The sequence below is a fragment of the Alligator mississippiensis genome, chromosome 10 (assembly GCF_030867095.1).
Source record: "Alligator mississippiensis isolate rAllMis1 chromosome 10, rAllMis1, whole genome shotgun sequence".
NCBI lineage: Eukaryota > Metazoa > Chordata > Crocodylia > Alligatoridae > Alligator > Alligator mississippiensis.
In genome coordinates this window covers 39,230,784-39,282,780 of record NC_081833.1, presented here as the reverse complement: position 1 = coordinate 39,282,780, position 51,997 = coordinate 39,230,784, and the positions used below count along the sequence as shown (strand labels likewise).

Here is a 51,997-nt window from a genome sequence, read left to right as displayed (position 1 = left end):
CTGCAAGAGGCTCCTGCTCTATGTCAGTACAGGGTGGGAGAGGTTCTTCAAGTGAGGTTGCCAGCCCCACCCAGACCAGTACTGATTTCCTCAATGGTCTACCAAGGACCTTGGCTTTCTCCTCAAAATTCATGTATTTGCACAAAACCCAGATGCACTGGATTTCACCAGACACCTGACTTGCCGGGCAAACCATGGTTGTGTTGCTGTCACTTGCACAGCGATACAGGGGAGCTCCCAACCTCTCTGTGTCATATAGGTGTGACTTGTCTTCTGTCTTCATAGAGCCCTCAGAGTGTGTTGCCCCATGTCCTGCTAGTGCTGCTCTTTGTGCATGTCCTCTGGGCACTAAGTCCTGTTAAGGCATGGTGGGATAGTCAAACAGATTTTCTCGGAACACACAAATAAACACAAGTAAGACAATGGTGAAGCTGCACAGTCATGGGTGAGGCACAGTTGGGAGGTAGAACTGCTGCTGAGTACCTCATGGACTGTGGTAACTGTCTCGGACGGCCGGAGCCGACCCAAGGTGATTTAGAAATTGCTCGTTCGTCAGGGCGGGCTGGTGAATGGAGAAGCAGACGAGGTTTAATGGTGGTAAAAACTTTACTTACGTTGCGGGTGGTTGCGACGGAAACGGTCCGGTTGTTTGAACAACAATGTAAGTTGTTCCAGCTGGCGAGGCCAAAGCCAGCAAATCCGTCCGTAATTTAAGCCGGCGGGAAAAGGGTACGTCTGGGATTGTGCTCGGCGACGGGAAGAAGGATCGATAGGTGATCAGTCTATCGACCAGCTAGCCGCAAGTCAGATCTCTTTAGAGGCACTCTGCAGCATGCTCAAAGTTCTTCGACTTGGGCGGAAGTCGCGCGAATTTTTAAACGGCCAGCAAACCAATTACCAGCCGCCACGTGTGAATAATTTAGCACTAGCCAATAGCGGGACACAAATTTGCATTCGAATAGCGGGAACTCTTTGCACCATGCACTTCTGTGCTGCAAAGGGAAAATGCACCCTGCAAAGACAGCTGCAAATTGGCGGGAACTCTCTCCTGCACGCGGGTTCTTTATGCAGCAAAAACCCTCGCTGTGCAAGAGGCTCTCATGTGACAAGAAAATTCCATAGTGCCGAGGCACCAAAATCACTGGGTTGTGACAGTAACCAGGCCCAATAGCATGTCACAAACTTGTGGGCAGAGACTAGAAGTGAGTAAAAGCCTCTCTTGCTGATACACCAACCTAGCCTCCTGTAAGCCTCACTACTCGCTACTTCAAGGTTACAACTGCCACAGGACAGCTCCCTGACATGATGAAATCACAGCTGCATCCTCTAGAGCAATGATGCTCAACCTTTTGGATCTATAGACCAAAGGAATTGCTCAGGGCTGGTCTGTGGACTGGATGGGCCCTACACAGCCTTGGTTGGCCCTTGTATGCCTGAATCAGGCCTCACACTGGCCCTGTTCGCTGAGATTGTTGTCTCCAAAGGACAGTGTGAGTTCGTGCCTGGTGCGCTTTTGCCAATAAACACACAGGGGTGGAGGATCCAACTTAATCTTTATTGTTTCAAGTCTGCGCAGAGAGGGGTGCTTGGCAATCGTTTGCAAAGCAAGAACCACCGGTTTCTACCTTTGGGTACCTTTTATACATACGTTTGCAAGTGTATCGCTCAGTGATTGGTTACAAGCCACTGACATAAGACATTCTCTACTGAGCATGTCTCTATACCTATGTTTTAGCCATGTAATTCATTTGCATACATATATGTTTCATTAACATACTTTTGCTCTGCCCAGGGGTGTGATTTTTAACATTATAATGAGACCTTTTTCTGAACTTCTTGCTATCTTTTGGTGTCAGGGAGACATTATCCTGCTGGTGTTAGGGAAGCATTCCAGGAATCCTCCGCATCCCACACGCTGTGCTCTGCAAGCATCTCTTAACACGCACATACCACACCCCTCCCAGCATCAGTAAGTTGCCTTAAGTATTCAGTTAGATATAGTTTGCAAAAGCTAGATATACCATAAAAAAGATTACATAAAAAGATTACATCAAGATCAGGCCCTGTGCCTTTAGTGCACCCAATCTAGCATGCAGGGCCATGCTATCCAGCCTACCAGGCCCTTAATGGGCTGAAAAATTTGGTAGCAGGGGAACAGTAGCTACTCCCCCACTGCCAAATTTGCAAACCCATGAGGAGCTCTATGGGCCAGATAGCACTGTTCTGGGGGATGGATCTGTTTTGCAAGCTGGGAGTTGAGCACCCCTGCTCTCAGGTAGCCAGGACACACTCCTACCCCCAAACTAAGCTACAGCTAAGGAGGGGAAAGTGTCCTGAGGTCTGGTTAAAACACACAAACACACACATTTCTGTTACAAAATAGTGCGCATGGTGTAACCAGATCCCTCATAGGGCTGTATTGTAGGACAGCTAAGTTCTAGGTGCCCATTTTCCATGTGGCATTATGGGTGTGGGGTATCTCACAAACGGGAGTGGTGTGAATCTTCCAGAATGCACTTTTGTCTGGTCATGTCTCACTCGATATCCCAGCTAAGTGAGGCAGGATCAAAGTGGCTGTCTCTCACCATCTCATAGTTGCTTCCTTTATGACCTGCTGAGAATTTGGGTAGAGAATTACAAAGTAGAGGGGATGGATGTATTTTCATACTTACACTTACAGAGGTAGGCTTGCTGATTTCAAAACAAGTTTGGGGTGTTTGTGAATGGACTGTTTCTACAGAATGTGTGGTTTTGATCCCCTCTCCCATGCATTCTGGTTGCTGTGGCAGAAACAAAGGTAGAACTGCAGCACCATCTCATGGCTCAATAGAATAAAACATGAGAACCTAGCAAGACTGCAGTGTCCTTGCCCCTAAACTTCTGGGCTGGCTCAGCTATCATCATAATAGTTAACATGAAGTATTTTCACTTGTGCTGCGTCTTGGATGTGAAGGCCTCAGAGTGCTGTACAAAAGTGGGTAAGATCATCCTTATTCTACAAATGGGGAGTGTCTACACATGACACTATGGCCTCAGAGTAATGCGCTACAGCAATGTAGCATCTGTGGGCAAAACCTGTGCCACCAAAGCTACATCCCTGTACTAATGTGCTATCTCCCATTATAGCGCATCGCTGTGGTGATGTAATTCCTAAAAATAACCGTGCGTGGCATGCACGGCACAGTACAGGTTGTTACTGCACCATCTTTTAGCAGTTCCAAAAAGAAGTAGTACGTAACAGCGCAGTAACAACGGCGCCATAGCGACACATATAGATGCGCCCATGGGGAAGTGCAATGAGATAACCAGCAATTTGTTCCATGTCACCCAATGCAGGTGTGTCTACACTGCAATCACTACAGCGACTTGAGTGCAGCTCATGTAGACATACCCAATTTATCTCTCTTGGGTACTACTAGTGTGACCCTTCTTATATTATCTAGTCATGCATCCAGACAGCATGGGGCTCAGTGCAAGATGCAAAACCTGCATGAGAAGCTCAGTGAATGCTAGGCTAGTTAGCCCATGATGAGCTCCTGGCTACTGATTACACTGTTCCTAATCCCCAAGCCAGCTGGTTTAGATAGAGCTCAGATGTGTTGAGGTGTGCAGAGATTGTAGAGCAAACACACTTGCAGTTGATTGTAGAACCTAGGAACTCTGACACTGTTACTGGCTAATGAAACTCACTCTGTCTGGAGGGGTAGAGAGAAGGCAGAGCTGTCATAACAGATCTTTGTGCCAAAAAAAAATTTGCCCGTTGTCCCCACCAAAAGCCAGATTGTGCTAGTAAGATGCAGACATGCTTTAGGGGTGTTGGGAGATGCCCTGCCTCACAGGACCTATGAGTGCATTATACATGTCTCCAGCATGTTTTTGGCACATACTGTAAACTTCCAATGCCACCACCCTTTTAACCACCCTTTAACAGGATGTAGTCCAGGGGATGGGAAGTGTAAAACCCCTCTCCCACCATATCCTGTACAGAGTGGCTTGTGGGCTTTGGAGTGCTAGCAGTGAGTATTCCCTATAAATAGGAGAAACCAAGGTCTGCAGCAGGGAAAGGTGTAGGAAAGCTTCCTCTTATGAAGAGATGTGAATGATCAGAAGGATCCATAGATAAGTCAAGGCTTGAGAAAACTCTCCCTGAAGAAGGGGCTGTGAGAAGCAGAGGCTGAGGACCGATGAACCACAACTGAGCAGAGTGGGGGCTAAAAGGGACAAGGGACATGCTCACATAACAGGAGTGGGGGACAGAGTTTCACAATGTACTGAAGTAAACAAACATTGCCTAGACAGCTCCTCAAAGAGCCCCAAAATAGGCCAGGGTGGGCAATGAGTAGCTCCTGGGATGCTTTGCAAAGCTTGCTGGTGTTATAAGAAGCTCTTTCCTCGTGGGCTACTCAATCCTGACCTTTGCTTTTCAGTCCATGGAGAGCTCTGAAACTGGAAAGAAGTAAACTATCTTGCCACAGAGATCAGTGTTGGGACCAGTGCTGTTTAATATATTCATAAATAATCTAGAATATATTCATAAATAATCTAGAGTGAGTAATGGGGTGGCCAAATTCACCGATGACACAAAATTATTCAAAGTGGTACAGACCAAGGCAGACTGTGAGAAACTACAGAAGGATCTGGCATAACTGAGCAAATGGGCAACTAAATATCAGGTGCAATTCAATGCAGGTAAATGTAAAGTGATTTACCTGGGCAGAAATAAACCAAATTATACCTACACTATGATGGGCTCTACATTAGCTATTATGACACAGGAAAGAGATCTGAGAGTCATTGTGGACAGTTAATTAAAACATTAGCTCAGTGCTCAGCAGCCACCAAAAGGTGAACAAAATTTTAGGGACTACTAAGAAGGGAATTGTAAGCAAAATGTATCATTATACCCATTTATAAATCCATGGTGCATCCACACCTTGAATATTGTGCCCACTTCTGGTCCCCACACCTCAAAAAGGATAGAGAAGATCTAGAGAAAGACAACAAGGATGATTAGTGGTATGGAGGGGCTTCCATATAAGGAGAGACTAGAGGCTAGGCCAGGAGTGGGCAAAATATGGCCACGGACTTGGATCCGGTGCACCAACTAATTGGATCTAGCCTGCGAGGCAGCATCCACCAATTGTATCTGGCCCACGGCTGTTCCTGCACCACTCTGCATGAGGTCAACCCTACCCAATTCCGCCTGGGGCAGCCTGTGCCACATTCCTACCTGCGCCTATTGATGACCCTGATCCTGGCCAGTGCGCACAGCTTCCCAGAGGCTGCTCCTGGTGCGGCTATACCTGTCTGGGTGCTGTTTGGCTCCCCCTGACTCCAGCAGCTCCTCCTCCTCCTGCCTCTGCTGCACCACTCTGGGTAGCAGGTAGTGCAGGGAAGTGCCAGGCACCACATGCCCAGCCAGGCAGGGGGGGAACCTGCAGCAGGGCAACTCCTGCCCTAGCACACGGAGCTTTAGCTCCAGTTCCTGGCCACCTTGCACCTACTCTGCCCACCCAATGTCTGACCCAATAGATGGTAATTCTTATGTTCTTAAGATGACCAGGCAATGCCAATTCTGAGGTGGTTTCTGAATTTGGCTGAGAAACTACAGCTCTCTGTTCTGTGATAGGATCAACAGGTCCCAAACACACTACTTGCATTAAGTTCCCAGCTGAGCTCAGTGAGAGATCAGCTCAAGAAAGCTTACAAGCTCTTACTATTCTGGCCTGTATGCTGGCTGCTGACAGAGGTGTAGGGTTCTATTTCCCATTACCAACCCTCTAAGTCTGCCAGACCCACACATCTTGAGTCTTTTTAAATTAGCAACCACTTTGCCACCAAACTGGACTGCAGTGACAGCACCGGCCCTCTGTGTGTCTCTGGGTATACATACACCACTTCCCCATGTCCCCAGGAGTACTTTCTATTGGACACATCCTACCCACCTGATTCTGCTCTGCACACATCAGACATGGAAAGGAACTGGTGAGGCCTACCTGGGGGCATCTCCTGCCGTTGATGTTAAGTGCACCAGAAGTAGAGATCACAAGAAGGCTGGCAGAACCATCTCTGAAATGGCTTTACCACCTCCCTTCTGTACTTGGCATGTGCAAAAAGGATGGGCAGAGTATGATGAAGGACAGCACTCCCTGGGAGTACCAGGGAAGCAGTATAGGCACACCCTCAGCCACAGAGCATCAATAGAGTAGACTTAGCTCCAAGGGCAAAGAAAAGATCCTGTGGAGGAGCTGAGTGTGAAGGGAATATAAATATTAGTCCATCCACAAACTGATCTTCAGTCCTGACCAAGGTCCCCACCTTGTGGAGGGTCCCCAAGCTGCTGTGTAGATCTCATGCACTGGCAAGCCAACTGGGTCCAACCAGTGTCCAGGCACTCAGGCACACTCACAAGCTGTGGATGCTTTGTCTGGTGCTCCTCCTAGGGTGTGTAGTGCTGGGGTTGTCACAGGCTAGCTGGGGTCCATCTGTCCTTGGCTCCTAAACCAGAGTTGGGCCTCCAAAGCCACCCTTATGGTTCCAGCACAGCATCCCCAGAGCTCCACTCTGCTGTGCAGTCTGTTTTTTTGCTCAGCAATTTGGCAGCCCTGTGATAGTTACTATAAGTGAAGTGATCTGTCAAGGTCACTCAACAAATCTGTTGCAAAGCCAGGAATAGAACCCAGGTCTCTCCTTGGACCTGGTCCAGTCCTCTGCCTTAAGAACACCAGCTTCACAGAGGAACATCTCATTTTAATACACAGCAAAACACATTAGTGGAAGAGATTACATGACACAGTTGCCTGAGAGCAGAGGACTGAACTCAGTGACCTGGAGGCCTCTTTCAGCCCGGAGTTCATAGACTAATAGGCAGCACAAGAGAAAGACAGGGTTTGGCAAACCCACAAATTCTTGAACACAAATCTCTTCTCCCCATCCTCACCACCCCTGGGGGCCCCTTGTGTTGTTGGTCAGTGTCCATGGAGGAAGGTAGTCTCTCTCTTACTCCTACCTGCTCTTCTCCAGTAGTGCCTGGTGGGCAGGGAGGGGAGGGAAGGAAATGACTCCCCACCTGTAGTCAGGTATCCAGGTTGTAGCCATATTGGTCTAGAGGCAAAAGGAATCAGAACTCATGGTAGAGGTGATATCTTTTATCAGACCAACTAGATTTTTGCAAAAAAAAGTCTTTAATTGCAAGCTTTTGGGCACAAGATCTTTTCTCCTATGCTTGAAGAAGGGTGCTTGTGCCCAAAAGCTTGCAATTAAGGACATTTTTTTGCAAAAATCTAGTTGATCTAATAAAAGATATCACCTTTCCGATGAGTTCTGATTCCTCTTCTCCAGTGTAGAGCACTCATCTCTTTTAAAAGCACTCGGTGGCACCTTACTTTGCTTCTCATGCCCTGGTCATCACATGCAAACCCCACCCCCATCTTATTCCAGAGCAGGTGGTAAAGCAGATAAGAGTCATTAGTAAGTCAATAGTTCTTGGCAGCAGCCTGGATGACTTTTCCTTTGTGTAAGGCAAGAATTCTTGTGGGCAGTATCTTTTATTGGACCAATTGTATGGCTGGTCTAGATGAAGGCAAGTTTTCGGTCATCACAGACCCCTTCCTAAGACAGAAGCAGACACCATGAGCTAAACTGCTCTGTGTGTTCTCCAGAAGGGGAGAACACCCTCACCTCCCCACACACACACCTTCTTGGGGCTTGCTGTTTGTTGCAGCTCAGATACATGTCTCCCAGATGAAACTGGCTTTCAGCAAAGGATCCAAAGGCTTTCTTAATCTTCCCATCATGGTGAACTACAAAAAACCAGTCCCATCAGCTTGTGGTTATGTAAGTGGCTCTTACACTTGCAAGAGCCAAAGTTGCTCAGATCCAAAGCTACATCATATGTGCTTAAAAGCCTGGAGAACCAAGACCAGTGCACTCTGTGGGCCGTGGGTTGCTGCTTGCCCAGGAGGCTGCAGTGAGTGGTCTGCAGCTCATACCAGACTTTTATTTTCAACTAAGTGTGACGATAAGGAAGCAGGGAGGTCTCTGAGACATGTTCTGGGTTCACTGTCATCCCCCAAACTGTCTGGGGACCAGCAGACAGGAGGAGTGCCAGGGGGAGGGCGTGGAGCACAGCCTTGGCACATTGTGCCTGGCTGATGTCCCACCCGAGGCCCAATGGCACAGGTGCCGGAGGAAGGGCAACTGCTCCTGGGGCGCCGTCCCGCAGGTGACAAGCACCTGGCACACCCGCAGGGCTGAAGGAGCAGGGGCAGTTCTGGGAGCCGCTCGCTCTGACAAAACTGGCCTGGATCTAGCCAGCGCTTGTTTGTGGCTGCAGGCAAATGAAAGGCAAAGACTGAGCAGGACACAGGAGTGGGCCGGAGGGAACATCCAGGCAGGCCTGAGTGAAGGCAGGGGAGGAAGCCAGGTGGTGTCAGGGGGCAGCGCCCGGCTAAGGCGCTTTGTGCCCGGCCTTGATGTGATTGCGCTGCCGTGACACTCATCCGCTTAGTGGCCTCGTGCGGGAGGATTCATTAGCTAATGGCTGTCCCTGCTGCGCGTTTACGGAGAATTACGGTAGGATCCCTCCTGTCCGTCGGGATCCGCGGGCGCCGGCTGTAGCTGCAACGCGGCCTCCCGCCGCCGGGGGCGTTGGGGCAGGCGCGGCGGCGCGGGCCCGCTGGGCGCTCGTCTTACGGCTCCGCCCGAGGTCTTGCTCGTCAGCGCAGACGGTAGCCAGGGCAGTGTGCGCTGCAGCCTCGTGTGCGCCTGCGTGTCCCAGATCCGCGCGCCATGGCCCTGCTGCAACCTTCCCGGCTCCTGGGCACCGCGACCTCGCGCCGCGCCTGCCTCGGCCCTGCCGTCGCCAGAGCCAGGTGGGTCCCGCGGCCGGGGGAGCGGGGGGCGCGGGCCCGACCTGGGGCTGCCTTGTGCTGGGGGTACTTGGCAGGGTAGCGGCAGTCCCGCTGAGGAAGCTTGTCTCTCCGCGGCGCCCGTACATGGCGCGGGTGCTGGGGTCGGGTCGCGGGAGAGCCCCGGATTGGTTGGGCAGGGAGCGCGTCCGATCGGTCCGATTGGCTCCTGGGGCTGAGGGGCCATGCGTGCCCTTGACCGCCCGGCCTAGAGGGCGGCGGAGGCGCCCACGTGCACCTAAAGCACAGCCCTTCCCGGGCCGGGGCTGCCCAGGGTCGGATCCTGCGCAGGGAGCAGCGGCCCCTGCGTGGCCCTTGCCCTCCCCTGGGCCACTGCCGGCACATGGGGTCAGGGCTGCACCCCCCCCCACCATGTCCGGGCAGGCAGGTGGAGTTAGGCCTGGGCAGTGGCCAGGGGTGCTAGGGTCCGGCACCACTCATCTGGGGATTTCCTGTAGCCAAAAAAAGTAGGAGCTCAGAGCTGGCCTTGCCCAGGGGCAGGCAGTTATTTCAGGTGGAGGGCCGCTTACTGAGTTTTGGCAAGCTATACAGGGCTGCATGACAGGCAGCCAGGGGCAGATAAATATTAATTTTCTACATTTGTAGGGGTCCTGTGGGTTGGATAGAATGGCCTGGCAAGCTGCATCCGGCCTGCGGGCTTCATTTTGCCCACCCCTACCCAAGGGGCATCTGGAGCCTGAATGTTAAAAGCGTGAGGGCCTCTGAGATGGGAGGGGAGTTTATATTGAGCTCTGCTCCTGAACCCTGGGTTAGGTGCTGCTGCTGGCCCCGGGAGCAGTGTTTCTCTCCCAACTGTCTGCGTGAGCCAGGTGGCGTACCAGAGGTAGTTCTGGCCTGGAAAATTCACATGAAAGAAACTAGTGTTTGAAGAGAGTGTCAGCTTTGACTTCTGGTGATTGCTAGTTAGCTTTCATCTTAGTGAAGGGGTGTCCAACCTTTTTGAATATGGGGCTGGATCATGAACTTTTTATCACCCAATGGGCTGGTGAGCCATATTCGTATTTTAGTACCCCCCGGGCCATATGTTGGACAAGCCTGAAATAAAGCAAGGCTGGCATAAACCCCCACCTGTGCTCAGCTAGTGACAAACTACAACAAATGATGTCCTGGACCAGCCATTCCAACAGCTGGGGCCCCCCTTCTGTCTACTATAACCACCATTTGAAGGCAGCCCCAGAAGATATTTGACAGCCGTGTTAAAATATGTGACCAAACCAATGTAGCCGGTGCTCTCACGCAGGCCAAGGGGCCGCCTATGGCACTGCTTCCCCAGACCTTGCCCACACTAGCAACACCGCTGCCCGAAGTCTTGGCAGTGCTTGGGCAGGCACAGCTGGGGCCCAGCCAATGCGTGGGACGGCAGAACTGCAGGAGCGAAGCCAGTTCCCAGCCTGGCAGGATCTCAGGCCTGGTCTGCCCAGAGCGGCTCCTGGCGGGGGAAGGCCTCGGGGGAACACGGGCCACTCCACTCCTCCGCACTTCCCCGCGGTGAAGGCAAATGGCCCCTGGGAGGACACAGGCAGCCACCGCAGTAGGAGAGCGGCGCCCAGCTCAGCCTCAGGGAGCGACAATTCCCCTCCCCCCCCCCCCCCCCCCCCCGGCCACCCCTTAGCAGCACAACCCCATGAGTCGGCGCTGCCTGAGGGGGGCTGGAGCAAGGTGGCTGCTGCACCACAGCCCCTCACTCGCCAACCCACGTGGCCCTGCTCACCATGGTGCCCGGCCGCCTGTGCACGCAGCCCCGGTGGCCTCAGCGCTGCGAGCCCAGAGCGTGGGGCCCAGCGGACACCAGCTTCTACCGCCTCACCCCGCAGAGGTCACACCAGGACCTCGCCTGCCAAGGCGCCCCCCCGCCGCCCGGGCTGCCCTGCCGACTGCCTGTCCCAGGTGCTGTGCCCCGTCCCTGCCTGGCGGGTCCTGGGGGGCGAGCAGGATGCTGGGAGCAAGGGTCCAAGCTGGAGACAACTAAAAGCGGGTGCTGTCCTCAGCTTGTCCCGTCAGGCGCAGCCCTTGGGGCAGCGGCAGGACCTGGCTCACGTGACATGGGAGGTCACGTGAGCCCGACCCAGTGGGGGTGAGCAGCTCCCTTCCCTTCCTCCACCTGCCTGTCCCTAGCGAGGGACCTCGGGCCACAGAAAATGGCTTGGGGGGCTGTATGTTGGACAAGCCTGTCTTAGTGGATCCCAAAGCACTACTGTAACCACAAGCATACACTACTACTGATGTGCAGCCAGAGCTCAGAGGATGCTGGGGTGATGTTTGGTTCAAAACATTTAATTTGAGACAGATGTCATCTTAATTTTAATTGGGTGGGATAGGGTGCCTAGGTCACATGTTAAGAGGTGAAGCAAGTGCACACCCAGGCAGGAACATGCTTGTGTCTCAGGCCTTGACTTCCATTTTGGGTCATCTGTTCAAATAGTCTCTGTATGTGGGATTTGTACATGTGTGGCTGTTCATATTTGTGTAGGCAAGTGCTCATGCGGTGCACTGAAACCAGTAGTGAAAGTTACACCCTTCACTCTTACTTTCAGCCTTCCCCTAGGAAACAAAGCATGTGTTCTTTCTGAGACAGGCAAAGTTTAAACTCCTGCAAGCAGGGTGGGAAGAACCCCCCTTTTTTTTTTCTCTGGCTGAATCCTCTCCCTCCCCTGCCAAATGCAATGCACCAGGAACAAGAGAAAAGAGTTTCTTCAGACTTCACCCCAAGCCATTTGGCTGCGAACATGAAACTCATCAGCCCTAAATCTAACCTTCAGGTGGCTGTGTTAAGCCAATGTAAGCAGGAGCTTGGAACAAAAGTACTTAATGCTGAGGTGTGCTAAGGCTTAACTTTATGTTGATTCCCCCAGATGCTTAACTGCTTGAGGAGCACCCTTCAGCTTGTCAGCCTGCTTAAGTATTTGTAGGATTGGGACTTTTAAGCAGCTTATAGTGCTTAGTTTTAAGTGAAAAGCATTGTAGAAAGAATCTCAAAAGTAATTGCAAACATCTGGAGCTCTATCTAGGTAACAAAAAAGAAAGCTTGTGGGTGAGCTTGTGCATCATCCATGTGCATATAGGGTACACCATCCTGTATAGCTCAATCTTTGACTTCTGGTTATAGTTAAAGGGGAAAATGGAAATGTACCTCAATGTGCAGGTACGTGGACTCCTTCTTGCCTTGTACCAGTTATTTGCCTCTGAAGGTATCCAAGGTAGTGTTCTCTTTTTGTTTAAATTGTCTGTTGCAGATTCTGGCTTCTGGTTAAACACCCTTCCAGGCGATGCTCAAGAAGGCTGAATATTCATATTGCATGATTAACTCTGTCTCTTCCTGAGGCTGATCCTGTACTTTAAAATATTCATTGCCTCCCCAGTCCTCAAATCCAGAGCAGACTTTTTCAGTTTGTCAAGCCTTGCATCCTCAATGACCTCCTTTCATGATGCTCTTGCCAGTAGTAGGTAAAGATGCTCTTTATTTGGGGGTCACTTTTGACACTACTGTAATTCAAATAATGGCCTGGACTAGTTTAAGAGGGCCCAACTACAGTTGGGGCCCCACTTTGATGGTCTCATTGTCCAGCCATACTGGAGAACACAGTAAGTCACCTCTTGGACACATGGGTGACAAGGCCGATAACACGGTGGTTCTCAACCAAAGTTACATGAACCCTTTCCAAGGGTACTGTGACATGAGTGCCTCCATTGTTGGCTACAAATGTCCAACTCGGGATCCTTAAAATTCTGGTTTATTAGGCGGATTGAAGCACTGTAATGAAGTTAAATCATAAACCTTGGGGCTGGTCCCCTCACACACATGCACAGACACAGTAGCAAGCTACAAGAGTCAGGTATACCTATCCTACAAGAGCTGGAGTCTGCCGTCAAGGCTTCTTTCAGCATGGTGTTATCTTCCAGAAGGGGGTCACGGGCTGGTCCTTCTGGCTGGACAGGTCGGGTGCTGGTCAAGTTGGAGATCAAGAGGGTGCCCCTAAGGGTCACTTTTCACTGCTTTTTATCTGTCCTTGGCAGACTTTGGTGACTCCCCAGTTTTCAGGTTTGCCCAATCCAGGGGTCGTTGACCCTCGTAGGACTTCCCCCCTCGGTGGCTACTGGATGGCATCTGTCAGCCCCGTCGTCCACATGTATGTGCAGGTTTGGGAGTCCATTGATGAATTTTGAATAGGGCTCTGGGAGCGATCTATCTGGAGATATTCAGCCCAAAAGTTGGTCCCCGGCATTGATTAACTCAGGCCAGGGCTTCTAGCCCTTGATCAGTGAGGTTTAGAGATTTCATAGATTTCATAGACATTAGGGCCGGAAGGGACCTCGGAAGATCATCGAGTCCAGCCCCCTGCCCAAAGGGCAGGAAGTCAGCTGGGGTCATAGGATCCCAGCAAGATAAGCATCCAGTTGATGCTTATCCAGATGTCCCAGTTGCTACATTGTCTTCTATTGATTTCTTCCCTTGGTTGATCTGCAGTTTCCTTAGGTGTTAATTGCTGCCTGCTGCTACTGTGTTACACATTCAATCGCTGATTCACTCTCTCTTTCAGGGGCCAGCCTGACACAGGGAAGGGGCAGTTTGACTCCTGCCCTTGTTAACATTGTTACTAAACACATTTATAGTTGAAAGGTGAGGAGTATAAAATATAAGCTACAAATGCCATGGCACACAAATAGATAAAAATACCAAAATACACAGGGAGATACAAAATGCACACATACAAATTTTAAAACACAATTCCTTATCTTAAAGTGAAAGAAAGAGGAAGGAAGAAAAGGTAGAAGAAGAAAAACTTATTTAAAGAGGGGAGAGCAAATGCAGGCAAGAGGAAAAGGGGGCTTTCTGCTATACCATGGTCAAGCTGAACTGCCCCATGGACAGCATCTGTGGCTGGGCCATATTCTTTGCTGGTCTGACTCCACATGCTTCTCCTGAAAACCTGTGCCGGACAGGGGGGATTGTCTTGCAGCCCTCTGTTTCTGCAAGGACTGTGGCAAGAACATACACTCCAGACATACCCCTTTGCACTGCCAATTATTAACCAGTCATATCGGCAGCATGGAGAGCAGCGTCCGGCAGGTAAGCTTGTGGGAGGTGCAGATCAAGGACCCCCGTAGTGAGGGAGGGAGGGAGGGGGCAGGGTGGGGCAGAGCCACGGGTGGCTTGTGAGGGAATTTTGGGGTGGTTAAAGCCCATCCCATAGTCCCCCTCTCCCAGCATTGATGCTGCCCGCCACAAGCACAACCCTGGCCCAGCCCTCACCGGAAAGAGGCTAGCGCATCCTCTGGCCCCGAGCCCACAGTGGGCAGCTCTAATTCGGGGCAAATGCCCCCCATGCCTCCACCAGCAGGGTACCAAGTGGTGGGAAGCCACCCCTTCCCCACCCACCCTGCCCCAGCCCCACTCCCTACCTCACTGTGGGTGCCTCGATGTGCCCCCACCAATGCCTCTCCCCCCCAGACTTCCCAGCCAGATGCTGCTCTCCAAGCTGCTTGGCTGCATTCCTGGCCATGTGCATGGCTACACTGACCAAAAAAAGCCAATTGCCAATAACGTCAATTTTGCCTTTATCGGTGCTGATCTAATATGGACTGATATAGTGGTGGACCTCTACAGAGAAAACTAGTATGGGCAAGAGCATGGGGTAGGACCCTGGTTGAGAAGCACTGAAGTAAGCAGAGGCATCACAACAGTGGTTCTCAACCAGGAGTCCTGCCAAATTCAGAGAGGTTGTGGAGGGTGCTCTGCCTCTTCTTTCCCCCTCTTCCTCCCTTCCCCTCCTTTTCTACCCTTTGTCTTACTAATGTCCAGCTATTTACTTTTTTATAGGCAGCCTCTTCTACCTTGGAAAACTACTACAGTAGTTTCCCTTACTTACCTTTGGCTTTTTCCCCCCTCCCTTCCCTTCTCTACCTTTTTGTTTTCCTAATTTCCACCTATTTATGTTCTCACTGACATCCTGTCACACTCCTAACTTCTTTCAATCACTGAAGTCTCAGAACAGCAGACTCCCTATGCCTGAGGAAGGATGATTGCGCCCAAAAGCTTGCAAAGAACTTTTTCCAAACTACTCAGTTGGTCTAATAAGAGAGATCACATCTACCCAAAGAACCTTGAGAACCACTGCACTAATAGATCTCAGTGCTGCCCTTTACACCTGGCTGCCCGTACTGTCACTTGTCTGTCACAGCATTATAAAAGTCAAATGCTTAACTGCAAAGCACTGATTAGTCATTGTATGTGCTTTATAGGGCACTTGCCCCCCGCCTCCTTTTTTTGAAGAGTCCAGTCCAGGCCCCTTTCTCAGGATATCAGTTTATGTATGGCCAAGAAAGCTGTCTTATCTAGGTGAGGTGGCTTTCCTGGCCCAAAGAACTTATCTCCTTCGGTAAAGCTCTGTATAAACTGACTTAGGCATAAGCTTTGCTGAAACTTCTCTTAATTAGTCTACAAGGTGCCTTTGTGTCCTGCCTTCTGCCTGACTTATCAGCGTTTGACAACCCTTTGTTCTATTACTTTAACAAGGAGAACAGTATAGATCTGCTTTTCTCTTTTCAGCTCAAAGGTGCACAGGAGATGAGCATTGCATGGCAGAAAATTTTCTTAGCCCTCACCTTCAAAATCCTGCTACTCCCCAGATCCCACATGGGGGTAAATATACACATTCATGTTAAGGCACAATCATGTGTACTGTCAGCATATCCATATGCTATGTAGGACTGCTGTCCTTTGTCTTGGAGCTATATTTAGTACTCCCATTGTTCATGATGAGGACTCTCATTAAAGATCTAGCTGCTTATCAAAGCAAGGGGACTATCTGATGTCCTCAGTTGCGCGGATTACCTCCAGAGTCTTAGGGCCGCCACTGGGTGGGCAGCTGTCATGTCACAATGTCCTGTGGTCAGGTCCAGATGAGTTCTTCCGTAGTTGTCTTAAAATGTTTCGGGGCCGCCACTGGGTTTTGGCGGCCAGCGCCATAAAAACATCAACAGATTCCTGGGGACAACAAAAGAGAAAACAGGGCATGCACGTGCAAGGTCTCATCAAATCAAGGGGACATGTTAAAAGCTCCAGGTCTTCTCTTATGCCACCTACTGTAGAAACTGAGTCCTGCTTGGGTGTAAGATAGGGTCAAACAGAAATAACAAGGCTTCTTTTTATGTCTGACTTGTTGCATCCTTGACATTAATTAGGAGGACCTCTCACTCCTTGGAGTGACAGTGCTGCAGATGGGACAAGAGCAGGTGGCTAGAAAGGATGGCCCTGGAGCTGCTTCTGCCTCTTGACTTCCCCTTGAAACACACCTGACCTCCTTACTGGAGTGGAGAGAGCAGGATCAGACCACCCACCTCAAATCCTAACTCCCTGGTAGACGGGGATTGTGTCAGCAAGCTGACTTGCTTTCCATGGCCGCATGCAGATTGGTCAAGTATCTACCAGTGATGCATCAACGAAGACTGTGAAGGCCAGTGTAACACACCTGGAAGCAAGTGCTATAGAAAACTGTTCCCTGCAGTGAAACACAGACCTCAAAGTGACTCTGTGCTGTGAAATACAGATCTTTCACAGCACACTGACCTGAAAGTGACTTTGGGCTTTGATTACCCTGAGCTGAAGACTTTTCATACTTCCGTGGTCTCTGCTTATGAAGAGGGTTTGTATTCTAGCTTCAAAAGCTTGTGTTAGAGCAGCAGATTTTAAACAAACAAAACTCCAAGAGAAATTATAGCATTTGGGGTTGCAAACCCTCTGGTATGTTGGGAGGTGGGGAGGGGAGGCTTGTCTGGTCGGGGGGAGCCTGAGAGCTGCCAGGGTACAGTTATTGTCAGAATTTGGGACCTTGTGTACTAGGTATCCTGTGCAGCGAAATAGGAATGGTCCTTGTGCTAAGGAGCTTGCAGCCTAAGACTAGTATGATTAAAGATGAATTTAGCACAACATAAAGCTGTGGCTTCTCTCTCAGGGTCTCGCTGCTGCATAGCAGCCAGAGTTCCCACTGACTCCAGCGAGTTTTTAGTGTTTGTTAATTGATGGAGTCTAAATGTGGATCCAGGAGACTGGTGATCTGAGCATCTAATGGAGCATAAATTGTTTAAGATGGTTCTTCCCATTAACAGTGCTCTTACCTGTTTTAGTCCCTATAAACCGCTTTGTGAGGGAGGAAGGATATGTACCTTGGTGGACAGAAATACAGCTACTTGGCTTTTAATGTCAGACTGAAGTTGTCAAACTTTGAGATGCCTAGCTTATGCGACAATCCTGCACTTGTTTATTAGTTTGTAATGATAAATCGATATGGGGTAGGTCCATGTTCATACCAACTCTTTTTCAGGTATGGTTGAGAGCCTGGCTCTGTCCCAAACAAGGCTTGGAGCTGCTATATTGGAATTTATGCTGGTTTTGGATCAATACACTGCCTTGAGATACTGGATCAGTTTGCATTCAAAACTAACATCATCAACACCAGCAGTCTAGGCTGGGATGTTCAGTGACTCAAGTCACTGAATTTCAGACTCCCTTAGAAAATTCCATCCAGCTTATACCGTGTCTGGTGGTTGGACAGAGTTGGCACTGTACTTTCACTATAGTACCTTTCTCCAATCCTCTACAACAGAGCTGGGAGACAGATTGTGTGAGCAGTGGGAGACATCCCAATTATTTGAAACTGGCAAAACTGAGAAACAAGCACTGTTCCTGAACTATACCTTCCTGGGAGGGAAATTATGGATTTTGTTTACAGAAAAAAAAGTTTTGGCCTGGGATCTTGTGGCTCCAAAGTGATCCTGTTTTAGGTGAGCCAGTAACCCAGGCTGTAACAAACAGCCTTTTAATAGATGTGAATACAGAGCTCTGTTCATAACTAGGCTTCCTTTTGGTCTTCATTGCAGCTCCTGGTGGTCTCATGTGGAGATGGGACCCCCTGATCCTATTTTGGGAGTGACAGAAGCTTTCAAGCGTGACACCAATGCTAAGAAGATGAACCTGGGTGTTGGGGCCTACCGGGATGATAATGGGAAGCCCTACGTCTTGAACTGCGTCCGCAAGGTAAGCCTGCTGCAGAGCAAGGATATCTTTTGGGTGCAGAGACTGAAATACACGCATATGTGGTAGCTGGGGGCTAGTCTGGGAAATTCTGCTGAGTCTCCCTTACTGGATTCTTTCTAATCCAGTGTGAAGTGCAGAGGTGCTGTCCTTGAGGGATTATGGTGAAGGTGGGATTATTTACCTGGAGGCTTACAGCTCTGTACTTCTGTTACTTGCTGAAATCAGTCTCTGGCCAGCTGCCTGTGTCAGGTCACTCTGCCTGTTTTTCCAGCTCTACAATGATTCTTCTTTATACTCAAGTCTTTCATGGCAATTTTGGTTTTCAGGGCACATTCAACAAAACAGTTCTTTTGTCTGTCCTGGGCTTCAGCTCCAGAGGTTCCTTTTTAACCCCTTGCTTCTAGGTCCTGCAGCAGGGTCCTGGCGCTCTCTAGCTGTGTGGTCAGCTTTTTCTTGGAGAGTCACTTCCCAGCTAGGTCTGGATCAGCTAGGCCCTAGCTCTTAACTGTGGCCTGTCCTTTTATGTGACCTTTTTAAGAGAGGACAGTTTTCTCTAGGCATTTAGGCCATGGCAAGATCTATTCCCATGTTTTGGGACTAAGGATATATTTCTCCTCCCAAATACTCTGATAACTATTAATAGGCTCTGGACATGTTGCTGGTATTTCTTGGCTGGCTGAAGTAGGCAGGGTAAATGTATAGAGAGGAATGTGTGGCCAGCAGCCACTGGTCCTGCTACCACAATCTGAGCTGAGTTGCGTGAGTAGTTTGGATTTTCTCACCTACAGCCTTGTCTCCTAAGGAATCCTTCTCTGGTCTGCACCAGTTTTCATGGCAGTTGGCAGCTCAGTGTAGACAAGGCCATGGCAGTTTAAACCAATTTTATCACTAGTTAACTTGGTTAAGATTTTGGAGATCTAAATTACAACTTACGAGATCCTCTTTTGTACTATAGCTCCAGCCATTTTCTAGAATGATGCAACTACTCTTGTAATTTTTCCAGCGTAGTAGAGGCTTACATCTGAGCTGGCATGATAGGCTTATTACTACAGCACTGAGGGGCTTGGGCCATATTTGCACATACAGAAACTTTGCTCTTTTGTAAATGAGAAGTCCTCCCTTTCTGCAGAATGGTTTGGTTGCAGCCAACAGAAGGAACAGGTAGCTACTTGTGGGCACTTGCAGCTAGTAGGCATTGAGCATGTTGCTTCTGGTATCTGGCTCATAGCATTTGCTAGGTCACTAGTTGCTCCACTAAAGCAATGCTAGAGTTAAAGTCTCAATGCTGTGTATCAGGCTAGTTGTAAACCTTGCCCTTCCTCCAGGAGAAAGCTGTCAGCAGAAACATTTATTGGTGTTTTTGACTTTGGTTGGAGCCCTGACCTCTGGGGGGGTACTTCCTGTTTAACTGAGTTATCATACCATCTCAAAGAGCAGAAAGCAAAGGAAACTTTCTTTTCTTTCGCCTGACCCCAGGTTTTGGAAGTGCCTTAGGGCCCTGTACAATAGTGATATTGAAGATGTGTTCCTCTCCGTAGGCAGAGGCCCAGATCGCTGCTAAGAAGATGGACAAAGAATACTTGCCGATTGCAGGGTTGGCAGAGTTCAATAAAGCATCAGCAGAGCTGGCACTGGGTGAAACCAGTGAGGTTATCAAGAATGGCCGGGTAAGGAGCTACATGGAAAATGTTAGAGCAGCCCGCATTGTACAATTGTTCATTCTAACATGCTGTCCCTGTCATTGTGGTGCTTGTTGGTAAACAATTCAATATTCACGTGACATGTATTTCTCAGAATTTTTAAACAGCAAAGGGAATTACATCTGTGGCATCTCATCAGTAGGTCTCAAAGGAGTTTAATGTAGTCCTTCCCCATCTTCAGAGCAAGGAACAGAGGCATAGCGAGATGAAAGTGACTCATGCACAAGCCAGTGGCAAAGTGGGGAGGAGCTGCCTGGCTTATCAAGTCCCGCTCTAGGTTAGCAGTGGCTGAGTTCTGGTCCCTGTGATGGCAGCGGTTGAGCTCCCCTGCAGTATCCAGAATCACAAAAAGCTAGCGTTCCATTGTCCAGGCTGGATTTTGAAGTCAGCAGTTCTGGTTTCCCAGGCCGTTAGATATAGTATTTGGTCAAACGTAGTCATATGTTCTTGTACAGCTAATTCTCTTTATCCTAAAGCTGTATTGGAAGTGAGAATTTAAAATGGACAAAAACAGGAGTTAGCAGTCTATAGTCTTCAGGCCAGCCTCTGGATCCAGCCTACAGCAGCTAAGGTGATTGGTCTGTGGTGTGGGGCTGCTGAGGGGGCACGGACAAGTTCCTTCTGTCTGTTCTGTGCTGTTTGCCCTGGTATATTCCTGTGCTGTGCTCCACCCCTCATGCAGAGCCTCTACTGACAACCCAGCCCTGGGCACCCGACCCTCACTGCTGGTTTTGCCCCTTGGCATGACTGTTGGCCATGGGAATCTAAGTGGAAACTGGTGAGGGGCACAGGAGTGGTGGGGCAACAGCAGGCCATTAGTCTACAGCAGCAGTCACTTCATGGGCTCTGGCCCATCATTCGTAAAGATTGCCAACCACTGACTACACGATCTATGGTCTCAACTACATGTGCTTTGTGCACTAGCATTTTGTCTTGCATGGGTAGTGATGAGCAGGTTTTCTCGGATTTAAAAAAAAACGACAACACAAAACAAAAACAATTCCTAAATTCTTTGATTTTAAAAAAACCCCAAATTGCATTTTTCCACAATTAAAAAGAAACGCGTCTATATATTAGTATCAGTTGAACACAGCGTTTTATTGATATATTTACAATGTTAAAGCAATTTGGAAGCCTACCAGTGCCTCAATCATTCTACTAAAATAAATTCTAAGTACCTATATATTTTGGCGTTTGATTTTCTGATTTTTATAAGGGAGCATCAGAGTTCCCCCTGCCCACTTCAGTCTCCAGGACATGGGTCCAGCTGTGGCTGTCTCCTGAACTGCTTTGTGCCACTGAGCAGCCCTGATATGCCAGTGCTCTGCCCCTGCCATTGCCCCTCACTCCCCATCCACAGTTCTCCCTCCTACCCCACTTCCCCCAGCCATGCTGGTACCCCTCTCTCCTGACCTACAGCCCCCTATCCCTACCAGTACCCCTCACTCTTGACCTGCAGCCCTTACCCCCGCCAGTGCCTCTCATTCCTGACCCACACTGTCTTCCCCCGCAGTCCCCCAACCTTGCCAGTGCCCCTCACTCCCAACCTATAACCCCCACACCTTCCAGCACTGCTGGTGCCCCTCACTACTAACTCGGAGCCTCCTGCTGGGGGGGGCCCCCAGCTGCCCCCGCATGGTCTCACAGGATGGTGATATGCAGGGACCTTCAGCATGAGGGGTATGCAGTGCACCTCATGCTGCCGTGTGCCACAGGCAGCAGGAGAACGGTGAGGGGGGCTCCAGATGGTCTCCATCCCACCCGGACCACAGCGTGGTGGCTGCAGTGGTTCTGGTGCATGCAGGCAGCAGTGGAGCAAGTCTGGCCCTGGTGTGGGCTGGAGGAAGAAGGGGATGCCTGTGGCACCCCCTGCTCCAGGCTGGGGCCCCTGTGTTGCTCCAAGCTGGGGCTCGTGTGCTGCACTAGGAGGCCTGACCATGGCCCCCTGGGCAGGGTCTCCCCACCACCCTGCCTCTGCCGCTGAGAGCACAGGTAACAGCCCTGGGTACTGCTGGCCCAGCCACACAGCGCCCTGCTAACCAAGGGTACTGAAGGCACTGGCTGACGTCATTGCACAGCCACTGGTGGTAATATTTGAACACTCGTGGTGCACGGGCCAGGTCCCAGAGGACTGGAAAAGGGCCAGTGTGGTCCCCATTTTCAAGAAGGGGAGGAAGGAGGACCCAGGCAACTATAGGCCAGTCAGTCTCACCTCCATCCTAGGCAAAGTCTTCAAAAAAATTATCAAGGCTCACGTTCGCGAGAGCCCGGCAGGACAAAATATGCTGAGGGGAAACCAGCACGGGTTCGTAGCAGGTAGATCATGCCTGACTAATCTAGTCTCTTTTTATGACCAGGTGACAAAACGCCTGGACGCAGGAGTAGGGGTGGATGTCGTATACTTTGACCTCATGAAGGCCTTCGATATTGGTATCCCACACCATACTGGTGAACAAGTTAAGAGGCTGTGACTTGGATGACTACACAGAGGCAAAGCGCTGCTCGACCTGGTACTGGCTACTGGGGATGACCTAGTCGGTGACCTAGTGATCGATGGGAAGCTGGGTGACAGTGACCACGAGCTGATCGCCTTCACCATCCGCTGAAAAGCTGTCAAGTCAGTTAGCAACACGGAAGTCCTTGACTTCAGGAAAGCCGACTTTGACAAGCTCAAGAGGCTTGTCAGTGAGGCCCTAAGGGACCATGACCCCAGGGAGAGGGGAGTTCAAGAAGAGTGGTTGCTCCTCAAGGGAGCAATCCTCAATGCACAAACTAAGTCTATTCCATCTCGGAGGAAAGGCAGCAAGAGGGCACAGCAGCCCCCCTGGCTCTCCAGGGACCTAGCAGACCTCCTGAGGCTAAAAATAAAGGCCTACAAAGGATGGAGGATGGGAGTCACCTCCAAGGAGGATTATTCTGCACTGGTCCAGTCCTGTAGGGAGCATACCAGGAAAGCCAAAGCTGCAACTGAACTCCAACTAGCTTTGAGCATCAAGGACAATAAAAAGTCCTTTTTCAGATATGTGGGGAGCCGGAGGAAAAACAGGGGCAACATTGGACCCCTGCTGAACAAGATGGGGCAACTGACAACTGACGCCCAGGAAAAAGCCAACCTATTAAATGGGTACTTTGCGTCGGTCTTTCATCAGTCCCATGAGACGCCCATGCCCGCTACAGGACAGGGAAGTCCAGGTGAGGGTGATCCCCTGCCCTCCATTAATGTTGACTTCGTGAAGGAACATCTTGAGAAGCTGGATACCTTCAAGTCAGCCAGCCCTGACAATCTTCACCCCAGGGTACTCAAGGAGCTGGCGAGCGTCATAGCCCAGCCTCTAGCGCGGATCTTTGAAAACTCTTGGCGCTCTGGTGTAGTGCCTGAAGACTGGAAGAAGGCCAATGTGGTGCCTATCTTCAAGAAAGGGAGGAAAGTGGATCCGGCTAACTATAGATCCATTAGCCTGACTTCTATCCCGGGGAAGATCTTAAAAAAGTTTATTAAAGAGGCCATCCTTAATGGACTGGCTGACGCCAACATCTTAAGGGATAGCCAGCACGGGTTTGTTGCAGGTAGGTCTTGCTTGACCAATCTCATTTCGTTCTACGACCAGGTGACCTATCACCTGGACAAGGGAGAAGAGTTTGATGTCATATATCTTGACTTCAAAAAAGCCTTCTATCTGGTATCCCATGATCACCTCTTGGAGAAACTGGCCAATCGTTGCCTTGGGTCCTCCACGATCGACTGGCTGGAAAATTGGCTCCATGGTCAGACCCAGAGGGTAGTAATTGATGGAAGTCACTCATCATGGTGTCCTGTGACCAGTGGGGTCCCCCAAGGCTCTGACCTTGGACCCATACTGTTCAACATCTTCATTAATGATGTGGACACTGGAGTCAGAAGCGGACTGGCCAAGTTCACTGATGACACCAAACTTTGGGGAAAAGCATCCACACTTGAAGACAGGCAGGTGATCCAGGCTGACCTGGACAGGCTCAGCAAGTGGGCAGATGAGAATCTGATGGTGTTCAACGCTGATAAATGCAAGGTTCTCCACCTTGGGAAGAAAAACCCTCAGCATCCTTATAGGCTCGGCAGTGCTATGTTGTCTAGCACTATGGAAGAAAGAGACTTGGGGGTCACCATTGACCACAAGATGAACATGAGCCTGCAGTGCGATGCTGCGGCTAGTAAAGCGACCAAAACGCTGGCTTGCATCCATAGATGCTTCTCAAGCAAATCCCGGGATGTCATTCTCCCCTTGTACTCGGCCTTAGTGAGGCCGCAGCTGGAGTACTGCGTCCAGTTTTGGGCTCCACAATTCAAAAAGGATGTGGAGAAGCTTGAGAGAGTCCAGAGAAGAGCCATGCGCATGATCAAAGGTCAGGGAAGCAGACCCTACGATGACGGGCTGAGAGCCCTGGGGCTCTTTAGCCTGGAAAAGCGCAGGCTCAGGGGTGATCTGATGGCCACCTATAAGTTTATCAGGGGTGACCACCAGTATCTGGGGGAACATTTGTTCACCAGAGCACCCCTAGGGATGACGACTAGGTCGAATGGTCATAAACTACTAGAAGACCGTTTCAGGTTGGACGTAAGGAAGAATTTCTTTACTGTCCGAGCCCCCAAGGTCTGGAACAGCCTGCCACCGGAGGTGGTTCAAGCGCCTGCATTGAACACCTTCAAGAGCAAACTGGATGCTTATCTTGCTGGGATCCTATGACCCCAGCTGACTTCCTGCCCTTAGGGCAGGGGGCTGGACTCGATGATCTTCCGAGGTCCCTTCCAGCCTAAATATCTATGAAATCTATGACAGTCCGGTGGGTGGTGAATTGGCTAGAGGGTCGCACCCAGAGAGTCGTAGTGGATGGGTCGGTATTGACCTGGAAGGGTATGGGCAGTGGGGTCCCGCAGGGCTCGGTCCTTGGACCGATACTCTTCAATATCTTCATCAGCGACTTGGACGAGGGAGTGAAGTGTACTCTGTCCAAGTTTGTGGATAACACAAAACTGTGGGGAGAAGTGGACACGCCGGAGGGCAGGGAACAGCTACAAGCAGACCTGGACAGGTTGGACATATGGGCAGAAAACAACTGAATGCAATTCAACAAGGAGAAATGCAAAGTGCTGCACCTAGGGAGGAAAAATGTCTAGCATACCTACTGCCTAGAGAATGACCTGCTTGGTGGAACGGAAGCGGAAAGGGATCTTGGAGTCCTAGTGGACTCCAAGATGAACATGAGTCGGCAGTATGACGAAGCCATCAGAAAAGCTAATGGCACTTTATCGTGCATCAGCAGATGCATGACAAACAGATCCAAGGAGGTGATACTTCCCCTCTATCGGGTGCTGATCAGACCACAGTTGGAGTACTGCGTGCAGTTTTGGGCGCCACACTTCGAGAGGGATGTGGATAACCTGGAGAGGGTCCAAAGAAGGGCCACTCGTATGGTTAAGGGCTTGCAAGCCAAGCCCTATGAGGAGAGACTGGGACACCTGGACCTCTTCAGCCTCCGCAAGAGAAGGTTGAGAGGCGACCTTGTGGCTGCCTATAAGTTCATCATGGGGGCACAGAAGGGAATTGGTGAGGCTTTACTCACCAAGGCGCCCCCGGGGGTTACAAGAAATAATGGCCACAAGCTAGCAGAGAGCAGATTTAGACGACATTAGGAGGAACTTCTTCACAGTTCGAGTGGCCAAGGTCTGGAATGGGCTCCCAAGGGAGGTGGTGCTCTCCCCTACCCTGGGGGTCTTCAAGAGGAGGTTAGATAGGCATCTAGCTGGGGTCATCTGAACCCAGCACTCTTTCCTGCCTATGCAGGGGGTCGGACTTGATGATCTTTTGAGGTCCCTTCTGACCCTAGCATCTATGAACCCTGAAGGATCCTACACCCCCTTCCCCTGCTGGAGGGGCAGGCACCTCTAGGAGGGCCCTGCTGCCAACAGCACAGTGCTGGGCTTGCCAGCAGCACCAAGTGCTGCCTTGGAACCCCCTGACTTGCCACAGCCCTGGTGCCTGGACACCTTCCCCCAGCACCAGCAGGCACTAGCCTTTCCTCAGGCCCCCTACCGAGGTGCCCCCCTCCTCAGGCCCCTGGACAGTCCCTAAGCCCTGACCTTCCTGCCCTCCTCCCCTGCCCCAGACTTTCTGTATCCAGCTCCCAGGGCTGCTCCAACCACACTGCTTGGCTGTATGCCAGCCACATGTGTGCATGCACCTTCTGCTTCCAGTTGCTCTCCCCCAACCCCAAACAACTCCTTGCAGGTTGGAAGGCTGCCAGCCTGCAAGGGAAACCTGCAGCTTCCCATGCTGTTGTCCTTTAAAGGAGAAAATCTATGTTTTTCCATTGGAATCAGAACACCTGGATTCCTAGTGATGGGTTAAAACACATGAACTAGATACTTCTCTGCTCTTTGCCCACGAAGCACTTAAGATGTCAGTATCTGTTCAACCTGGTTGATGCCATGTGTGGCAGGTCAGTGTCTTACATGTTTGTACCTTTCTTTCTTTGCAGTATGTCACTGTGCAGAGTATTTCTGGGACTGGGTCTCTGAGAATTGGAGCCAATTTCCTGGTGAGTTCCTAGGAGGTGATGAGAGGGGACATATCTGGTTGCAGCACATTCAGGGCCCTGGGACCCTGAATCTCCCACTTCAACACATTTTCTTTCTCTGCCATAGCAACGATTCTTCAAGTCTAGCCGTGACATGTACCTGCCTAAACCATCCTGGGGCAACCACACCCCCATTTTCAGAGATGCAGGCTTGCAGCTGCAGGCCTATCGCTACTATGATCCCAAGACCTGCGGCTTTGACTTCTCTGGAGCCTTGGATGATATTTCTGTGAGTTGGATTTGGAATCAGGGTGGTGAACAAAGGTAGCATCTAGGGGTACACCAATAGAGGTTTTGGGGGCCAATACTGATCCGATATCCAATACAGCTGCCATCAGCTGGTAAGTGTGTTGTGGTGGAAGGGGAGGGGAGAGGGAAGGGTCATGGGGGCAGATCAATGCCCCCCCCCCCCCCCCCCCCCCCCCCGGCGCGCGCGGGGGGTGAGGGAAGGGGCAAGTGCTGCCCAGCTGGGGTGGGGGGAGGAAGGGCATGGGATGGAGGCTTGGCTTGTGGTGGGGGGGAGGCTCCTGCCGCTGCTTGCATCCTGGGAGGGTGGGGGGAACCTGCGTGGTGCAGGGCGGGCTGCAGCTGCACGGTGGAGCCAGCACTGTGCGGGGCTCTTCACTGGAGGCTAGGCTCAGAGTAGGCTCCAGCAGCACTAGGAGGAGGCTGCAACCACCCCAAGTTTCACCACAGCCCCATGCTGCTACCCGGCACAGCCAGGGCTTTTCCTGGTGGTTGCGTGGAAGCGGGGTGTTGAGCAGCGGCTGTGCCGGGCAGCAGCAAGGGGCTGGGAGCAGAGCTGCTGCAAAATTTTGGGTGACTGCAGCCTCCTCCCAGCGCCTCTGGAGCCCAGTCCAAGCCCAGCCTCCAGCGAAAAGAGCTGCACGGGCCAGTTCCATCCTGCAGCTGCAGCCTGCCCCGCACTGCTTAGATCCGGGGTTACACTCCCCCTGACACCCCCACTGCCCTCCCGTGGTGCAAGCAGCAGTGAGAGCTGCCCCCTTCCCCCCATGAGCCACACCTCTGTTCCACGTGTGCTTCCCCACCCCCAACCCTGCCTGGGCAGTGCCTGCCCTTGCCCCACCCTGCTCGCCACAGTGGGCATTGATCTGCGCCCCCATGCCCCATCCTTCCCCCTTCGGACTTAGCAGCTGGAGGCAGCTCTCCATACCGTGTGCTCTGCTGCACTGCGGCTGCATGCAGCATGGGCTCTTGTCGGCCAAATTATTGGCCCCATCGAGCCGATTATCTGATATATAGATATAGATGCACCTCTAGTAGCATCTGTGGGTTCTTGAGCATCCTTGTATAACCTTTAGGCTGAGCCTGACTCAGACCTCTTTCCCCCTATAACTGGAGTGTGAGAGTTCTCAGAACTTTGGTTTGAGACTTGCAAGACTCTTCACACTCCTGAGGGCAAATTTCCTTGCTGCTGCCTTGGTCAGCTCCTTCTTTTTGGCATTACTTTGTCTTCTAAATCACTGCTTGCCCCAGGGCCTCTCACTTGTGTCTTGTACAGCAGCCTGCATCTACTACTGAAGAAGGAAAAGGTAGCTTTTACAGCTCTCTCACATTACTCTCTAACATCTTCCTTAGAAAATTCCTGAGAAGAGCATCATCCTCTTTCATGCCTGTGCTCACAACCCCACGGGTGTGGACCCAAGACCAGAGCAATGGAAAGAGCTGGCCTCTGTGGTAAAGGTGAGCTGAGTTAGAGTTGATTCATGTGTCAATGTCTGACTTCTGTGTTGGTGTTACTCTTCATAGAATCATAAAAAATTAGGGTTGGAAGGGACCTCAGGAGGTCATCTAGTCCAAACCCTTGCTCAAAGCAGGACCATCCCCAGCAAGATCATTCCAGCCAGGGCTTTGTTGCGCAAGGCCTTGAAATCTCCCAAGGATGGAGATTCTACCACCTCTCTAGGTAACCCATTCCAGTGCTTCACCACCCTCCTGAGTGAGAGAGTTCTTCCTAATATCTGCCCTAAACCTCCCTTGCTGCAACCTGAGACTGTTGCTCCTTGTTCTGTCATCTCTCATCACTGGTGAAATGGGGGTTCAGTTGTGAGAAGGAACCTGGGTGAATTGCTAAACCTTTGCTTTCACTTGCAGAAAAGGAATCTCTTTGTGTTCTTCGACATGGCATACCAGGGCTTCGCCAGTGGGGACATCAACAGGGACGCCTGGGCTGTGCGTCACTTCATTGAGCAAGGCATTAACATTGTGCTGTCCCAGTCCTATGCCAAGAACATGGGCCTATATGGTAAGCAAGGAGAGTTGGCTTGTAGGATCCATGACGCTCTCTGAGAACTTTAATTTCCAGGCTGCTGATGGGGAAAGCCATTCATGCTGTAGTGATCAAAAGTCATTGCTTTTTCAAGACCACCCTAGAGGCATCCCTCATCCCATCTGGTCTTTGTCCTCACTCAGCCTCTAGGAGGAGACATGAAAGTGCATGCTGCTGTAGCTGTGAACAAATGGATGGTCTGTATCCCTGAGCATGTTTTGCTCCATGAATGAGGTCTATGCTGTCATGGGGCAGGTCTAATCAAAACACAGCAGTCCTGTAACATGCAGCAGCTGTTGTGGTAGAACAGGGGTGGGCAAAATACGGCCCACAGGCCCCCTAAATAATTTAGAAAAGATGTATCTGTCTTTGGTTCATGTAAAAAATGACGAACCAGGGGCAGTAGGACCCAGGGGAAGCCCAGTGGGCTCCCACAACAGGCCCCAGCCCCACCCCCCAGCCAGAAGCCCCAGCAGGGACCTTGTGCCTGTACCAAGCTGGAAACTCAGGTAAGGCAGGGAGAGCAGGGGAGGACCCCAGGCAGGGAAGGAGCCTGGGGAAAAGTAGCCTTTCCCTCGCCCCGTGGTCAGTGCTCCCTGCTGCAGCTGCTCACAGCCCACGCGGGGCTGTCCTGAGCAGAGACAGGCAGCCCCATTTGAGCGGCTGCAGCATGGGGCGCCAGCCATGGGGCGGGGGAGGGGCCGCTCCTCCAGTGCTCAGCACCAGTTTGTAACTCACCCCCACAGCCAGCCTGGGCACCTTGCCGGCTCTAGGCTCGTCCATTGGGGCTGTGCATGGCAGCAGCAGCTGTGGCCCCTGCACTTGTCGCGCCGGGCATTGTTTACTGCTGCCCGCCCAGAGCTTGTGCACTGGGCAGCACAGAGGTGGCGATGGCAAACACTGCCTGGTGTGGCAAGCAGTGGGGGGGGGGCTGCAGCTGCTCCTGCCACAGAGCAGCTCCAGCAGGCGAGCCCGGAGCCAGCACAGGGCCCAGGCTGGCTGCGGGGCTGGGTTACAAGCTGGAGCTGAGCATGGGAAAAGTGGCCTCCACCCCACCCCCCCAGCCAGCGCCCTGTGCTGCAGCTGCTCGCAGCCCACGTGGGGCTGCCTGTACCTGCTCAGGACAGTCCTATGTGGGCTGTGAGCAGTTGCAGCAGGGAGCTCCAGACAGGGGAGGGGCCACTTTTCCCTGTGCTCAGCACCAGCTCTGTCCCTGCTGGGGAGCAGGGGGTTGGGACTGCACACTGGTCCCAGCCTGGGCTGGGGGGGCCACTGGGAGTAAGCAGGTGCACGGGGCACACTGGTGTCCCAGGGCCCAGAGCAGAGCAGCAGCAGTACAGGGTCCTGGCTGGCAGGGGCTCTATGGAGCCAGGCCAGCTCCCTCCTCTCCCTGCTAGTGCAGCCCAGCCCAGCTCCACAGACCCCTGCCAGCCTGCGCCCTGGTCTGAGCCCCACTGGTGCTGGCCCTGAGACATTGGGACATTGGTCCCAAGATGGTGACCAGGGGGTGGGGCACCTGTCAAGGGGTGGGGCTACCCATGTGGCCCTCAACAGCTTGCTGAAACTGGGTAAGCGGCCCTCCACCTGAAATAATTGCCCACCCCTATAGTAGAAGGATATGATCTGACCTCGCCTGGCCTGGCCTGACCTGTGTTCTAGGGGAACGTGTGGGTGCTTTCACCGTCATCTGCAGTGATGCAGAGGAAGCCAAGAGGGTGGAGTCCCAGCTGAAGATCCTGATCCGTCCCATGTACTCGAACCCACCCATCAATGGAGCCCGGATTGCCTCCACCATCCTGAACAGCCCTGACCTGCGGCAAGAATGGTAAAACAAGTCTCCTCCACCAGACACCAGCTTCTTCCTTATCTGCTCATGGTGGGGAAGAGGCTGAGTAGAAACAATGCAGACCAAAGTATTAAATAAATCGACATGGGAATGTCTTTATCGCAGGGAGGGAACACAGCAGAATAAAACTGCACTGGAGGGTCCTCTGGCCCATGGCCTATCCTTCAACTGCCTCCCTCAAGAAAGGAGATGCTTCAAGAGGCTTCCTCTTGGGAGAGGAGCTCCTAAGCAGGGCCCATTTGTCCCACTGAGCCAGCTTGGTGACTTGGCTCCAGGAGAGATGCTTCTCTGTTTCCCTTGGGGCTGACTGCCACTCTTGGGAGCCCCAGCTCAAATGCACCGCTGAAAAGGTTTCCGTGCTTGGATTTTCTGTCTTATGGGGCTGTGGAGCCCTGGCAAGAAGCTGCAAAGTGAATGAATGAAGAGCAGAGCCACTTCACATCTATTTACCTGCAAGCCTCTTGGCTGCTGTGGGTGTGTAATGTGCACTTCTAGAGCTTCCCTATTTAAATGTAGTTTATCTTGCACCTTCCTTTGGCTAATGTGTTTTATTGCTTGTCTCTCAAGGGAACTGTATCAAATAGTAGCTTATTCAGAATTTCATGGTAATTACACACCTGCACCTGTGGCATCATCCCTGTAGAAATGCAGGCTGGCATGTGCTGTTCCCTTCCATTTTTAAGAAACCACGAAACAGCTGTGATGGTGACTTAGCTTTCACTTTTCAAGAGATCTGTTTTCTGTCCCTACAGCTTTGGGCACCCAAGGGTCTGGCTGGTGTCATGGCCTTCCCTTCTCCCCACCCAAGTACATCTCGGCTGGGGAAGTGGGAGCATGCATCTGAACTTTCAACTGCCCCAAGAAAGACCAAGGGTGATAGCCCTCCCACCCTCACTCCTGTTTTCTGATATAACTCCATCCCCCTTTCCCAGCCCTTGTGATAGCTTGGTAGAATTCAGTGTCCCTGTAGGCAGTCAATTTTGCAGAACAAAGGGAAAGTTTTGTTCTGCTGGTTGATGCTGTGCTACCCTCTCTCCTTCTGGCAGGCACATATCTAGCCTGATGTTTGTGTGCCTGAAATACATGTATATAGACCTAAGCCCCAGCAGATGAGGCTTGGATAGATTGCTTCTGTGTATTGTGTCAGCTAGTTATTTTGCCAGGTTTTTTTTATTTCCGTCCCTCATTCCTAGTTACATCTATTGAACCAAACTTTATCATGGACTGTGTCAGAAACTTAGGCTCCTTTGCGATAACTCTGTTTTTTTGTGTGATATGTTGTCCCAACCCTCTGCCTTGAGAGATCTTGGGTCTCAGCTTGGTCCCCACTGAGCAGGAGTCTGTCACAGAACTTTTTAGGGCGGTGGTTCTCAACCTTAGGCTGGAAAAATAATAGAACAGTGTGCCTGTAGCAAAGATCTTGGGAAGACTGCAGCAGGTCAGAATGTTTTTCCATTTGAATGGATTCCTACATGAAATCTCTGGGTTTATCTTGTGAATCGTGTACATGTTTGCATACCTAACAGTGCTGCTATGGAGCAGAATGCTGGCTGAGAGTTGCTGTTCTCTGGGCTAGTAAAAAGCAGTTGTCTTCCATTACCAAGGAAGAAGAGCAGATTGTAGCCAGCACTGACTCAACTAAGACCTTCAGTTTTGTTCTGCCTCTTTCACTTTAGTGATCTCTTGCCCATTGCACAGTGAAAGAGTATATGGCCAGGTTAAAGCAGCAGTGCACTCCAGGCAGACAAGCTGCCTCTTGACTGGATGTGCAGTGAGGAGAGGGAAGCCTTGGAGTCATTAGGATGCTGCTTTTACCCTGTCCTAGTCTGCATCCTGTGTTCATACATGTGCTGTCCCTGCAGGCTGGGAGAGGTGAAGGGGATGGCTGACCGGATCATTGGCATGCGCACCCAGCTGGTGTCCAACCTCAAGAAAGAGGGCTCCTCCTACAACTGGCAGCACATCACTGACCAGATTGGCATGTTCTGCTTCACAGGGCTGAAACCCGAGCAGGTGAGTGCAGTTCCTGTCTGATCAGGATGAATTTACTTTTAACTGGGGGGTGGGGGGGTGGATAAGGGAAACAGCTGGAAGGAGGCTAATGTCTGTTGTAGGTGACATCAGGCTGGGCTTATGGCCCACATGCTAGTGGAGGAGGGGATGACAAGTGCTTGTGTTGTTAGGGAAGCTGAGGAAATGGTGGTGACAGAGAATTGAAGAAAATGTTTTTGCCCTGGTTGTGGATGGTGAGGAAACAGCCTACTTTTCTAACCTACTTGGCAGCTTAGTTAATGCTTGAGCAATTTAACATCTCTAAAATTCTGTGCAGTCACTTCATCTTCAGTGATTTGCTTTTTAGCAAGTTTGGTCCTTCCAGGTTTGAACAACAAAAATTTTATATTGAGCCTGCTCCTCTTAACAAGGAAGTTGCTAGTTACTCTCATGTCTGTTTCCCCTTTTTTTTCCTCTCCACCCACCCAATCAGTATTCTTAACCTTTTGGTTTTTGTTTGTCTCCTGTGACACGAGCATTCCTGCTCCCTTTCCCTCTCCCCACATTGCTTGAACAAAGAATCCAAAGGAATATAACCATAAGGTGCAATGATCAGTAATACTCTTAACGTATGGTATTAAAGTTCAGCTAGAGCAGGAGTGGGCAATTATTTCTCTGGAGGGCCTCTCTCAACAAGTTTTGGTGAGCTGTCAAGAGCCACATAAGCAGGCTGTGCTCTGGTCTGAGTCTCTAGGGTTTACACTTGCATTTTAGGCAAACTAGATGGGACTGGAGCGCCCCATGCTGCCAGGTTGGCCCTGGATGTAAACTTGTATGTATTGCTTGTGTTTCAGGTAGAGCGACTGACTAAGGAGTTCTCCATCTACATGACTAAAGACGGCCGCATCTCCGTGGCAGGGGTCACATCGGGCAATGTGGGTTACTTGGCTCATGCTATCTACCAAGTCACCAAGTAAATGCAGCAGAGCAGCTGGCCTGCCCCTCAGCAGTCCCTGGCCTCTGATTCCAGAGGATGGAGAAAGTGAAGGGCGTTTAGGGGGGGCAAGCAGATGGCTTTCAACCACAGCACTTAACTCAGTCATTGAATGTATCTTGTAGACAAGGCAGTGGCTAGAGGCTTTGCCACGGGTAACCAAAGCCACTTGCACTCCTCAGGCTGGCTTCCTCTCTTCCCTTCAAAAGCATCCTATTGTGAATTGCCTCCTGACCCTACGTGGAAGTTTTTCAGACTTGAAGTCAGCATCCTGGCAGGATTTCTTCAAACATTTACATCATTAGTGTTTGAGTAGCACAAGCACTGAGTGCTCACTCCCTCACCTGAGAGTGTTTTTTAAAACAGTTACTCGCTTAAAACGAGCTAGAGCAGGAGTCAGGCCCCTTCCTCCCCAACTCTGCTCTTTGTGCTGACACAAGTCTATACAGTTGTAGTTTTGTGGGGGTTTTTCTGATCAGCTCCTCAGGACATTCTGGTGTCTAAATCTGATGGTACCGCTTCTCCATTCTTGTTTGCTTCATTGCTGCCCTTCCTACCACTTTCCGCAAATGTCCCTGAAATTGAGGTTCTGCTCTGAAAAGGGCTGGTCACTAGAGAAATCTTTGATCAATGAATGTAGAACCCTCGTGATCTCTCTCTCTCGCTCAAATTTGAAGCCAGACTTGCTTGTTTAATCCTGAGACATGACAACTAATACTGTTGAACTCTGTCTTCCTAGTGTTTATCTGAAGCTGAGTGTTAATGGTTGAGCCCCTCTCCTTTCTCTGTCAAGATACTGTAACTTGAAGATCCCTTTTCAGTGAAACATTACAGTATGTGCAATTTTTTATAATTGAGTTCTGGTTCTATCGTCCCTCATTACACAGGTAAAGACAGCAGTGTCAGCTGTGTGTCCAGACATCCCAGAAACTGTTTTGATCTTGTGACTGCCTGTGCCTGTGGATTTGAGCCACAGCTGCCTGTCTAAAATTCTCACCCACTAAACAAGTAACTGGACCTGTTTGAAAGGAGAGAGCTTTAAGGCCCAGCAGTTCCTTATGACTGGGAACTGTTTCCATTGAGGGGGAGCAGGGGCAGGATGGAGATCTTCACTGCAGAAGGCAAAGTGATAAGCATGTGCCTGATGCTGCTGCCTCTTCATAAGTATTCTCTTCTCCTTCCCTCAAGTCAAAGGGACTTTTGCTGCCACCTTTTCCTTTTTTTGCCTCTTACACAGCATTTTAATCGCAGGCAGTTTTGGATTCTGAAATTCCTGTTGCTAGCAAACTTCCCTGAAGATCTACTAGCCTGTCTGCCCTCAACTGCCACCATGATCTGGAGAAAAGCAGTAACAGCTCATGAGGTAAAGACTGATTTCCTGTTTCTCAGGTTAGGAGAAATTGATTGCACTTTAATTGCAGACTTCATGCATATGGCATGGCCTTTTCCTTCTGCCCTGGAACTCCTGAAGCTGCCCACCCAAAGCCCCTGATTGTGCAATAATAGCTGTTGGTGCTAGTCTGTCATGTGGTTGGGGATTGCTGTTTTTTGTGCTGTGGTTTGAAGCTTCTGTCTCCAGACTCTGACCTTCACCCGTTATGGAGAGCCCTCTGCTGTTGTGTAATTGTTTAGGCCTTTATGCAGCCTGTCCTCTGTTACAATAAATCTAGAAATGGAGCGCATCTGTGTGTTTTCAGTGTCTGTTGCCTTTGCTGAACCCACCTTAATTCTCAAAAAGCCACAAACAACTTGTGCTGTTCTTGGGGGAGGGATTAGCTAAAATCAAACACTGAATGCTACTACTTCCTTTAGGACTCTAGCTTTTCTAAGAGATGGAGGAGGGAAAGCTGGAATATTTGGGGCAAAAATACCTGCCTGCTCTTAGCATTAGAGGTACTGGTTTCTCTTTGACTAGTGCCTACTAGGATCTGACTCTTCCAAGGTGCTAAATATCTACATCTCCTGTTGACTTCAGCTAGAATTGGGAATGCTTACTACTCCAGAAAAACTCAGCCTGAGGTCACTTGAGGGACAAAAGAGTATTCAAAATATGCAGCTGGTTTTGAAAAAGTTGACCCTCTAATTTCAGCATCTAGCGGGCAGGAGGACTACTTTTGGAGTTGAGGTGGGGGAGTTGCCTAGTAGGCACTTATATGGTGGAATGTTGCTACAGCAGAAACATTTGCCAGACAGCAACTTGGGTAGATGACAAGGGAGAAGGAGTCAGGATTGGGGGCCTATGCCCTTTTATTTTGTATAGGAAATATTCCTGTTCAGCACAAGGGCAAACAATGCTGCCATGACACTATCGTGGAGTTATGCTGAAGTGATCAAGCATGCCACATCTGTGGAAGGGAAAGCCTTGCCTTCCTGTCCTACCTGTGCATCTATACTGTGCATCTCTGCACTCAAATGCTAACTGGGTTTGATGACCATTCAGTTTGTATTAGGATGCACCACCCTTCAAACCCATTAAGGTACAGGAATAATATACTGGAGACTTTTTAAGTGCCTGCAAGTGTACCCTGTCTGCAGAGGTCACAGTGCTTCAAGCTGCACTGAGCTGCTTTTGAGGACAGCAGACTGAAAATCTAACAAATAAAGGGGAGGTATTAGCATTACCATCTGTAGTTGATAGTAGTAAGCAGGGGGGTGCCCTTCTTTATCCAAATTGCTGTTGCACCAAACCTTAAACAATCCCTTGTCCTGGTTGTCTCTGTGAGCAATGAGTTGCCCCCACCCCTTTCTGGAGCAGGGGTGATGTGTAGGGGGGTGCACATGCACCCCCTGAGCATGGCGGTGCACCCCCTACAAAAAGGCACCGCCGACAGTATTGGCGACGCTTGCAGGTGGTTACTGCTCGCCACCCCCCCCAGCTGTCAACAGCACTGGCGGATCCCTGCTGGCCACTGCTGACACAGCCAGCAGCATCTGTGGGTGGTTGCTGACTCCTGGCTGGCGTTTGTCCCCTGGTTGGCACTTGCATCTGGCCCCCTACCCCTGCCACCGACAGCTCTGGTGGCATCTGCGGGAGCACCTGCTGTCCACTGATGCGCTCCTGCCACTGCCATGCCCTTGCCTGCTGCCAGGGGCACAATCGTTCATGTTCTGGAGCCTGGTCAGAAGGTCACAACAGGGTCCTATTTTTAGTGAAAATAGCTGCATCTAACCCAAAGACATAAGTGACGGCTGCAGTCATGGATCCTCCTGTAGCCAAAATTTTTCATTCTCTAGAATTCAGCCTTGTTGCCTGCTGAGAGAACTTCCTAGTGGCCCACTCTGCACTGCTCCCATGGAGTTGCACAGTAGGGCTGTGTGAAGCTTTGGTCCCTGATTCAATTTGGTGGCCAAATTTCCAAATCCGAATAGAATCAAATCAGAACCCTCTGAACTGATTCGGAGATTTGGACATAGGCACAACTTGAAATGTTTTTTCTACATGCCTCTAGGTAGCAGGCAGCTCGTCAACGCTGTGATGGTGGGACACGTGTCCCACAAGCACGAGGGGGACACCCCCAGTGCGCTCGGCAGCAGACCCGGAAATGCTTCTGGTCCCACTCCCAGGTCAGCTGGAGAGTGCACTGCCCCCTCTTCCCACCCCACCCCTCCTCCCCCAGCTTGGCAACTGGGGCCTCCTGGGGCAGGGGGGGCACCCGGGGTCCCCCCTGTGGCCGATTGCCAAGCCAGAAGGGAGTGGAGGGGGGTCCAGCACACTCCCTGGCTGACCAAGAGGTGGACTGGAAAGAAGTACTGGTCCATTTCTGGGTTTGCCACCGAGCATGTGGAGGGCGCCCCTGCGCCGGCCCCCCCCCTCCTCCCCCCCGCACTCCTGTGGGATGCTCCATCCGTCCCAGCATCACAGCATTCACGAGCCATGCCTGGTACCTCGACGTATGTAGAGAAAACATCTAAAGCTGTGTCTATGGCTGAATCGTCGATTGTCCAAATTGGCATTAAATCTTCAGATTCGGCCGAATCGAACTGGTGACAGTGATCCAAAACAACAAATTGAATCATTGTCCCTGATTCGGGCTGAATCTGCATTGAATAGGGCCTGCTTGGCACATCCCTATTGCACAGCCCTGCTTCAGCCAAGTCCTGGAAGTGGTAAGTCAGACAAAAAATGCCATTGAAGTAGCCTAGGTAAAGCTGGCTGTCTTTTTTGGCAAGCTGTCAAAAAAAAAAAAAATCTATGAAAATACTGAAACTTGTAACTAGTGGAAGGAGTGTTGTAGCTGTGATGGTCCAGGAAATATACAAGAGGCAAGGATATCTTTTAATTCTATTAACTGCATGGTAGGGGTAGGCTTAGACAAGCTTTAGAACACAGTGCACTTTTTCTGCTTCCTGTGAAATCTGGCAGCGTGGCATTTTTTTAAAAAGAACATCTATACCAGGGTGAGAAGGGGCCCCATTAGACCACCACTGCACCTGCACAGTGCTCCAGCTGCAATAACAGCCAAGGTCTTGGGGCTCCCCCTCCATTCCCTGGCTTCTGCTGCCAAATCCAGGGGTTGGGACAGCATAACAACCTGGTATGGGCTGGGCTGTAGTACATAGTGAGCTAGTAGCCTAGAGGGGCCATGGTACTTCAGGGGAGCGGCAGGTGAGGCAAGGTGTTGCACCCTATGGGGACAGTGGGTGGAGTGCCTGTTCCCACATGGGGTGCAATGAGGGAGGAGGAGAGCATCGACCTGCATGTGTATGCTGCACAGCTTGGGGGCCTGTGGTTCATGGGGCATGCAGTCCCTGGCCACTTGTATAGAACAGGGCTGATCCACTTCCAAGTACAGAAACTTTAGGCCAGTGTGATATAGAAACTGTTCCACATCTTTTCAGACCAGCTGTGACAAACTCAGTGGAGGGTGTCGCATATTTCTACCTGCCCGCCATAGACCAGAGCATAGCCAGTTAGGGGCAAGTATGGACTTTCTAATGTATCTGCAGCACTAGACACTGCTCTAGACCACAAAGCCACAGTAGTGCTGATAACAAACCCCAGAACAGGTCCTGGGCTAGATGTGTTGAGGGCAGTTTCCATTCTCTGTTTATTGCATTAGAAATTCCATCTGGTTTAGTTAAATGTACCAATTTCAAAGATGACCATAACACAGCCCTACAATTCATCTGTACCAGCTGTCAGGCAGGGCTGCAGGTAAGGTGGGGCATGAGGGCACTACCTTCCCCATGCCTCCTCAAATTTCTTCGTTCTTGTCCCTATAGGAAAAAGAGAGGTTCCAGGTCTTTCTTTCCCATGTCCTTATTCTGAATTTCTTCAGGTGGGTGGTTGTTAAAGCCAAAAATAATTATCACCTTTCCAGTACTTAGCAGGGGCCTGGAAAGAGGGATGTGCTATTGACTGTTTTGACAGTGAAGTGTATTGTGATTGTGTTGCCTTGCTGCTGTAATACAAGATGTGGAGCACCAGTAACAGGTGGTTTTCAGAAAGGGTTTTCTGTAGGGAGAGATGCAGGGTACAAGCTAGGCACATGGGGATGCAGGGCTCTGTGGTGGAATATGTGACTAGAGCCTGCCTATCTGTTTGGAGGGAAAATAAAGAGAATGAAGCAGAGAGAAAAGAGTTCCTTTGAAACCAAAAAAAAAAAAAGAGGAAGTACTTTGTGGAGCCCATGAGCAAACAAGGCCGGGCTGATCAGAACTGGAATGCTCCTAGAGCACAGAAGAAGTCTTAGATGGACTGTTGAGGGACTTTGATGCTACTGCAGAATCTAAAGAGAGGCTTAGATTGACTGGTAACACAGGCATAGGGCTACCTCACTCAGATCAGAGCACAAAGACCTGCTTCTACATCACTTGACTTTCAGTGAATCCCCTTTGCACTGGGGTTCATTTAAACTGCTTTTGTTTGGGGTGGAATTCAGGGGTGTAAAAGAAGCTGCCTCAGTGTTTTGCTAAAAAATATTTGTCTCTGAAAACCCCCCAGAGAGAGCTGAAGGCACTGCCAGCTACATTATAGCTTAATGTCCCTTAAGAGGAGAGAAATGTGCCCTGACCCTAGCAGGCTGGTAGAGAGTATGGTACATAGCTACTGGGCTTGGTAGAGGGGCTCAAAATTTCCCGCCAATCTTTCCCCGTTTCTAGAGCTCTCCTGTTGAGCCAGGCCCAAAGTAAGGCTCTGCCCTGCCATGCTGGGTCCTGTCTGCTGGGGCCTCAAGGGAGGGCAGCAAGGCAGGGAGCCTGAGCCCACAATGGGCAGCCTGCCCTTGCCCCATGCACATATCTGGGGGACATGTGCTGTACCCCCCCCAGCCTCCCTTGAGAGTGTGCACAGCAGCGGGGAGCTGGCCCCACCCTTCCCCCCAACCTGCTGGATGAGCCACCCACAGCCCCATCCTGCTCCTCGCCAGGGCCCTGTGACTGCACATTACAACATCGGGCCCCAAGCCCAAGGTACCACCCAGCCAGGCAGTAGCCGCAGCCCCAGTCCTGCCTAACTCCCTCCTTATGGGGGCCTTATTCCCCCCTCCTCACCTCCACCAAACTTATCTGCAGGGGCTGCTCTCCAGGCTGCCTGGTGGCCATGTACATGGCGCCTCTTGCCTGACTGCCCTCCTCCTCCTCCCGCCGGCCCCTTTTAGGCTGGAATTGTGCCAGCCTGCAGAGGGCTCTTTGCAAAAGTGCAAAATCCATGTGTTTCTCTGTTAAAATGAGAAATCCTCATTTTTTCTCAGGTAAAGGAGAAAAATCTGCTTTTTTTTTCCCTCCATTTTCCATGGGAAATGAGAAAGTGGGATCCCAAGAGTTGAGAGCTGAAGAGTGAAAGATTTTTTTGTAAGTTTAGTGATTGGCAGGCATTGTCAACATACGATTGGCTGATAATGCGGCAGTGAGTTGCCATGTGCCATTGTTACAAAAGTACACCAGAGAGAGGTGGGTATGGGTTGGTGTGAGCACGAGTGTGGTATTGGTTGTGTGTCTGGGCTTGTGTATCTGTGCCTCTGTGCCAGCGTATCTACCTGCATGCCTGGGAAAAACATTGCATGTATGGTGACTCCTATGTGAGTGGTGAGAACACTCCAGGGCCTTTGGATTTCTGGATCTCCATGGCAAGGGAGCGACTAGCAGTCTCCCAGCAACCAAAGACATCAGTTTCCCCCCTCACCATAGCCAGTTGGATTGTTCCATTAGTGGCTTCAGACCCTGATGTAAAGTGTCACCTGTGTTGTCCTAGTTCTGTATGATATTGCTTCCATATTCCCTATTTTACTTATTTGTAATTATTGTTGTCCTTGTTCCATTTATTCCTTGTCACTGCTGCTGTTCTACTGTGACTTGTTTTACTGAGGTCCCCCCCCCAACCCAAATTTTTTATGATTCAGTACACTGACTGAACCAAGCCAGACACCTGTTTTAGCTTGACTAACCAATAATCTATTTCCCCCACTCCTTTCCAGCACCCTGATTTAATATAATTAACACTTTAATCAGAGGTTTCTTATGACACCCAGACTGCCCAGGACATGTTTTGCCCAGTAAAACAGCAAGAGGCTTCAGCAAATCACTGCATAGTGGGTAGCCCTCACAGATAACCAAGTACAAGGGCAGGTAGGCTAGGGTGTTGCCAAGATGCTGTGCCTGCTTAGGAGAATGGGGAAGCCCAAGTCAAATCCCCCTTTTCCCTCCTGAAAAAAAGAACTGATGAGGAGGATGTCATATAGGGGCACATGAGGGAGGTTTAGGTGCTGAGTTCCTGGAAGTTCCCAATCTGGATTTCCAGTCAGACCCAACTTGTTCTTCTCCCTCCTCTCATAGAGCTCAGATCAAAATAATATTTTGGGCTAGTTCATAGTCTGGCTTGGCCTCTGCAGCTCCAGCCAAGATCTCTGCATTCAGGGTCTGGTCTGCAGATGGACAATTCCATCTTACGAGCTGGTGCTGTTCAACAAGTGTAAGGAAATTTTTCTTGATTGAGAGACCATGGAATTCTTAAAACCCAAAGTAAAGGCCTCCAGAAAATAAAAAGGTGCTTTCTGCCCAGAGCTGGCAGGGGACTATTTGAGTGGCCCCTAGCACAGTTTCTTCAGCTAAACTCTTTCAAGAAACATGGAAGGTGCTAGCAAGACCTGTCCTCTCTCAACCTGACCACCATTTGGCACAGCATCAGTCAGTGCCACAGGGATATATTTGGTAGCCATGTTGGCCTGAGGCAAAAAGAAATGCAAAACTCTAAAACTCTTGGTCCACACCTTTTATTAGACCAACTAAGAAATTGCAAAAAAGTTACCTTTTTCTGCAAGCTTTTGGGCACATGTGCCTTTCCTCAGGTTCAGGGAAAATTATAGATGGTAAAAAAGTCACCACAGGTAGAAAAATATACCAATTTATTTTCTACCTATGGAGACTTTTTACCATCTTTACCAGCTGAAATATCTAAAGGAAGCTCAGGTCAATTAATCAAGTACTTTCCCTCTCTGGGGTTCAGCTCTTTGCCAGATATCTGAGTCCCTTTCAGTGGACACAGTATGCATATATGGCTCTAGCTGGGTTATGAGACCCCAGGAAGGACATCATCGTGGTAGCAGCAAAGATGTTAAAATAAATCTTGGAGACTCCTGAAGGTCACATGGAGCAGGTGGGTGACGGTCCCGTGAAGAGCTGCTGTTAGTCTCCTGCTTTGGAAGCAGTGGAGGGAGCGGCATGTGTTTGTGGACTGGTCTGGGCTTCTCACTCTCCCAAGTAAACATATTGGCTGATGTGCCATGTCTCTTGAATCTGAGCTCCAGATTTGTGCTCCTGCAGTGCACACAGTGTGACTTTCAGTGATGAATTGGTGCCCTCTGGATGCATCTAGGGCAGCTCTGCACACGCTCTTGCCCCAAGATGTAAGATGTCTCATTAAAGATTCAGGCCAGGCCATGTCTGGGTTCACAGAGCGTTCAACTACAGCCTTGGTGCTCTCCTAGCATAAATTGATTCCTCGCCAAATTGCTGGAGAGTGTTGAACCAAACACCCTCTTTGCTTTTCCAGGTCCCAGAGATGGTGGAAGCCATTTACTGCCAGCTGAAGCCTATGAGCAAGTACTGCAGGTGGCTGGTGGTTCACTCTGCGTCACCTGGCCTACAACTACCTGAAGGAAGTTGTTGGCACAGTAATGAACCACTCTTTTCCTTGTGATAGATAAGGCTCTATCAAGAAAGCTGTTTTGCCATGGGCTCTTTCTAAGAGGCATTTCTTTCACTTCCTGAAGCTTTCCACCCAGGGACCTCCATGTGCCAGCCACAATTTAGCCTGCCTGCACCCCTGGTTCAAGAACTATCCTTCTCCCAAGATAGGGCAGTGATTAGCAGGGTCTTCTGGGTTGAAAGTCATCAGAACCAGGAAGGGCCTTTCATGTCCTTCAGCTGCTTTGTCTCACACACCTGTTCTCCCTTTGTAGAGCATCCTGTGTCGGGGATTAGGTTGAGAAAGGCAGACACATCTGAATGAAGGAGCTACATGGCATTTGGTCCCAGGTTGCTCCAATATTCAGCTGTGATCCCAGCATTTGTGGGGGGTTGGACCCTTCTTTCTGACCATTGCCCAAATGAGACTTACTTCTCAGGAGACACCTGTGGTGTCACAGCAACACGTGCTCTGTGAACTGCTGTCAGCCTGGAGATGAGACACCTGGGAAAGATGAGACAGGCTTTTGTTATGCTGTGTTCTGCCATGGAACCTGCTGAGCCCACCCCAGTTCACATCATGCTGCTGTACCCATGCCCTGTTGCAGCCTCCCATTGGAGGCTTGCAGGAGGCCAAGGGAGAATTTTCTGAGCCCTGGGCTGGCATGAAGCAGCTGCTGGTGGCTCCATTGCAAAGTGCCCCTGACAAGGCCTAGTGCTGGAGTCCTGCTGGAGAGAGACTGGGAGGAGGCAGGGCAGGAGTGGGTCACTGGAGTTGCCTATGCAGCACAGCAGAGCTGTGGCAAGGGCATGGGGTCTACACCATGACACCAGAGTGGGTGCTGAATGAAATGCTGGCCTGGTTGCAGCTCTTCCCAGGCGTGGAGGACTGCCTGCCCCAAACATGTTGCTGTGAGTACAGACTGAAATGTCATCTCCCTGCCCTGAGGAGCCAGTGTTTCAAGCCACGTGTGAACTCAGGGCTGTGGCATCAGCTCCCAGCAGGATGCAGAGGGGTAGTAGAAGGCAATGAAGAGGGCAGAGCTCTCTGAAATCCCCAGTGCTTTGTTGGTGAGGTCCCCTTCCTCTCAAGAGGGTGTTGTGCTTGTCCCCCAAACTGGTGACCCTGGGAGGAAATGGAAAACTTCACAGCTAACTGTGCCTTGAGACAACCAATGCCCTGTGTGTGATCCTGCCAGAGCCTGGTTTGAGGGGACAGCAGAGGAATCCTACCCTGCTGCTCCACCTCTTCAGCTGGCTGAAACTGGACATACCAGACATCCAGATGCTCTGGAATCAGAGCAGCCTCACAGAGATTGCTTCCCCACTCAGCTTCATGAGGTACAAGTGTCCTGGGGCAGACAGTCCCCATTAGACTCACAGCCACTCTTGCCTGTTTTCTTTACATCAGGTCTCCATCACTGCCATGCTCTCAGTGGTCCCTGGGGTACTCTTGTGGGCAGAAGTGCACAGAGCGAGCTGTCTCTGGCTGATCTGCTCTTTTCACAGCACCATGCTGGGCCTCCCATCTGAGAGCACCAGGTCTGCTCACCTGCCTGGCAGATTCCTCACTAATATCATCCTTGTTTCACAAAGGAGGCAGTGGAGGCACAAGAGAGGGCTTGACCTTCTCAAGCTCCCCCAGCAAGTCAATGGGAGAGCAGAGAATGGCAGGCAGGAGTAGTCCTATCTCCCAGCCTGGGGTGGAGACCAGGTCACCCTTTCTGCACAATAATCCAGGCTCCCTTCTCAGCCCTTTCTGTCCCTAAAAATTATTGTGGCCCCTCTATTCCCAGGCACAGAGGGGAGGTAGGAAGTGGTAGGGAATGGGGTTCCTACTCCTGGCCCCAGTTCACAGACGAGGACTGTGGCTAACATTGCTCTCATTAACACCGCTCGGTTTGGAATTCCAGCTCTGCAGTGATGACCTTGAAGGCTCTGCACAGATGTGTCAGGCTCAGGGACTTGGCACTGGATGTCCTGGCCTGTGGAAAATGGAACCTGCTTGCCAGCCCCAGGGAACACACCCACAGAGTTACTGTGCTAGCCGGGTACAAGGAGAAGGCTTTGTGCCTGCTGGGTTGGGGGAGCTGCCTGTAGGCACAGGAAGTACTGCTCCCTCTGAGTGCCTGTCCCCCTGGAACTGGAGAGGAGAGTGCACAGTCCTGTACTGAGGTCATTCCCATTTCTGTGGCAGAGTCATGATTACAAGCCCAGCCCCTCAGAGCAGCATGGTGCTGAACCACCTGATGGTGCAGTTCTAGAGCGGGGAGAGGAACTGGCAGGCCACAGCCCTGGCAGTCATCATCACAGAGGTAAGAGGCCTTGGCCATACAGTCTGGCCAGGGGCTCCCTAGGGCTCCAGGGCTGTGTAATAAGGAGGATCCTGCCCAGGCAGGGGCAGCCGCTGGATGGTGTTGGGACCAACATAACTTGATTTCTCCATCTGAGGCCGTGAGTGCCCAGACCAAGCCTTTCCCTGCTTGCATGCAGCTCCTCCAGCAAGTCCTGGGCATAGTCCTGCGTCCTCATTCTGCCTCCTACCCCGGTTCTGGGTGTCAACCCTGAGCACCTGCTTTCTTCTTCACCTGCTCCAGCCATTCATATGACTACAGAAATGGAGCCTTGGTCCAAGGAAGCTCTTGCTCCCTCAAGGCCCTTTTCAGGGTGAATAGCAACAGAACTAATGACTCCTCCCCCCTCCGCCCCAAATTGCTCCCCTGCACCTGTGCCAGGAGTACAGCAAGGGCACTGGCCCCGTCTGCTTGCCCCTGCTGTTCAAGCTCTCTCCTTTAGCATGTTGTGGCTGAGGGAACAGTTGTCCACCTCATACTGCTGAGGGCTTCAAGGGGATTCCATTCTGAGAGTGACGTTATTTCATTGCCTGACCAAGTTGCTCTTGTCCCAAGGGGGTTTCTCTCCTCTCTCAGCTCCTGTGTCTGCCCCTGCCTTCTAACTGGGGGTGTGAATCTTTCAAGGTTTCTCCACAATGGGGCTCTTGATGAGGAAGAAGAGGGAACCTGCCTGGCATACTTGAAACTGAGACTGCAGGAGGACAACAAAGATATCAGGTGGCTCATCTTGAGAGGCATAAGGAGCCTGATACATAAACTAAGGAAGATGAGAAGCTGGAAGGGCCAAATGAGGAACAGCAATCCACAGGGTTGTAGCTGGCCTGTCCAGTCCCTTGCCTAGGATTCCCCATCTGTGATGAGGTAATAAAACCAATGTGTGGGACCTTCTAGTTCAGACCTTCTGGCTATAGAAAACCTTAACAAAAAGGAGACACATTTCCTTGGAGATAAAGAGCTTATTGCCATGTCTGTAGATCTGAAGATACTCTGCCATGAATCTACTGGCTCTGGGACAGAGTAAATTGGGGCTTTTTCCTGTCTGCCTTGCTGAGAGGCTGAAAGCTGCTTCTCCTCTGGTGCGCGGGTAAGATTTGCCCCTCCGCCAGGTCAAGTGAATGCCTAAGCCAGCCTCACTGAACACCATAGTGGGGATTAGGTGGTCCCTGGCCATCGAACACCCCTTTGCAATGTGTGCAGTAGAGGCAGGGGAATGAATCCAGGGGTCCTGGATCTGCCCATTCTGTGCTGAGGGGCAGGCACCAGCCAGAGATCAGCAGACACAGCCCTGCCCAGATTGCACTCCCTGTGTTCATTCATTGCAGAAATAGCTGTAGGGTTCAAGTGCCCCTGTGCTTGTCAGCCATACCTGGTGTGTGGCTGAACGATGGCTGGGACCTCCCCAAGTGCTGATGGAACTCTGCTCTGTGCCCAGGTTAAAACATTCCAGCTGTCTGTCCCAGCAATCCTGGGCAAGCTCTTTGTCCCAGACACCAAGGTTGTGCTGGAAGCTCTTCAGCTACTCAGGCAGGGTTGAATTAATGCATAGGCAAACCAGGCACATGCTTAGGGCCCTGAGCTGCGGGGGGCCACAGTCCTTCCCTCCATGGTGGCAACACAAATGGCCCCTTCCCTTCCCCTGCCCAGGGATGTTGTTGCTGTCATTGCAAAATGTGTCTGTAACAGAGCACAGGGCACCGTACTTTAAGAAGGATGTGGATAACCTTGAGAGAGTCTAGAGGAGGGGCACTCATATGGTTAAGGGTTTGCAGGCCAAGCCCTATGAGGAGAGACTGGGAGACCTGGATCTCTTCAGCCTCTGCAACAGAAGGCTGAGAGGTGATCTTGTGGCCTCCTACAAATTCATTAGGGGGGGCACAGCAAGGAACCGGAGATGATCTGTTCACCACGGCACATCTTGGGGTAACAAGGAACAATGGTCACAAACTGACAGAGAGCAGATTTAGGCTGGTCATCAGGAAAAACTTCACAGTAAGGGTGGCCAAAATTTGGAATGGGCTTCCAAGGGAGGTAGTACTCTCCTCTACCTAGGGGGTCTTTAAGGGAAGACTGGATAGGCAGCTGACTGGGGTCATCTGACCCCAGCACTCTTTCCTGCCTAGGCATGGGGTCAGACTTGATGATCTGTGGAGGTCCCTTCTGACCCTAGCATCTATGAATCTAGGGTATGCTCTGTTACTTAGAGGGGCATGACCAAAAATAAGGCAGCCTACAGCTGGTGGCAATCCCAATTTAGGCACAACTACCTGATTGGGAACAGGGCCAGCTGCTCACTATAAGAGCAGGGCCCTGAACAGCAAAGCCAGCAGTCTGCTGCTAGCAGCTGGAAGAACATGACCTGACTGGAGCTGCTGCTCATAATACCTTGGAGGTAAGGGCAGGAGCTATGCGGACGGCAGGAGGTAAGGGCAAGAGCTAGAGGCTCCTAATCCTGGGGTATGATATAAAACTACACCCTGCTAGGGTTGGATGGTGTGGTGGGGCTGCTTGTAGCAGGGCAGCTTCCAGGAAGTTCCACAACCTGGGGCCTCCCCAGTGAAGGTAAGTATGGGGTACTAGAAAGCCTCAGCCCCTGCTGCCTTGCCCCCATGGAGGGGAAAGGCTAGGGGAGCATACCCCAAAGGACAAAGCTGTCGGGGCCGAGGGGCTGTGGCCAGCAGCCCGGGCACATGGGCCGGGGAAAAGGTCGGCACGGCGAACTAGAATTAGGCACTGACGCATAGAGGTTGATTAAAGATTATTTTACTTGCACCGTAGGTGGTCGCGGTGCAGGCAGGAAAACTTTTTTGAGTTGCAGTTACAAAAAAAAAATACAAGCGGAGTTTGCTAGGCTCCACTGAAGACACACGAGCGGAGTTTGCTAGGCTCCGCTTAATGAATACGAACAGAGCTCTGGATACTACTTGCGGAGTTTGCTAGGCTCTGTGGACCGACCGAAATGAGAGTCCGAAAGGTGACTCTCCACGAGCGCGCAGGGTAGGGTACGTCGAGGGATCACGCGGCAACGGGGAGAGATTCTTGATGGGTGATCAAGCCGCCATTCGGTCCGAGATTTACATAGAAGTCCACAAAGTAATCGTGGACTCCTTGCCGAAATTCTCTCGGATTTCTCCCGGAATTCTCGGAATCAGGGTTCTCAGGATCCTCCTGAGATTCTCGGAGATCTCTGGCTTGGGCGGAAACTGCTCAAGCCTCTTATACGGCTAGCAAGCCAATCGCTAGCTGCCACATGGGAATAATTTAGAAACAGCCAATAGTGGGGAACAAATTTACATGCGGGTGGCGGGAACTCCTTTGCAGCGGGGTTTTCTCTATGCAACTGAGAATTGCACTGTGCAAAGAAAGCTCCATGTGGCGGGAAATGCTTCTGCAGTGCCGAAGCACTCACAAAATCATACCCTTTGGGTCATGACAGAAGCGAGGGCCCAGACTCACCATGAGTTTTGAGAGAGGGTCCTGGCCAGGTGAAGGGGCTAGAGATGGCACCCAACTCCTAGTGAGATCTGAGGTTGTACTTGGGGAGCTGGGAGTGAGGCTCCAGGGGGGTGGGGCCCTGAGCGTATGGGGAGCCAGGCAAGAAACTTGTAGGATACTTAACACTTCTAACCAGTAGGCAAGTTAGAAAAATGTAATAACCCAAATCTACAGTGACTTGGTGTGACTTCTATTTCCTTTATCAGAAAACTTAGGCTGCTTTTCTTGTCTCCAGCAAGGATACCTACAGGCATTGGTTAAACTGTGCCAGCACACTTGTATTTGAAGTGATGACCTACCAGAACCACTGCTTTGTCACTTGAAAGCAATTGGATTATGGATTCCTTGCCTCCCACAAGCAAAGAAATCTAGCTGGTATTCTTTTGGTTTGATTAGGGGTGATCTATAGACCCCTTGTATACATAATAAGTTTCAGTGATCCACTTTGTTCTAATATATTCTGTCACTCAATTGGCAAAATATAAAAGCTTCTGTATTTTCCTCTTGACTAATAGGCCTGAGACAAAGCTACTGACAAGTTGTTTCTTGTAAGTGGCACTGATTGCTCTGATTTCATCTTAACAGGAAACCAGCTAACTTGCTTATCATCCTCTTAAATTAGAAGATGCTTCCTTTATCTCTCAGTAGAAATACCCAGACATGCTGCTTTATGGTTTATTGCTTTTAACTTCTTTGAGTAAAGAAATCTTCAAAGAGCCAACAAACTTCACACACAAAAAAGAGCAGATATTTTGGATTTACCTCTTTAATACCATGAGAAGGTCTGTTTCTTGCATCTTTAAGCAATATGATCAATCTTCATTCACTTTTCCTTGGATGTAGATTTTGGCCCTCCTTATAACTGAAACATGGCCATTAAGAGTCATCACTTCAGTTCTGCAATGAGAACACTGAACAGTGCTTGGGCAAAATCTCTTGGCGAGTGAGACGCTGTTCTTTGGGTAAATGTGGTATCTTTTATTAGACCAACTAAATAGTTAAACAAATTATTTGTGAGCTGTCAGGTACAAACTCTCTTCTTCAGGCAGAGGTGTTTGTACCCTCTGCCTGAAGAAGGGTGTTTTATACCTGAAAGCTTGCAAAGAACAACTTTTCCAACTATTTAGTTGGTCTAATAAAAGATACCATATTTACCCAAAGAACATTTGGACTATACCTCTGTTGCTCAGGATTGTAGGGGGGCAGTCGGGAAGGCCAAGGCAGAGATGGAACTGGGACTAGCTACCCAGATCAAGGACAAGAAGTCCTTTTTTAAATACACAGGGGGTAAAAAGAAGGTACCGGGTAACGTGGGGCCTTGGCAGGACACGCTAGGAAATCTGGTCGTCGCACCAGACCGCAAAGCTTAACCTATTTTAACAATTTCTTTACCTCCATTTTTCTGAGTAGGGACCTGGTCATTTCCCTCTTTCCCCCTCCCCCAACTGGCACACCCAGGCCTAGGGTCAGTGAGGACCTAGTCGGGGAACTTCTGGAGGGACTGGACACATTTAAATCACAGGTCCTGATGATCTCCACCCCAGAGTGCTGAGGGAACTAGCAGAGGTTATTGCAGGACACCTGGCACGGCTTTGTGAGCACTCGTGTTCTGGCTGGATGCCAGAGGACTGGAGAAGGGTCATTGTGGTTCCCACTTTCAAAAAAGGGAGGAAGGAGGACCCAGGAAACTATAGGCCTATTAGTCTTACCTCGGTCCTGGGGAAGCTTTCTGAGAGAATTATCCTGGTGCATATCCATGAGGGGCCAGCAGGGGAGATTATGCTTAGGGGCAACCAACATGACCTCATTAGAGGCAGGTCCTGTCAGACCAACCTGGTAGCCTTCTATGACCAAGTCACCAAATCCCTGGATGCAGGTGTCGCAGTGGATCTAGTTTTTCTGGACTTTAGGAAGGCCTTTGACACTGCCTCTCACCCCATCATTAAAAAATTGGGTGACTGTGGTGTCAACGCCTACAGTCAGATGGATCGCAAATTGGCTGGAGGGCCGCACCCAGAGAGTGGTGGTGGATGGGTCATTTTTGACCTGGAGGGATGTGGGCAGTGGGGTTCCACAGGGCTCTGTCCTCGGGCCTGCACTGTTCAACATTTTCATCAGTGACTTGGACAAAGGGGTAAAATGCACCCTGCTCAAATTCACAGATGACACTAAGATGTGGGGGGAAGTGGGCACGGTAGAAGGGAGGAATAGGCTGCAATCAGATCTGGACAGGCTACAGGGGTGGGCGGATGAGAACGGGATGGGTATCCTGACAAGTGCAGGATACTGCACCTGGGGAGGAAGAACCAGCAGCATACCTACAGGCTGGGGAACTCCCTTCTCATCAGCACAGAGGCAGAAAAAGATCTGGGAGTCATTATTGATGCCAAAATGAAGATGAGCCGACAGTGTGGGGAAGCAGTCAGGAAGGCCAACTGTACCTTGTCATGCATCCACAGATGCATCTCAAGCAGGTCCAAGGAGGTGACCCTCCCCCTCTATGCGACACTGGTCAGGCTGCAGTTGGAGTACTGTGTCCAGTTCTGGGCGTCGCACTTCAGGAGGGATGTGGACAGCATTGAGAGGGTTCAGAGGAGGGCCACTCGCATGATCAGGGGGCAGCAGGGCAGGCCCTGTGGGGAGAGGCTACAGGACCTGAACGTGTTCAGCCTCCACAAGAGAAGGCTGAGGGGGGATCTAGTGACCTGTTACAAACTAGTCCGAGGGGATCAGCAGGCATTGGGGGGAGTCCGTGTTCCCCCTAGCACTACCAGGAGTGACTAGAAATAACTGTCACAAGCTGGCAGAGGATAGATTCAAGCTAGATATCAGGAGGTACTACTTCATTGTTGGGGCAGCTAGGATCTGGAACCAACTTCCCCAGGGTAGGAGCCAGCACCACTTCTCTTGGGTCTTTAAAAGGAGGCTGGATGAACACCTAGCTGAGGTCATTTGACCCCAGTACTCTTTCCTGCCATTGCAGGGAGTCGGACTTGATGATCTGCTCAGGTCCTTTCTGACCCTACCAACTATGAAACATTATTTGCCTATGTCCTTAGACCACCATGGCTACAACCAACACCCTTGGCAAGTGAGATATTAATGTCCTTTTTCCTCTCCTTGGTGATGGTCTGAGCATTGATGCATTCTGGAGAGGAGGAGACAAGCAGCTGGGTTGTTTAAATCTTGATGGGGAATATGGATGACTCTTCTTTCTCTCAACTATAATGATGGGATATTTTTTCTAATCAGTCATTGGGTTTGGAAACACATTGATTTATTCTTTATTGTAATGCTTAGTAGCCTTTTTTTCTCTTCAGGGCAAAAACATAGAGGGCAGCCTGGGCAATAGCAATCATGAAACCATCACATTCACTGTCTGTCGCAAGGCAGACCAATTAGATTGCAGGTTTGAAGTTTTGGACTTCGAAAATGCAAATTTCAACAAGCACAGGTCACTAATAGGGAAAGTACTGTGGGATCAGGGACTGAAGGTGAAAGGAGTATGTGAGGAGTGGTCATTTCTTAAGGACATGGTCCTTGAAGCACAAAGGAAGTCCATTCCCATGCAAAGGAAAAGTAGCAGAAGGGCTGGGAAGCCCTCCTGGCTAAACTGAGAAATCATGGTCC

The 51,997-nt window shown here is 50.6% G+C and overlaps 1 protein-coding gene across 1 annotated transcript; it reads left to right on the top strand.

The window, feature by feature from the left end:
• The first annotated feature begins 8,739 nt into the window (after window positions 1-8,739).
• Window positions 8,740-35,080, top strand: GOT2 (glutamic-oxaloacetic transaminase 2). Its single transcript, XM_006271711.4, has 10 exons — window positions 8,740-8,873; window positions 17,808-17,964; window positions 19,503-19,631; window positions 26,178-26,237; window positions 26,344-26,505; window positions 27,876-27,980; window positions 28,392-28,542; window positions 30,226-30,391; window positions 32,275-32,425; window positions 33,259-35,080. The coding sequence occupies exons 1-10, from the start codon at window positions 8,791-8,793 to the stop codon at window positions 33,379-33,381; spliced, it is 1,287 nt and encodes a 428-aa protein (XP_006271773.2). The 5' UTR covers window positions 8,740-8,790; the 3' UTR covers window positions 33,382-35,080.
• The last annotated feature ends 16,917 nt before the right edge of the window (window positions 35,081-51,997 follow it).

What these genes read in the sequence shown, in the direction of transcription:
- GOT2 (XM_006271711.4), top strand. Translation starts at nt 8,791, where the DNA reads ATGGCCCTGCTGCAACCTTCCCGGCTCCTGGGCACCGCGACCTCGCGC. An exon ending in GAGCCTTGGATGATATTTCT is followed by an intron (nt 26,506 to 27,875) that starts GTGAGTTGGATT and finishes CATCTTCCTTAG; the next exon opens with AAAATTCCTGAGAAGAGCAT. An exon ending in CAGGGCTGAAACCCGAGCAG is followed by an intron (nt 32,426 to 33,258) that starts GTGAGTGCAGTT and finishes CTTGTGTTTCAG; the next exon opens with GTAGAGCGACTGACTAAGGA.